The following is a 68,926-nucleotide window of genomic DNA, read 5'->3' on the forward strand; positions in this document are numbered from 1 at the left end:
CTCTCTGTTAACACACGTTTTCTCTCCTGTTAAACCCCCCCCCCCCCCCCCGAAAAGTGACAGCAGTTTTATGCTAGAATATGTGTTAAACTCTTTTCCGATTTATTAACGTATATGTTATAAAAACCAATGAATTTGTGCAAAATTGCAATTTTTAGGTGTTAATGTAGAATGGTTGCCATGGTAACCATCTTTAATGTATTGAAATAAAAGTTTGGTTTTATTGCAAAAAAAAATATATTGATCTATATTATTCGGGTCATTTTTTTGAAGTTCCGAGATGGGGCCAAAAACAGCCATTATAGTCCCCAAGCCTTTATAAAAATATCTCCTTTAAATACCGAAAGTTCTTTCATCTAAATAAATATGAAAGATGCCCTATCTTTGCGTACTAATATAACAAAACAAACCTTGATAGTTTGTAATTGGAATAACTGCATCAGTTGGTATCATTGTGTCTGAACTGTTGTTTATCTGTTATCATATTGTTATTTGCATTCTCACTGAGTGTTATTCCTGTCCTCGTCCTCTTGTAAAAAGACAATCAAGATAATAAAAATATCAAACTGTTTCATACGAGAATGCAAATATTTGCTAAAACTGTAGTTTAATGATTCGCCTCTTTTAAAAGTATTTCTTATGTTACGCCATGCATTTCAGCCTATAGATATATTTTCAGAACAACTGTTCAAATTTCAGTATACCTTTAAGGCATAGCCTTACAGCTGAACAAAGAAAAACAACGAAAACGTGTTTCCATTTTGATCCACAATCATAAATATTTCTTATTTTGGGAAACAAGAAAACGTCTCTGACAACGTGTCTGGTCAGTAAATAAGAAATCGAGGATATTACTTGAGTGTTTTTTTTTCATATTGAATCTATTAAACGGGTTGAATTCTATTCGAGTTTAATAAATTCAATGTGGAAAGTCGCAAATGTAATATTTTTTTATCACATGTCAGCTTTTCCTGTCGAAACATCAAACATTTTACTTTCTTTTACCATATAAACAAGTCAATTTGACCTACGTCTCCGATAAAATAAACGACGCCGATGCCAAAGCTCTATGACACTAGTATATTATCATTTTTAAGTAATGGCTTTATAACACTCCCGCGACGTTAAACATGTGATAAATACATTTTTATCTAAGAGAAAGTTCCCTCCAAATCAAATGCCAGTGCTCCAAGTCGCATGAATGTAAGTTGCTTTATCTGTAACTGGTTTAGGAGTAGCAAGTCTCCAGGTCGCATAGATATAAGTTGCTTTATCTGTAACTGGTTTAGGAGTAGCAAGTCTCCAGGTCGCATGGATGTAAGTTGCTTTATCTGTAACTGGTTTAGGAGTAGCAAGTTTCCAAGTCGCATGAATGTAAGTTGCTTTATCTGTAACTGGTTTAGGAGTAGCAAGTCTCCAGGTCGCATAGATGTAAGTTGCTTTATCTGTAACTGGTTTAGGAGTAGCAAGTCTCCAAGTCGCATGAATGTAAGTTGCTTTATCTGTAACTGGTTAAGAAGTAGCAAGTCTCCAAGTCGCAAAGATGTAAGTAGCTTTATCTGTAACTGTAAGTTGCTTTATCTTTAACTGGTTTAGGAGTAGCAAGTCTCCAAGTCGCATCAATGTAAGTTGCTTTATCTGTAACTGGTTTAGGAGTAGCAAGTCTCCAGGTCGCATAGATGTAAGTAGCTTTATCTGTAACTGGTTAAGGAGTAGCAAGTCTCCATATCGCATAGATGTAAGTTGCTTTATCTGTAACTGGTTAAGGAGTAGCAAGTCTCCAAGTCGCCTTACAGTATAAATGTAAGTTGCTTTATCTGTAACTGGTTTAGGAGTAGCAAGTCTCCAGGTCGCATAGATGTAAGTTGCTTTATCTGTAACTGGTTTAGGAGTAGCAAGTCTCCAAGTCGCATGGATGTAAGTTGCTTTATCTGTAACTGGTTAAGGAGTAGCAAGTCTCCAAGTCGCATGGATGTAAGTTGCTTTATCTGTAACTGGTTTAGGAGTAGCAAGTTTCCAAGTCGCATGAATGTAAGTTGCTTTATCTGTAACTGGTTTTGGAGTAGTAAGTCTCCAAGTCGCATGAATGTAAGTTGCTTTATCTGTAACTGGTTAAGGAGTAGCAAGTCTCCATGTCGCATGAATGTAAGTTGCTTTATCTGTAACTGGTTTAGGAGTAGCAAGTCTCCAAGTCGCATGAATGTAAGTTGCTTTATCTGTAACTGGTTTAGGAGTAGTAAGTTTCCAAGTCGCATAGATGTAAGTTGCTTTATCTGTACCTGGTTAAGGAGTAGCAAGTCTCCAAGTCGCATAAATGTAAGTTGCTTTATCTGTAACTGGTTTAGGAGTAGTAAGTCTCCAAGTCGCGTAAGTGTAAGTTGCTTTATCTGTAACTGGTTAAGGAGTAGCAAGTCTCCAAGTCGCATAAATGTAAGTTGCTTTATCTGTAACTGGTTTAGGAGTAGCAAGTCTCCATGTCGTATGAATGTAAGTTGCTTTATCTGTAACTAGTTTAGGAGTAGCAAGTCTCCAGGTCGCAAAGATGTAAGTTGCTTTATCTGTAACTGGTTTAGAAGTAGCAAGTTTCCAAGTCGCATGAATGTAAGTTGCTTTATCTGTAACTGGTTTAGGAGTAGCAAGTCTCCAAGTCGCATGAATGTAAGTTGCTTTATCTGTAACTGGTTAAGGAGTAGCAAGTCTCCATGTCGCATGAATGTAAGTTGCTTTATCTGTAACTAGTTTAGGAGTAGAAAGTCTCCAGGTCGCATAGATGTAAGTTGCTTTATCTGTACCTGGTTTAGGAGTAGCAAGTCTCCAAGTCGCATTAATGTAATTTGCTTTATCTGTAACTGGTTTAGGAGTAGCAAGTCTCCAGGTCGCATGAATGTAGGTTGCTTTATCTGTAACTGGTTTAGGAGTAGCAAGTCTCCAAGTCGCATGAATGTAAGTTGCTTTATCTGTAACTGGTTTAGGAGTAGCAAGTCTCCAAGTCGCATAGATGTAAGTTGCTTTATGTGTAACTGGTTTTAAAATTGCAAGTATTCACAATTCAAGTCACATGAGATCTTCATGTTGCAAAATGGTAAATTAACTATAAACATTGTGGACTAGCAAGTTTTCAAGTCACAAAATTTTCTTCAAATGTAACTGCTTTAAGAATAGCAGATCTTCTATATGTCATGTATGTACTTTTAGTATACTGGATCAGAAAAGTGTACATTTGCTTTTACTGTAACTGATTTAAAGATTATCAGGTAAGTTTCTTTAACTGTAACTGGTTTAAAAATAGGAAATCTTAAAAGTCCTGTATGTTGCTTTTTATGTGAATAATGAGTAAAAAGTTGTTTGAATTGTAACTTGTTGAAGATTGGCGAATCTACAAGTCACATAAGTTGTTTAAGGGTAGTAGTCTCACTGTTTAACAGATTATCTTTTAAAAAAATATTCTTGAATATATACCAGGCTTAAAGAGAAATATGCAACATTTGGCAACATTTCTTAATTGAAAGAACTAGGTAAAACATTAACACCAACGAAAAAAGTATCAAAATCAACTACAAACAAAAAAGATACAGCCATTTGAATACCATCTATGTACTCAAATGGCAGCCATTTTGGGCACAGTGATATTATTCTTTCCTTATAAAATATGGGCATTACCATGTATGGACAATCAGTGAATAACAACTAAAAGAAACATGTTTTGTGAACAATAATATAATATGAACCTAAGTATGTGTGTTAAAGTGTATACCTTAAATTTAAGCTCCATGTTAAGTTGTGTATTACATAATTTTGCCATTAATATAATATTTGGTATATCCATATAAGGGAATGACTCTGACGTCACTGTGCTCAAAATGGCTGCCATTTAATTAATTGATAATATTTAAATTGCCATATCTTTTCTGTTTGTAGTCCGATTTTCATTTTTTTCGCCAGTTTATAGTATTCATTGAATTCTTTCTAAATACATACATTCAATGTCAAATGTTGAATATTCCCTTTAAGATTTCAAATAGTGCATCAGGAGAGAAAAGGAAAATGAAGAAACAGAAGAACAGACAGTAGAAAATGTAGAAGAGGAGGACGAAGATGGAGGGGGAAAGAAAAAGAGGGACACAGGGCAACAGGGGCCTTGGGTGGAATCTGACAATGTTCCACAGCAACCTGTTACCCCTAAACCAGAAGGTAGACTTTTTTTTATTATGCCCCCTTTCTAAAATTACATTAAAATTACTTTGGGAGGCATTTTATGCACACTTGAATGGAAGAAACAATGTCCCTCAGTTTGATAATTTGTTTACATCACGAATCCTGATGTTTTCGAGGTCAGTACGGTTCCGCCTGGTTGAACATATGGGCTGCCAGAACTAAAATAGAAAAAAACTTCAAATGGCATCTCCTCCTAAACCGATGGTCCGACTTTGAAATAATTTCACACAAATGGTCCTAATATCACCCTTTACCAAGATTGTTTAAGTTATACTGATTTGTCAAAAAACATGGCCGCTAGAGGGCGTGGTCACTTTTCCCTATATGTATATAGTGGAAACTTTTAAAATCTTATTGTATGAAACTAATAGCCTGATTTTAAAAATAATTTTACACAAATATTCCTTATATCACCCTGTACCAAGATTTTTCAAATTATTTTGATTCATCATGTACATGTATATAGTGGAAACTTAAAAAATCTTCTTGTGCGAAACTGCTGGCCGGATTTTAGAATAATTTTACACAAATGGTGGTTGTATGACCCTCCACCAAGATTGTTGAAATTATTTTGATTCAGCAAAAAACATGGCCGCCAGATGGCGTGGTCACTTTTCACTATATGTATATAGTGGAAACTTTAAAATCTTCTTGTGTGAAACTAATGGCCTGATTTTAGAATAATTTTACACAAACGGTCCTTGTGTGATCCTCTACCAAGATTGTTGAAATTATTTTTATTCAGCAAAAAACATGGCCACCGGAGGGCATGGTCACTTTTCCCTATATGTATATAGTGGAAACTTTAAAAGTCTTTTTGTTTAAAACTAATGGCCTGATTTTAGAATAAATTTACACAAATTGTCATTGTGTGACCCTCTACCATAATTGTTCAAATAGATTTAATTTATCAATAAACATGGCCACCAGAGGGCGTGGTCACTTTTCTCTATATGTATATGTAGTGGAGACTTTAAAAATCTACTTGTGTGAAACTGCTGGCCCGATTTTAAAATAATGCTAAACAAAAGGTCCTTGTGTGACCCTCTACCAAGATTGTTCAAATTATTTTGATTCGTCAAAAAACAAGGCCGTAAGAGGGCCTGGTCAATTTTCGCTATATGAATATAGCGAAAACTTTGAAAATCTTCTTGTTTGAAACTGCAAGTCAGATTTTAAAACAATATTACACAAATGGTTCTTGTGTGTAGGGGTGTCACGATACGCCTGAAGCGTACCACGTTATATTGCAATACATTATCGTCGTATTGCAATACGTACCACAATATATTGCTTCTTGAACTAAAGCTATGACCTGAGATTCTTTTACTACTATAAAACCTTTATACACCGCCATACTCTTTAAATAAATTGTAGAAAGTAAACATAAGCTATAACAAATATCACTCTCAAGGTTTTGAGTAGAAATATAACTTATAAGTGTTTCATGACTAGAACTAGGATAAATAGAAAATAATTAACATAAGGAAATTTCTTATGGAATGTATATGTGTGCAAGTCAATTACAATTCTGAAAGTTATTGCATGTACTATACTGCACTGTTTCAACATGTTTAGTTCATGAACCTGCATGACCCTCAACACTTATCTATTTGATTAAAATTTTGGAATTTATATTTCAATTGATCAGACCATGAAAAATATGGCAATTTGCAAAACACAATTAACAAAGAAAAACTGCGAGGAAATACCGTAGAAAACCGGTACGTTGGGTGCGCATCGCGGTGCAATACAATTTTGGAAACATATTGCAACATACCGGTATACCGGTTTATCATGACACCCCTACTTGTGTGACCCTCTACCAAGATTGTTCAAATAATTGTCATTAATAAAAAAAAACAGGACGGCCCGGGGGCGTGGTCACTTCTCTTCTCTGAATCAATAATAGCTAGAGCCTTGATATTTGGCATGTGATATCAGATTTGTAATGTCTACCATAATTGTTCAAATTATTGCCCTAGGTTCAGAAGTGTGTGTAACATGTATATAATATAGGCTAACATAGAAGAAAACTAACTCTGTACTTTTAAAAACACACTTGAAGCCTCATACACAGGTGAGCGTTTTAGGGTCAATGACCCTCTTGTACTAAATTCTGTGATAGGAATCTCAGCCAGTCTTAACACATTTCTGTTATGGAATCTCATCCAGCCGTTACACATTTGTTTTTGAGAACCTTTAGCAGCCTTTACACATTCCTGTTTTTATAGAACCTCAGCCAACCTTTACACATTTTTGTATTGAACCTCAGTCATCCTGTTCACAGAACCAAAGAATCTCAGCTAGTGTTTACACATTCCAGTTATTATAGAACATAGCCAGCCTTTATACATTCCTGTTATGGAACCTCAGCATGCCTTTACATATTCCTGTTATACAGAACCTCAGCTAGTGTTTACACAATCCTGTTATTAAAGAACCTCTTCCTGCATTCACACATTCTGTTGTTTGTCACTTTAGAACCTCAGACGGAAGAAGCTCAAAAAGAAGAGCCAAAACCAACACCAGGCAAATATACTCCGCCAAGTCAACGTGCTGCTGCGGCAGCTGCTGCAGGCGGTGCTACTCCAGGGCCAACTATTCCAGCTCATTTACGGAAGAAAAAAGCAGCACCAAATTTAAAAAGCGAAGAAGACTTTCCAACTCTTGGTGGTGGTCCGATGCCAGTACAACAAGACAGGTTTGAATATTAGATATATAATATAAAATCAACTTAAGGTAGTTTGGTCACATTTGAGAAACTTTTTAAAACATTTTGCTTTATTCATATATTTTGTTAAAGATATTAGGAAACTGAATCTTCAGATATCATTTATGCTCTTTAACTTGAGAACCACACTACCTAAAACCAACATGATTGTGCTTATAAGGTAGATGGCCCCTACTGTGTTTGTGGTCAGTAAGTCAAAGATGAAGGTCACAGAGGTCTTTACCTTCAAAATGGTTTATGCTCAATACCTTGAGAACCATTTTATCTAGAACATTCAAATTTGAAAGCATGATTTGGCTTATCAAGTAGATGACCAGAGATCAAGGTCACTGGGACCTGAATATTGAAAACAATTTCATCTTTTTAACCCAAGAACACTCAACATTCAAACTTCATAGCATAATTGAGCTTACGGAGTAGGTGAACCCTATAGTTTAAGGGGCTGAACCTTGACACTGTTTCTTTCTGCCTAATAACCTGAGAACCACTTGACCCAGCTCTTTGAACTTGGACCCAGATCTTCAAAATTGGTAGCATGATTAGGCTTATAATTAAATGACCACAATTGCTTTTGAAGTCTGTAGGTCAAAGGTCAATGTCACAGAGGCATGCACCTTTAAAATGGTTTCCATTCAATAACTTATAACTACACAACCTAGATCCTTCAAACTTAAGAGCATGATGAGGCTTATGAAGTAGATGACCCGTGTTGTTTTTGGAGTCAATTTGTCAGAGGTTAAGGTTACAGGGACCTAAACATTGAAAATGGTTTCCCCGCAATGACTTGAGAACCACTCAACCCAGAATCTTGAAACTTGCTAGCATGATTAGGCTTATGCAGTACATTTTAGATGACCCCTAGGTTAAGGTCTCAGGGACCAGAACATTGAAAGCTATTTCAGCATGACAACTTGAGAATCTCTTAACCAAGAACCTTCAAACATGATGGCATGTTTGAGCTTAATGAGCTAGAAGACCTCTGCTGTTTTTGGGGTCAGAAAGTTAAAGGTCAATGTCATGGGCCTGAACCGACTTAATTACTTGAAAATCACTTCACACTGGAAGCAGGGTAAGGGCTAATGAAGTTGAAGGCCCCTAATGCTTTGGGGGTAAGTAAGCCAAATGTCAAGGTCATAGTGAACACAGGACGGAAAATGAAACAATCCATCATTGGGGGAGGCATACATGTTCTGCAAACAGTTCTCTGTAAAGTTTGATTTTTGTTGCTTTCATATTTAACTTAACTCTATTTGATGACTTATTTTGATAAAATGAATTGAAAATCTTTTAACTTAATTATATCAGTTTCGGCCAGCCATAATTGACGTAGTCCTTCCTCTTATCTCAATAGGGAGATCACAGTTCTATGGCCCATGGGGTCATGAGTTTGATCCCCGAGCTCCATGACAGTTGGTAAAAAACATTGTGTTTGAAGTCATTCTGCCACCTGATTCATGAGTTTGATCACCGAGCTCCATGACAGTTGGTAAAAATACATTGTGTTTGAAGTCATTCTGCCACCTGATTCATGAGTTTGATCCCCGAGCTCCATGACAGTTGGTAAAAGACATTCTGTTTGAAGTCATTCTGCCACCTGATTCATGAGTTTGATCCCCGAGCTCTATGACAGTTGGTAAAAGACATTGTGTTTGAAGTCATTCTGCCACCTGATTCATGAGTTTGATCCCCGAGCTACATGACAGTTAGTAAAAAGACATTGTGTTTGAAGTCATTCTGCCACCTGATTCATGCGGGGAAGTTGGCAGTTATTTGGGAAGAACGGGTTAATACTCGTTCAGAATCCAGGCACACTTGTTTGGTTAACTGCCTGCTGGGTTAACAGCCCACCATTACATAACTAAAATACTGTTGAAAAATGACACATACTCAAAACGAATAAACAAAAGCACTTACCGGTATTTGACATAAAAGTACATGTATGTTTATTTTATTTTGACAGTGACCCAAGAAGTTTTCAACGACTGCATCATGGAGGTCGACAGATGGATGATCCAACTAAATCCTCATAACAATTATCATTAGGAAATAAATTCTCTTCTCTTCAAGATTGATGAACATTCAAACATTATAAGCATTCAAATTGTTCATGCCATAATTAGAACATCTGCTAAAATGTAGAAATATTCGTGAAAAAATTATTTTACCCCCAGTGTCATTTGTTTAACAAATGCCCTGATCTGTGCAGAAAATTGTTGTGCTTAAAATATTACACAACTTAAAAGCAATTTTCTCTTCGGCTATAAATATTTAGTCACTATCAAATTAAGAAATATTGCAAACATGGCTTGGTCAAAAGGAATTCATGTATTTTACATTATATATTACTGGAAAAAAGAACATACACAAAACAATCACGCATCAGATTTGAAGAAAGTTTTTGTATGTCTGCATATTCAACATTATTAGTTTCTTTTTGGAGACTATTAGTTTCTTTTTTGGAGGCAGATTTTGTAGGTTAATTTGTTTTTCATTAAGGTCTAATCATTGTGGCATAAAACTTCAGTGTTCCATAGGAATTATATTGTTAAGTATATCTGATAGTTTTTCCCGATATCGGAAAAAAATACATGTATTTTGAAAAAAGTCTTATATTTTGTTTGAGGCAAATGTTGGGGTACAATTCGGAGAGTCTGAAACTTTAATTAAAGAAGTGATTGACGTTTTGATAGTCTTAAGTGAGATATTTTGTGCTTTATTTTACTCATTAGAAATTACTAGAATTCTTCTTTCTGTTGTAAGTTACAAAGATACTGTATGTCTTACTAACAGATGTTTGAAAAAGTTTTTTGAGAACATTTATGACGATGTTACGAAAGTTTCTCAGTTAATTGAACGAATTTGTAAATGGTATGAATTGTGGATATTCTATATACTGTTATTGTTATATTGTTGTTTATTGGTGAGGATTGTGTCAAAAGTACCCAGAAATCGTGATCTGGTAGAAAAAGAACGTAACATTCCGTCTACGATAGTTTAAAATGAAGTTTTAAAGTATCTATTGTTCCATTACAATGAAGCAGTGTTATATTTTTTGAGAAATTTCTCAAACCTTCTTTAAAGTAAAGAAAGTAGTTTTTTATACTTCATAAATCTGTTTTTGAGAACTTGTCAAATTATTGACATGGGAAACTTTGGTATATAAATATTGTTGTTTTTTAGAACAGCATTCATGTTTGCTTGTACATTTTACTATTACAGTACCATAGTAAGATAATTTACGCCTTCTGTGTGTCAAATGTCAAACAAAGTGCTTTATTTGGATTTAATCATAATGCTGGATATTGAGGAGATTTTAGTCGAAGAATAACCTTTGATCTCAATGTTCAGTTTCCTCTTTGGTTATTACCAGTCAGGTTTACTTTGATCATTTCATGCTTGAATTTTTTTGGAAAATTACTGAAAGTCAGAATGGCTAGACCTATACTTTTCTCTCTGACCCATACATTGGAGACCATATTGAAAAAGTATTAATTGCCCATTTACTGTATAATTTTGCAAAATATTTTTGTAAAGCTTCAATTTAAGATGTATGATAAATTTATGCATTATAGATAAATCCTTGTTTTAGGCATGGGTTAATTGATAAAGCAAAGGTAGAATCTATCTGCAATAGAAAACATGAGTTTTCATGTGTTTTGACAAAGTGTGGATATACTTAAGTTATCATTCAATGTGAGATATGTATTTAATTACAGAATTCTGTCCGTAAGAACATATTCAGATACTCACCCTTCGGTGGCTAAGTAGCTCTAAGTGTTGATGAAAGGCTGTGTAAGCTTGGATTGCTGAAAATATTGAGGCCTTTAGTAGCCCAAACTCTTGTTTTTGTTATTAACATTAATTGAGTTGCCATTTTTAAAAGTGCTAAATGTTTTCTATTGTCACCTTTATATTATATATTAAAATGGGCCGTTTACTAAAGTAAATCATGGCTCAATATATTATTAAAAGGCAATTTTATTTTAATCTTTAAGAATTATTGATTCTGTACCGAGTGAATAAAATTGCTGTATACATGTATCGAATGGTTTGTTGGATAATAGTCGGCATTATTTGTCTAATGTTGGAAGTACACAGCGTTAATAGATACGACTATTGACCAGCAATCCATTCAATAAGTGTTTTATTACATGACATCAAAAATAAATTAAGGTAGTGGACCCTTAATTGGCAATTTCTGTATGAAAATGCAGAGAAAACATAATTGAACGGAAATCACCAATTGTCATCACAGGTACACTACCTTGAAAATCAGTTTTGTTTGACTTTCACCAAGGAAACTTAAGTGTGATAGCGGTAGGAATGATAATGAAAAAATAAAGAAATCTCTTTTGAAGTGAGTAAATGCATGCTGTATATTGCAGTGATAGAATCTTCATTAAAAATGTGTTTACTGTCAATTATGCACTGTTTTCTGTAGTTCTTTATTTTACGTCCAGGCTTTATTTGGCAACATAAAATCTTAAGCATTTAAGAATGTTATAAGTATTTTGACTGAAAATGTGTGTGTTAAAACGCAATTTTTAATGTACATTGAAAGTTTATTGTGTAATTGGAAACACTTTGTAAGAGTTTACATTATTGATGTAATCAGTATGTGCAGATGTAAGATATATAAATGTAATAAATAGATGTATAAAGTTATTTAGTAGGTAAATCCAATGTTACTAAAAGGATGCACTTTGTATAGCAGTGTGTGTGTTGATTTCACACCGTTAACATACCTATAATAAATCTTTATATATCATAAGTGTCTACTAAACAAATGGTTGATAAATTGAATCAGGTAACACTTCATGTATTTATGTTGTAGACGTGCATGTTGTACTAGTAGGACTAAATTATGTGAAAGGTATAATGATCTGAAATTGACACCCAAAATGAATAACAACCTCTCTTTAAAGAAATGTCCAAATAAGGGTATAGGTGAAATCATTTTAATTTCCCTGAACAGTTCAAAATAAGACAAAATAATTTTTTTGAAAAAATATGAATTTTCTAGGTTTTTATGACTTTTTACTGCAATTACTATGTTTTGAGAAATGTAAGTTCTTAAAGAATAATCAATTATGAAACAATTTCTTAAAAGTTTGATGAATATATATGTAAGTTTAACTTATTCCACTTTATTTTGTAGTATTCCTTGTATTTTACAGAAAGAACATCAAAGATATCGACCCATAAGGAAATGTTCATGACTATCATATATCATACTTTGCAGAACTTTAGATATGGAATGATAGTATCAGGAAAGAAGAAATGGAAATATTAAATAAATTGATAACAAGAGTTTTAGTTGTTATGTATTTTGAGCCTAGGTCTTGGATTTTTCAGTGTAAGTACGTTGCTCAACATGGACTCGTACTATGTATGGATCATTAGGACGTCTCCCTCAACCTGGTAAAGAAGAATCCAGGAACACTGGTTAGGTTAACTGCCCGCCGTTACATGACTGAAATACTGTTGAAAAATGGCGTTAAACCCAAAACAAACAAACTGACCTATCCAACTTTATCATATACTCGGTAAAAACAGTTCTGCACACACGGATGTTTTGGGTGACTATATTTTTATTATATGACTCAACACAAACATGAATATGCCAGATTAAACTTTAATCAAAGCTTAACATAGAACTGGAAACCAAAATAAAATGCAAGTATCCTTTCTTGAGTAATCCATAAAAGAAGACCCCAAGGGTCCTCTGTCAAAAATAGTTAAATCACTGTTTTACTACCAAACACTTATAATGCGTATATCCTCCACGCTGAATGTGACACTCTGCTTGATACCGCTAATTAAGACGAACAACAGTACTCTGGTGAATTCCAAATATCGCTGCAATATCCTGGGGTCGCATACCAGCTTGTAAATGTCCCAGGGAACGATCTTCATTAGTTAGTCGTCTTAATGGACGCCTTGGCAGTAGATTAGCCATTACTGTGACAGTGACCAAACTTTGAATATGGATCGCAAGTTTATTTTCTTTTATAAAATTCATTTTACAAACAAAGTAATTAAATAATTAAGTTACTAGGTGTTTGATTGATCAACAATAGAAGAAATTACTCATATTCAGGACTTTGTCTGTGTGTATAGGCAGTGTGTGAGGAAAGAATGCAAGCAAGACTATTCTGAGCACTTTTCAAATGTACTGCTAATTTTGCCATTTTTGAAGGCTTACCCCCAGTGCATATAAACTGTTATAACTTGATCATTTATGTATCGGTTTTCATTCTGTTTCGACCAGTGTCCTTGTAACAGATATCTGTTGACTATGGTAAATCAAAAAATGCAGTATTTTATTTATTTTTTTTGATTTGCGCTATAATGAAGAAAACATCCAACTGTGCAGGACTTTTTTTACCGAGTATAGTATATTTTGATTTTATTTCAGGTTTGTATTTCGAAAGAAGAGCAATGTTAATTAGGAAAAGTTTGGTAATGTTAATCTAAAAATACTAGTGACACAATTATGCATATATGATCCAATCCAAAACAGCCTATTTTCCGTGGTTGGTTTATTTGTTACAGTGGTAACATAGGTACTGACTAAATGAGTAAGCTCGTAAGAAGGCCAAAGATCTATGGATCAAGGGGTTGTAAGTTCTATCCCTGTACAAAACATCTTCTCGGTGACAATTTCGTAAATGAAGTGTCTCCGGTCATTTCGTCTACGTTCGTGAGGTTGTGAGTTCGATACTCGGGCGGGGCGTATGTTCTCCGTGACGATTTGATAAACGACTTTCTGACTGAAATCATTCGTCCTCCACCTCTGATTCATGTGGGGAAGTTGGCAGTTACTTGCGGAGAACAGGTTTGTACTGGTACAGAATTCAGGAACACTGGTTAGATTAACTACTCGCCGTTACAGGACCGAAATACTGTTGAAAAAAGGCGTTAAACTTAACACAAACAAACACAAATCATTTCATCTATTGTCCAATTTATTTGACCTGTCAAAAAATGGACCCGGCTTTCATTATATTCTGTTCGAGCCTATATAAGATTAACATGAAAGCCGGGAACATGTTTCGACAGGTCAATTAAATTGTACAATACCACCTCGGATTCATGTGGACAATTTAGTTACTTGCAGAGAACAAGTACGGCTACTTAATTCGAGAACACTGGTTAGGTCGCTTTAACTACCCACAATGAAAATAACAAAAATACTGATAAAACGGCACTATATCCAGAACTAGGAAAAATCTCAATTAGTTGGATATGAAAACTGAAAGCACTAACTGAAATTACATAACAAGCAATGCAATGAATGTTTATGAAATTATCCACCTCCCGAATAGGTCGTTTTGTGAATAGGAAGATTATATTTTGAAAGATATGACGAAGGGTAATAACTCGCAAGTTACTGAAAAGATCCCGGCGAAAAATGCACAGGCATCACTGCCCTATAGTGATCTATATTATTTTCAAATTTAACGACGATCCGTCAATTAATTACTTTGATAAGAGGGGATTTATGGATCGTAAAACAAAGGCTAATAAATTACCGGAAGTTGCGCTTGCAATCTTTTGTGTAGAGTTCCATGAAGATCCATCAATAGATTACTTAGATATCGTAAACATTCCCAATTTTTACAGAGTCTGGGAGAAAACTGGGGATAATAATAATCTTATGTATAATAATTATAAAATATGGTTATTCTGCGGGTTTAGTTGTTTAGTTCCCAATAGTACTTGTGTGAGAGGTAGTCGCAACGTGTCGGTTGTCTATCGGAAGTCAGTAACATCCCCCACCCCACATACACACGCACCACTCCCCGCGTTGAAGCGGGAATATATTTTGCTCTTATTTCAGTCTGTCCGTCTTTTCCCACATCAGTTTGTAGACAATTTGGGTACCAATTGATGACTAGAGCTTTTAGCTTTATTCAGTTAAGTCTGTCTATTTAAATTTAAAACTGTTCTTTTGTTTGTTACTTGCTGCGGTACATACTATAAAACATGTGCAAACGCTTTAACTAACTTCAGATCGCATTTGCGTGCAGTAAATAAACCTCTCGTAAGGATTGCCTGTTGTTAGTTGTCGGCGCCTTTGGGACCAAGAGATGCTCAGTCAAGGCAGTAGAAACCTGAGCCTATAGTAAAACTTAATAAGATGGTTACTTGTCTCATCTTGATGATCCCAATTATTGCTGAGTTGGGTAGGCCACAGCAGCCTTAAGAGTCAAAACTGTTCTTGAAACCTTTAGCCAAAGACTGCCAAACTTCGTAGGTAGATTGCTTGTAGTCCAATTGTTTTGTGGGTCAGTAGATCGAGGTTACAGTGATATTGAGACAAAATGTGGTTTCTTATCAATATCTAAAGAACTTATAGCATCAAAGTTGACAGGGTTTGGCGTAACCTGTGCGGGATCGTGATGGAAGTTTGTAGATCTCTAGGGTCATCTAAATAACTATTTTGAATTTTGGTCAGTAGCTTCAGGGGAGACGATTTTTTGTTTTACTTGTAGCCATATAGTGAAAACTAGCCACACCCTTCAGGGTGTTATGTTTCGGTAACTGGGTCAATTTTTATGCCGTAGAAACTGACATTGTTTACAATGTGCAGGATAACAGTAAAATACGAATATGAATAATTTTTACTGAGGTATTCGTTTAAGATATTTACATTGAAAACTGGTTAAGTGACCCACTTGTCTGAATTTCCCATAACGAGACTGTTTGAATTATTCCATTTAATTAAGCAATTAGGCGGAGAGATCAGAAATATCACATCAAAATATTTCACTGATATCATGGATATGTTTCTTTTAGGCCTGAAAAATTCTTTGTTTCCGGTGACATGCTAAAAAAAATATGATAGGTACGTCGGAATTTTTTTTTTTTTTTTTTAATATTTTTTATTAAGGGAGACTTTTTGGAAATTATTTTTGTGTCAAAAAATGAATACAAATAAGGGGGTTATGCTTTTAGAGCATCGGTAAGTTGATTTCCAAAATCACTGGCCATGTTTAAAGCATAAAAGTGCAGTTTTAGATATTTTTGTTAAACAGTTGAAAAAAATATTCTCCAAAGCCATAAAAACATTTAGGGTCGGGACAAAAATTTAGGGTAGGTCGGGATACCGGAAACAAACATTTTTTTTTACGCCTTATTTACTGTTTTCCAATATTGCTCTTTTTCTGATTTGTCTAGTACATGCAGAGCTAAACATAGACAATAATTCACTAAAGGAATGAATGTCGTATTTTCTTTTGTTTTACACACTTGTAAAACCCGAAACCGAAATACACATACCCGAAACCGAAGTACACATATCCGATAACGGCCGTTATCGTAGATATGTGTACGAGGTTTCGGGTTTTACAAGTGTGTATAACAAAAATATAAAAAAGAGTTATAAGCAAAGTGATAAACTTTATCTCTCACAGAGATGTAATGGTAGTCGATGTTCTCATTGTACCAATATCGAAACAGGTTCAGAATTTACCAGTCAAATGACTGGTCAAGCATACAGTTTACACCATAACGTTAACTGTAAAAGTAATGTGTAATTTATTTGATTACTTGCAAAAAATGTGACAAACAGTAAACTAAGCAACCTGTATCAAAACGCATGAACAGTCACCGATTTGATATTAATAGTTTCACTGACCCTACTTTTTCCTAAATGGTTGCATCACATTTCAATTTACGAGATCATTGCTTAAAGGACTTTTCTTTTATGCCTATTGATGTTGTAAGAAATGACATTGATTGTCTCTGCAAAGAAACAGTGTGGATACATAAACTGAAAACGCTCTATCCAGATGGTTTAAATTCTAAAGTTTTATTTGATATTAATTGGCCAATTAACTATTTGTATTGATCTCTATATATATAGATATGTAATGCCGAGTATATTGTTGTTTTTTCCTATTTCTGTTTTTTATATAAATAAGTATAGGAAATTATGTATAAACACTATCCGACAATTTACTCGGTACGTTTGTTAAATTCGTTTAAAGAAACGTTATTTTGAATTCATTTAACATTGTAAATAATGTAGATCTAAACTTTGTATACATTTTACCGCCTTTTTACGCGACGCTGCTTAACGACGTCACGTCCGTTGTTTTTATTGTTATTCTTCCCTGATGAAGGCTTAACGTCGAAACGTTGGAAGTTAATAATTATCTATGTACAAACGCTACACGTGTTATTGCTGATTTTTCCTGTTTATTAACAAAAATTATGACATTTATTACTTTTGTTCCTTTCTACAGTCATTGTTTTCAAGTCAATCATTTTATGTATGAATAAAAAGTGAAAAAGTAGTCCAACATCGGGAGCAGCACAAAAGTTATCCGAATAAATTTGTTTTACACACTTGTAAAAATATTGTGTTAGCCAATCAAATTGAAGGAAACGGTCCAAAAAAGAAACAATGCCTCCTAAACAACTGGTCCGAATCTGAAAGAAAATCACTTGGCAGGCCCTCTGATAAAATGGCTAAAGTCGTACTGATTCTCTAAATAAAATAAGAGCTGTCATAGGAGACAGTGCGCTCGAGTATTTTGATGCTGGATAGTGAATTTGGGCATATCAGACGAAGCTAGAACTGTTACTAGTGAGTTTATTGACGCAAATGTGGATGCATTAGTAATAATAGAGATATAGATAAAGTATATCAAAACATTAAATAAGTAAAAAAGAAAATTATTCATGGAAACTTTCTGCAAAAGTAATGCACCATGTGCCATATCAAACGGCTAATAATGTACAACAACTATTTTCAGTAACAAAAGAAATAGAGCAAAAGTGCATCACAACTTGAACCTGAAATTCTAAGTAAAATGGGGGTATAACTCATAATATATTTGTGCCAGAGTTACGGACCTTGTGCATAACTATGGAGCAACATTTTAAGTTTGAATCAAATCCATTTAGTTACAAGGGAGATATAGTGAAAAAGCATCAAAGGCAAATTCTAAGTAAAAAGGGATATAACACATGAAATATTTGCACGAGAGTTTTGGACTTTGTGTCATATGATAAGGACGGTGGTGTAGAAAACTTTTTGAATTATATCCATTTAGTAATAACATAGATATAGTGAAAGTGCTTCAAAATTTACCTGGAATTCTAAGTAAAAAGGGGGCATAATTCATTAAATACTGGTGAAGAAGTTACTGTCCTTGTATCATATGACGTGTACTTTAACAATAGATGTCTAAATGACATCGCGCTCGACAATTTGAAGCCCTTCCACTTTTACTAGCTTATACAAAATCTTTAGCAAAATTTTCTAAGTTAAAAAAGGGAATAATGTTGCTTAAATGTAAGTCAGAGTTATGGAACTTGCCACATGAGGTCATCCTATTATGCCAAAGATGTGTAGGTAATCTTAAAACATTTGGTCAAGTAGTTCCTGAGAAACATGCTTACATGCAAAACCGTCACAAAATTTCTATGTTAAAAAGGGGCATAATTTTAACAAATATCTAGAGTTAAGTAACTTTCCATGAGGTAATCTCATGATGTCAAGATATGTGAATTTTGAAAGCATTTGGCCTAGAGTTATAGAACTTGTTCTGGGAGGTCATATCATGATGCCAAAGACATAATTATGTGAACTTTGAAATAGTTTATGAGAAACCTATTTACATGCAATACTTCAACCTTTCGTGATGCGAAAGGGTAATTACAAAAGCTCTACTATATAAAAAAATTCAAATAGTCAAGCTATACATAGAAACCTACACTTTATTATAACTCAAGAAACCGTTGTACACATATTTTTACTGATTAATTTCATATAAAGACATGTATATATAATATATCAAATAAATAAATATATATAATAACCAAATACAGCTCTATGTTGCCAGCATCATGAACATCAGAAACTTTAGAAATGGCATAGTTCCAGATCTTACAGTTCCATACCATATGAATATATATTGACAATGATCAATTTTTGAAGACGGCTTAAGCTAGGGGTAACCCTCTGTACACTGTGACTTATACATGTATCGATGCTTTAGAGAAACTTTGATATCTGTCTTCAAATAATTCTTATGATCTTTATGACATTGTGTATGATTAAGGCCGCCATAAAATTTAGTTAAAGACAAATAACAAAACAAGAGGGCCAAGATGGCCCTAGGTCACATATTTGAACGTGGCCAAGATTTCATCAAGGCAATCATTCTGACTAAATTTTATGAATATCCAATGTAAAATGCAGCCCCTATTGGTACCCAAGTTTTTTTTAAATTTAACACGGTGACCTAGTTTTTGACCCTAGAAGACCTATATTCAAATTCGACCTTGATTTCATCCAAACAAACATTCTGATCATATTTCATAAAGATCCGGTGTAAAATGCAGTCCCTATTGCATACACAAGGTTTTTCTTGATTTGACCTAGTAACCTAGTTTTTGACCAAAGATGACTCATATTCAAACTTGACCTAGATTTCATCAAGGCAATCATCTGACCAAAATTCATGAAGATCAGTTGAAAAATACAGCCTTTATCACATACACAAAGGTTTTCTTTGATTTGACCTAGTGACCTAGTTTTTCATTCTAGATAACCCATTTTTGAACTTGGCCTAGATTTCATCAAGGTAATTATTCTTACAAAATGTCATGATGATCAGTTGAAAAATACAGCCTCTATCGCATACACAATGTTTTTTCTATGATTTGACCTAGTGACCTAGTTTTTGATCCCAGATGACATATATTCGATCTCCTTCTGCATTTCATCAAGACAATCATTCTGGCTATATTTTATGAATATCCAATGTAAAATGCAGCCCCTATTGCGTACACAAGGTTTTCCTTTAATTTGACAAGGTGACCTAGTTTTTTGACCCAAGATGACCCACATTCAAACTTGAACTAGATTTTATCCAGACAAACATTCTGATCAAATTTCATGAAGATCCGGTGTCAAATGCAGTCCCTATAGCATACACGAGCTTTTTCTTTGATATGACCCAGTGACATAGTATATGACTCCAGATAATCTATATTCAAACTTTACCTAGATTTCATCAAGGCAATAATTCTGACCAAAATTCATGAAGATCAATTGAAAAACACATTTTCTATTGCACACACAATATTTTTCTTTGATTTGACCTAGTGACCTAGTTTTTGATCGCAGAAAATCCAATTTTGAACTTGGTCTAGATTTTATCAAGGTTATTATTCTGAAAAAAAAATCATGAAGTTCAGTTGAAAAATACAGCCTCTATCGCATACAGAAGGGTTTTCTTTGATTTGACCTAGTGACCTAGTTTTTGACCCCAGATGACCCATTTATGTCATGTATATTTCTTTCGTCATAAATTCTATATTCAGTTTGAGATACTTAATATCTCGAACTCGTTTATCTCGAAATCCTGCTATTTCGAAGACATTTTCAAGTCCCTTCCCGAAAGCATTTGCACAAAATATCATATTAAATCGAAGTATGGCTATCTCGAAGTAAAAATCTAAATATACCGACTTTCAACTGCATTGAGATCTTTCCAAAATATGTAGGTCTGTATAGGCCTACTTTCTAAATATAATAAAATGATACAAACTCTAGAAGATTTTAGCAAATAGAATTACACAGCGTGCCACACCACATTAAGAAAACGTTATGGAAAATGTATGAAATTAGAAATTTGAAATAAGACAGTTTTTTACACTCAGACATTTATAAATGCTGCAATATGTATATATTTGTGAAATCAGAGTAAAGCAATTTTACACGCATAATATAAAGGTAATTGCTTATATGGAAATATTTCAAGAAATGTAGTTACAGACTGAAACTCATTTTTTCAAGTTATCACATCGATACATTGTTGCAACTCGTCTGTTTGAAAACGCATTTAACATAATTATGAATTATAGAAAAGTCACAAGTATTCGTTCTCTGTTCTCTACGAAAAACTAACGAACAGCTCTCGGAAACGTACTTATTTGACCTATATTATTTTTCAAAGAAGTAAATTAAGTTACGAAACACTTAAGGTGACTTTTAGTACAATAAGAGTTTCCACTCGATGATGATCTTGACAATGCTTTAACATACGATCCTCAAACTTAGCAGACATTGAACGACCCTGTCAATTTCGATTGTCTCATTTACTATTTAGTATTTTGAGTCTACTTTAACGTACGATTCTAAAACTTGAAAGGCACATTTCTCATGGGCTGTGTATGATCCCTGTAGGTTTTAAAAGGTCAAGGTTACAAAGACGATGAGTTTGAAAACCTTTCCCGCTCAGTATTTTGAAAACCCATTGACATGAATTTATCTAGCTTTGCATGGATATTGCTTATAGACCAAAGGCAAATAATATTACCACTGACTGTTAGCAAAACCGTTCTCTAAGTATTTTGAAAACGATTTCACGCATGACACCCACACTTCACAGATATATTGCCAACGGGGCAATAGATGAGTGTGAGGTAAATGGGTTAAGATACAACAAATTAGAATACCTCAAGCTATCTATTTCACGATGCATTTTGTCTCTTTAACAAATTCAGTATTTGTGTTGTTTGATCTATGACGACCTTTTTGTGCTCTTCACTTTCCCTTTTTTGTTGATCTTTGATTTCCTGTGTTTGTTTTTTGTACTCTTCGCTTTGCTCTTTTTGTTGATTTTTGAGTTCCAGGATTTGCCTTTTCTGCTCTTCACTTTGCTCTTGCAGTCTCTCTGTAATTTCTTGTTTGTGCTTTGCTAAATCTTTTGCAAGACCTTGGTCATTTTTTTCTAATTTTTTACTTAAAATAGTAACATTTTCGCTAAGCGAAGAAACCTTTTGATAAAGATCCACACCTAATCGAGGATCCTCAAAACGAAAGTGGAAAGGTGCAAATTTTTTCAGCGCACACTGCTTGCCGCTTAGTCTTAGTTTATTTAACACAACATACATAGGTGCCATGGTATAAATATTTTCGCCTTCGAAAATTCCTTCAAACAATCCAACTGCAGAAAGTTCACTGTCATTTTGTTCATATGCGAAAACAAGTGCCCCCGAGTCGCCATGAGTAGCAAATGGTTTACCATATAAAGATTGTATTTCAATTTGGTCGTGCATAATCATCTCTTCTCCCAAAATGTTGCCCTTAGTGGTTCGAGTTCTGACGGATGCGCCATTAACTCGAAATTCCCCTGATGTAAGCCTGCTTTCCCCTCCATACTTATACACTGTAGGCGAATGAAAACGGCTGTCTGGCTTCGAAACTTTCCCAGAACAAAACGTAAATGGCTTGTCAAGTCCAAATTCTGCAATGACAAAAAGTCAAACTATTTAAAAGATATTTAATGACCATCTATCGCAAAATTGTTTAATATTCAAGTATTTACTTCAAATGTAGCAAATCCTTTTCAAATATATTTAACTTTACTAAATACACAATGTATATAAAATAACTGTCTACGTAGAGTTACATTCATGATTAAATATCACGCAGTAAAAATTGATTTTTTAAAAAAGACTCAGTTTTTTGCGGTAGTACACTAAACACACAGGTCCAGCTATATATTTTTCAGCGTGTTCTATTTTTAACTTTGTGTATAGTACTGTTAGTACATATAAATTTTCATCGTTTGTCAGAGCATGCGAAACAAAGTTGTAAATAATGTAGAGATAGTACCTAAGTTTTTCAAATCATAGTTATAAAGTTAAAAATCTTTGAATGAAGGCAAATGTCCACATATTTCTCAAAAATAGATCTATAGATAATATTTTAACCAGAAGCGTAGAGTTATGGGCATTTAATATTTTCATGTAAAAGAAAATTTTGTGATCAAGGAAATGTAACTCTTCTTGAACATGGAGAGTAGAAACATCAAAGGGACATAATATAGTGAATATTTTCTAACTGGGTGCATTTGATTTAACATTCAATTGTGATCTTGATTTTATGTAACGATCCATGATACTGTGTGCTAAAAATTTAGAAAATCTGGAACAGTCTGTTAACAGAAAAAACATGTTGTAGCAGAATGCAAATATGTAAGCTCTAACCGGGACTCGAACCCAGGACCTCTCACACCTAAGGCGGACACTCTACAACTTCCCTATAACAGCAGTAGCTATAGCTAGGCAGTTTAAGTGCACCGATTATATAACGTGAACTGGAACAATTTTGTGAAAATAACCTCATTATCGGTGTACCCCGGATTATCGGCTTATTCGCTTTGTTACCTAACGGCAGTTTTCGTGTAAAGGAAAAAAATAATATAATGCTGCCAACGTTTTGATCGGTCAAAACTGCTCAAATTTCTCTGACGTGTTTTTTAGAGTATGAACTTACTAAATGGCAGTACCAGTGAAGTGAAACTTACACTGAATCTTATATATTTGCCTTTTTAGCAGCCGGCGAACGGCAAAATCAGTGATCTTTGTCAAAATATAATCAATTACTTTACCAGTTTTGAGAGGATTTCAATTGAAAGGAAATTACAGTTACAAACTAAATACCTTTCTGCAACACATTGAGTCATTAGCATTCACTGTGAATCAGTATTATGACAAAGATCGTCTGTCATTCGTTCTTTCCAATGATTTTAGACAGAGTCCGGAGTTAACATATTTAATCGTAACCGGTGCACTTGTAAAAACCACTTTATTTTGAAAAATTGAAGTACGCCAAGAGCTACGGTACGGTCTCTAAATAATGTTACTATTTTTAAAAAATGGATGTGTGACAGACTATTTGTTACGGGAACACTTGACAATTATGTCACATTGTGAGAAAAATGTGCAGTCAGTCCGGGGCACGAAGCCCGGACCTCTCGCTTGCAGTGCAAGTGCTATACCGACCAAGCACACATCCTCTTCCCCTCTAACGTGCAAGTCCGTATCGTAACAAACACCCCACAAAGTGGAAATTGAATAATTTGGTTTTACAAAATTGGGGGTGAGGGGCACAAAAAGTTAGAAAAAGATTCCTAATAGAACGGGGACCAAACTGGCGATTTCTAAGACATGAATTGTCAAATATAAATGTACATGGAATCGCTTGCATATTAGATTCAACAGATACAGCATCAGACTATACACCTATACTATAAACGGGTCTGTAAAATTAGCAAGCAACTTTAATTAATGTACTTTTAGGATCTATAATCCTAAATGTGAAGTTTGAAAGTAGAAGATTTTCAAAAGATTACTATAGTTTTGGAATAAAATTATGAAAATTCTGTTCTTAACAAAATGTATGAACAGACAAACATGTTACAAAAAACTGAACGTGTTATTACTATCACAATAGTTGAAAACCAAATATTGAAATTTAGGCTTATATTGTTTGATAATTCTTGACCCTTAATTATTTTTTGTGTGAACAGTAAAATATATTATGATAAACCTGAATGTAGAACATACCATAACTGGTCATATATACTACTATGCACATACTATAACTCATCCATAACTTATTACCATACCTGGTCATATATACTGCTATGTACATACTATAATTCATCCATAACTTATTATTTCTCCGTGACTATTTGATAAACGACATTGTGTCTGATATCATTAGTCCTTCATCTCTGATTCATGTGGGGAAGTTGCAGTTACTTGCGGAGAACAGGTTTGTACTGGTACAGAATCCAGGAACACTGGTTAGGTTAACTGCCCGCCGTTACATGACTGAAATACTGTTGAAAAACGGCTTTAAACTAAAAAAAAAACAACTTATTATTTGAAATTGCCATAAGGTGTTAAGAACAAATATATCATGCATGACCTTACCATTTTGTCTATAATTTGAATCATCAGGAAATGTTCCTTCGGTAGGCCATCTGTCTTGATTAATCTTTATCAACGCAATCTCCATTCCTGGAGCTCCATTTCCCCCTTCGTCATAAAGACCAATCACAGCACTACCAATAGATTTGACAATTGTATCACTGGCGGGCTGGTACACAGTTACGCCAGTTTCGCTATTCCGATAATCTATTTGCCCATGTTCAATAATCCTCTTTAACATTTTATTATCGAACACTACGTGAGCGCAAGTAATACCATATATGTCTCCGTCGTTCTCAATTTCTATAAACGCTCCAAGCGTACCTTGATTTTCTCCACGTATTACACATCCCATTTTAAGTTTTTCATGATAGTCATTTGGACCTCTGCACAGTGTAAATATCCCCTCTCGAACATCAACGGGGTATTTTCCTATTTGTGTTGGAAACGGTTTCTCTTCCAAAGGAACATATCCTTTGACGTGTACATAGAGCACAATGCAAAGTTGCTTTTGTAATGAATATTGTCCCGTATCATTTACACATGCTCTGTACCAACCTGCTGTCACTCTTGTTAATTCGCTGTGCTCTTTCATCAATGTTTTTGCATTTTCTCTTAAGCATGCTTCCAGGTCTTCAATCTCTGTCGCAGACGGGCGATTACTAGTATCTAGTTCTTTTTCATTTATTTTCATGTTCTCTGTCTTGGTCTTGACATCTAAGACGCACCTTTGATATATTGAAAAGTCCTTTTCATTTATGATATCATTGTGTGTTGTCAACACAACGAAAACTATTTCATTTCCAAAGACCATGCTATCTTTTCTGTAAGTATACGCGGCCCACACATGTACAATGTTTTCTGATTTTTCTTTTATATATCTGCAAATACACTTGCAGAGGTCCTTCAAAATTGGTGATGAAAGAGTATATTTTGCACACGCCGCATTAAGTACACCTTGATTTGGCAGCTTCCTGTGTTCTAATAAATTTGCAGCTTGATTTTCAAAACTGTCATCAGCCTCTAAACAAATCTGCCATGCAGCCGCATCTGAATGGAGTAATGAAATAAAAAAACGATGCATTTACCTTGCTGATTCTCATCAGTAGAAACAAAACCTGTAAATTATTTACAGAAAAGCCAAAAGAGGCAATTGTTGTAATATCTTAGCCATATTTTTGTAATATACCAAAGTTACAATGGTATTTCTGACAATAATACAGCATCTTTATTTTATTCCAAATCACACCCAAAGGATGTTCATGTGCTTCACAAAATAATCCCATTCATGAACAATGCGGACGAATTATCAATGATTATCCCGCTACCAAAGTTACAAGTGTATTACTGACAATCATATAGCATCTTTATTTTATTCCAAATCACATCCAAAAGATGTTCATGTGCTTCACAAAATAATCCCATTCATGGACAATGCGGATGAATTATCAATGATAAAGCAGGTCTGATTCTACATGTATCCATTCACAATGACCATTTAGATTATATAAGATCTATCAATGATAAGGTTTTCCAGCCCACGGTTACATCACAAGCTAGGTCAGGCAGAGTTCATCTTAGATATGAGGCACATTTGTATTTGTTTCTCATTCATGTATATTTATAGATTGGCATTTAAACAGACAATAAATCTACCAAAACCCGCAACCACCAGACGTCTCAAGGCTTTGATTGTAATATCTAAGCCATATTTTTGTAATATCTTAGCCACGAGGAGTTTAAAAGATTTTTCTACATCATAGTTCCTTTGGTTATGTAACACACAGGGAATGCCTATGTAAAGTAACTCATTCTCTTTTTCAGTTAACCCATGGTATATCGCCATAATAACCTTATTATATTATTATATTATATTATCATGATTATATGGCAAGGAGCATGGCAATAACGCATGCATGAACTTTAAACTTTGTTTTAATGTGAAGGTCTGCACTGTCAGATATGTACTGTGAGTTGATTAAACGAAAAATGATTTGACCGATAATTTAAAAGTGAGTGAAGAAATAAAGTCTATTTTTATGTCAAAAACACGCTCATACCTTGTATTGTAGATAACAGCTGAAGTCAATTAAAACAGAAGTAAAATATTATTTGAATCTTCATTTCGTTTCCTCTGTGCGATCCACGTGAAAATTTACACTGTTATAGGAAGTTGGCACTGATTTGCCAAGTGTTTTATTTCACTTAACTTGAAAATGAGCGTGGGTATCATTTTTAAAATCAGTGCATGGCAAAATGTTTTCTGTACGCAAAAATGACTACATATTATTACACAACAAGTATGTTTAATATGGAAAGTGAAATAAAGTCAAATGACACTTCAACGAAAACTATCTAATTAAAATATGAAATACTGGATATCTATATACACTCAACAAAATTCCTAATCGGTCAGTTTATATATTATTATTATTTTGTTAAATTAAAATACTGCATGTATTCACACGAAATTTCACAAACCGACATTTGAATAGGTACTGCAGCTAGTTATTGATTTCACGACCAAAGTAACCGCATTAGGCGTTTTGACCAATATAGCATATTTTGCACGTACATGACATATGTAACAATATGCACGTGTTAATGAACGCTTTTGGCATTACTGACGAAAGTACTACTTGAAAAACACACATCATCATAAATTTGACACAAGAGCAACGCGCCCGGGCTGTCGGAATTTTACAACAGAATTCAAAATCGCTCACTTCAATGAATTCTACTTTGGTTAAATTTCGTCAATAGAGCGCAGACGGGGGAAAACCAACGACTGAAGGTCCTTGTAAACGGAAATAGGATTAAAAATGGAAATAACCATCAAAGTAACAGCTACAAACAAATTATATCAAAATTCTTTTGAAACTGCAAAAATAATTATACACGTGTCGTAAATATATCCCGGCTAACAACATTCTGACAGCTCGATCGCGTTAGTCTTGTGTCAATTTTACCATGATATGTTTTTTGTTCTAGTAGGACTTTCGTCAGTAATGCCAAAAGTATGAATGAACACGTGCATGTTGGTGCACATGCCCTGCACGTGCAAAATATGCAATATTGGTTAAACGCCTAATGCCGTGAGTCGCAAAAGATAAATTAATAATTAGCTTCAGTACCTTTTCAAATGTCCGTATGTGAAATTTCGTGTGAATACATGCATTATCAACAAAATTGTAGTACAATATAAACTGACCAATTAGGAATTTTGTTGATTGTAATCAATTATGTATCCTTTGTAGTGATGCGAGAAGATATATTCAGAACTAAAATAGCTATTCTGGAAAATAGTTGTTATTCAACAGCGAATGCTTTAACAACTCGCCGGACACGAAGGGTAGTTAATATATAAATGAAAAGAATTGTTTGTATCATGATATCCATTAATTAATAAATATTTCTAAATCCGGAAAGTAATCATTTTGACTACATTTACTCTTTTGAATCATTTTGAGACTTCCCGCTTAACGTTAGTTAAATGACTTAAACATTTACTGAAACGTTTTGTTGCATTGTAATGTATTACTACTTTTTTCGGAAACTCATGAACATGGAATTTAAGCAGTTGACTCCTTAAATGAGATCTCACAGCCTATAAAGCTTTTTCTTTTGTCAGAATTCCACCAAGCTAGTCGGGTATCATAAAATCATACCTATAACCCATGCTTTTTTCTTGTTTCCTTTATTTTGTGCACTCCTGTAGTCCTTGTTTTTGCGTCCATCATCACTATTGTCATCGCTGGAGGAATCGTCGCTCGGTGGACCTCCTGGATCACCCCCACAAGCTCCAAGTACCTCGTGTAATTCATCGTTTGATTCCTGTTCTTTTACACATGACATATCACGACCATATTCATTCCTTTGATCAGAGTTCGGCGTTTTATGATCATAGTCATATAAATCATGGGTGCCGTTTTTGAAATCAGATGGTGTTTTCAGATCAGAATCTAAAATTAGAGAGAAAGTGAAATTGCCTGATTTATGATTACTCAGTATGGGTGAAGAATATTCTGTAGTGGAGATAACTGATAACAGAGATGTCTCACACTGAAATAACTCGCTGAAAACTTTGAAACAAAGTACATAACTCTTACAGTATTTTGGGATTCCAAGTAGCTTGTATCACTCCTCGGTTAAACTACTAGTTACAGGTATAGTTTTGAGGAAGTGTGAACTAATTTCAAATGTGAGTGAACTAATTTCAAATGTCTAAAATTCAACAAAATTCTAAAACTTATAGCATTGTTCTGAAACGCTCTGTAACAAATCCACATGATAAATGTAGACTGATTTTACATATCGATTTACATGTGATCACAAAATCAATTTTAAATGATATGCATGTTCAAAGATTATCTTGTTACTTTAAAAATGTATTCACGAACTTGAATTGTGAGAATCAACTAATCAGTATTTAACGGTTTATTTTGAATAGAACGCATATCATATAGGACTTTAGTTTATCTAAGATAATAATAGTCTAGTCATAGATTTTGTGAAAACTGCATATTTGCTATGTCGTTCAAAAAGAATTTACGAAACATATACGTTAAATTCTTTAAGGTAGTTCTGCACGTTACGATTGACATTTTTTCTAATACGTAGAATATGATTAAACACTAATTTTTCAAAAATTCGGAATACACTAAGAAAATTCAGCAAATAAAATAGGGTCGTGTGCTTGATTTTTTGCTAGACTGTATGAAAAAATTTCGACCTCATGCAAGTTTTCATAATGGGAGTCTATGGGAAAATCGCAACTTTTATAACATTTTCGCGAGTTTAATTTTTTCTTAATGAAACTTCTCACAGTCATAAATAAAGATATATATGGCCTATAATATGATGAAATAAAATGTATTTGTCCGTGTGCTTATTTTTGAAATATTTGGCTATGACTAAAGTGAACCGCCTATCTTAAGCTAATTTTAAGACATTATTTTGAACTATTTAATGTATCAGATGTTTTAATATCATATTTTAACTTTATAAAGATAGTAACAGTGCCATTTTTAAAAAGATACTCACTGGTTGCCATTAATTCATAAAAAGATTTTCGTTTCCGTACGCCGAATCCAGGCATTATTCTATGTTTTAAATTTTGTTTTCCTTTATTTTATTTATTTATGTTTATTGACAGCACATATTTACAAGATCTATTATTTCTTCTCTCGGCTCCTCTTTCCATCTTCCATTTCTCGTTCAGATTAAGCAAATGACAGCTGCAGGGACATTTCATCTGGTTACATCTGTGCGACCTGGGATTACTTTCCATGTGTTCATCTGTAGTCTCTGCTCGAGTCATTGATACTTCTCGAGTTTGTATCATACTCTGAAACTGTGTATTTTGTAACAACTGCTCAACAACTCTTTGGCTTAAGCGTTCTGGAAAGTAAATCATTGTAGCTCGAAATGACGTAGAAGAAGTTTTAAATAGTTAGTACACTGAACGAATATTTTCTAATACCCCTAGATACAGGCATTTATTTTATTTTCTTAATTTGTAGATTTATAAAATTTCTCACAAATTTAGAAATAAAAAGATGTAATAAGTAACATATTGAAGGTATACTTGAACTGAGTAATATTGTCATGTTATTATTTTACGACCTAAACGCAGATTGTCCTTCTATTCACAGTTGTTCCGTTCTGGTATTTAAATCAATTTACAGTATTACCTTATATTTTAAAGATAATAAAAAGTATACATAATGTCTAAACAAATTGAATTATTTTTCTGTCATGTGTTTACGAATCGGATAGAAATACGCATCAGGCGGTAATAACGAGGCTTGCCATATACATATAAGCTTTTTATTTTCATTCTGACAGATTACTTTTTCTTGCATATCGTATTTTACAAAATTTTACAATAACTTTACTAGACTAAATGAAGATAATAAAAATGCTTTCTTTCTTATTAATAGAGTATGTGGTCAGAGGCCACCAGTTCAAAAAGGTTCATTGAACATACTGGGAATGAGGTATGTGTATAGCGTCAGTGCGTTCTGATTGGTCAGTCATGTAAACACACCCAAGAAGTAATCTTTTTCCGAATTGAGACTTTTTACTGCATTTACGGTACTTTATAATACATTTTGACCAAATTCGCTACATTTCATGTGAACAGAAATTAAAATTTTATCAACCGAAATTCTCCCGCCATGCAAATGATGTACAGGGGAGTTGGGGAGTGGGGGTGGGGGGGTCATCTCATTCACACGAAAAATACTTAAATAAAGTATAACTATTCATGTTTTTTGTCTGATCTTGTGGTAGAACATAGATCATGTAAAGCACGTAATTAAATATTAATACATGCTTCGATTTATGGAACGCCTTACACGCTATCATGTTATAATGTAAGTCTATAGAAAAAAAAAGGTGTCATCTAACCCATATTGGAGCTAAATTATTACTTTTGTCGATGTACTGTTAATGGTCGCAAATCTGTTGTCAATGATGTAGAAAGTCGTTTTCATGCAAAAATAAGCATGCAAATTTTGTTTTCATTTTTTTGACAGGTGTGCCCATTTTTAGCTGTGGTTTTCGATTAAAAAGGATAATATTCATCTCTCTAATCTCAAAGAATGATCAAACTTGTTATACGCGGTAGGGTGCTGGCCAAGACTAAGTTGACCCGACCCGGGGAGCCGTGAGGATTGCTCCAATGGTGTCATTGGATTCAGTGAAGGTAGTGCTTGGGTTTTCAGGACCGTTTTGACTGCTCTGACAAGTTCATATTTTGAGAATATTACCGGAATTTGATCTATGCCCTTGACCCCTAGCCGACCGGTTTCGAACCTTACATGGCCTCTTTTCTCTAGGTACTGACTTGTCCTTTGCAACAAGGTATCATTTATTAAAATCGGACATCAGGATATGAAGATATGGCTTCTCAGACGAGGACCACCCCTCTATTTAATATATGTACATACTATGTATATTTTCACAAAAACTGATACGTTTTGAGACAGTCTTCCGACGAAACCGTCGGCGGTAAAATTATACAAGTTATATATCCGTTTAGACAATGTTTGAATTTAATTTATAAAAGTTATTTCATTAAAATATCTTGTGTTTGGAACATTCTACAATTATTTGAAGTTAATGAAAAACACGGACATTTTCTGTACGGAAAAGTACGGAAATACAGCTTTCATCTTTAACTACGTACAGACGGACGTAAACATTCAGATTTTGTCATTTTCTATCAAAACAAGTTTTTATTTTCAGTTATTTACCCAAAATAAATATTTTATAAGCACCTTTTCTTTATTTTACTGCTAATATTTTAAGCAAAAAATGACTAAGTTCAGCGAATGTTCCCGACGGCGTTTCTACATTTCACTCAGCGTAGCACAATCAACAGAGTGAAAGAAATTGACACTCTCGTCCAATCAGGCAGAGTGTTGCATAAATCTTCCATTTTGATAAATTATCTATAATGCGTTATCAAGTAGTTTGATTTGCAAACTGAAGTCACGTGGCATAGGTAACGAATTCGTTCTTAGACGGCGTTCGCCAAAAAATAGAAATTTTTACCGTGCCGTTTGTGGCTATAAGAACATTTTAAGCATCACTACAGTAACATTTTTCGACGCTGATGTAAATATATGGCCCTTAAAATTAGGCAAAAAAAGTTTGTTTATAGTAACATGCTAAAAAATAGGGTAGGTAGCTAAGATGTCGCAAGTTTTATTTACAGAGTTACAATTAACTATAATAGATTTTTATTTATTGATGATTTAATCGGAATTGCTCTACATTTTCGCTTAAGAAAATGAGAGCCAAAAAACGAGTTTTCTTTTTACTTAAATTTTCCACACAAAAAATAGCTTCGCTCAGCATTAAGAAAATATCCATTCGTAATTTTTTGATTAAAATTGAATATGTTTTACATTATTATGTTTCCTGAATAACAGTCAAAATTTAGAAAGTTCTGCGGTGTCATATTTAGGTAATTAGCTGTTATGCGTTGATACTAGGTCAACAAATTTACGGGCTTTTTTGGACGTCACCGTTTCAATTTTTTTTTTTTGAAGAATAATTGACAAGTTACGCAACGTTCAGATAAACGTAAAGTTACATTAGTTATCCCATTATTTAGTAATTGTGGTAGCTTTATGGAATGTGTAATCACACAGACGGTAACACTATTATTAGTTAACATACTGCCAGATCCGATTATCTACCGTTCAGGCCCGAAATACGGAAATATTATGTTTCTGTGAGGATAAGTACTATTTAAATAGGATATACTGAGACTATGGCAGTCGTTTAGAGTGATAAGAATAATTATCACATCAGTAGAAACACTAGTATAAATTTCCTTTCAGTGACCTCCTTATCTGCGTGGTCATGTTCGAAGTAATGCAAGATAATAAACATGTATTATTTGAAACTTTTCTAACATATACAAAGTTATTGCTAATACATTTTCCGCAAAAGAGAGTTATAGACCTGAGCCTATTTAACAACGCAAATAGTTAGCATATTTTATATACTTACAATATAAAGCGTACCATATTTATGTAGTACTTTTACAAAAATGACCGAATTTGTCTACAAAAGCATAAAATATTACACATTTGTTCAGAGCAAATTTGCCGATCGCGAGCACGTGCTTGGTTTGGTCAAAAAGACATGTAGACTCTGATAATAGCGCGCGTAGTTCTGCACGGATTTCTCGACGCATATTTTACGATTTTTATCGCTTCTTTATTACTAGGTATACGATGTATTACTCTATAGTACTAGTAGTTACAGAGTTATTTCACGGTTATTATATAGTTTTGCGGACTTGCGAGAAAATGATATTGACCTAAGACTAAATTTCAAGTCAGTATCAATTTTCACAGGTCAGCGAAACTAAATTATTGACCTCAAAATTAGTCTATAAATGTACGATGTACAAAATACTAGACATACCATATACTCGGATATTTCTTGAGGATGAGTTCAGTTATTTGTAGATCTCTTTTTGCACGCTTCCGTTAAAGTATCTATAATAGACCTTTTGTGACCAGTACTATTCCGTCTATTTTTTTCTAACAATAGTGTCTTCACACTCTTTTCCTGGTCTCTGTTGTATGCTAACATCAGAATATCAACTGATATACCTCCCTGTAACACTTTGCCAGCCATTTGATCTGTGAGGATTTTCTTGTTTTGTCCAGCGCTTAGTTGTGTTTGCGGAGAATTGACGTTTGCTCTGAATTTCATCTTTTCTTTTGCCTTCGTAACAGACGATGTTATCTGGACTGACAAGTTTAGCACAGATTTGTGGGGGCGGGCGGAGTATATTTAGGGTTTGGAATATTTTAGCCAATGCGATTGCATCAGCCGTTGCATCATGTCTTTCAATTGTTCACCAAATAGTTCATTGTAAATATTTCCAAGTGCGCGTGATGTCTTTGGTGAAACGTTTTTGAATACATCCATACTGTCAACGACTCTAGCGATGACTTCTATGAAACATGTAAGTAGACGATGGCGTTCTAGGTTATTGGAAAGTCAAATTTAGATCCATTATGTGCACATAAGCTCTGTGCATATTTCTTAACATTGACGTCCTCCAGCCACTGAATGAAGTTGGTAAGAAGGTAACAATTCAGCTCCGAGCGGGCGGGAGAAATAAACAGGATATAAAATACGAAATCTCGCATGCATGTGACAAGGCCTTATACGTAATAAATAAAACTCTATTACAGTTAATTGTAACTGTGTAAATAAAAACTGGCGTCACCTTAGCTACCTACCCTATTTTTTTGCATGTAACCAAAAAAAAAACTTTTTTTTTTGCTTAACCTTAAGGGCCATATCTTCACTTTCACGTCATTTTTTTCAGCGTCAAAAATATTACTGTAGTTATGTTTTAAACGTTCTTATAGCCACAAAACGGCACGGTAAAACCTTCTATTTTTACTTTGTGTTAACGGGACGTTTTAGTGTAAAACATATTCAATCTTGGTGAAAAAAATTACGGATGGATATTTTTAATGTTGAGCGAAGTTACTGATGCATTAAACGTAAAGATATACACATATCTAAATCAGAAATATCTTCCAGTTTTGTTGGTACCAGTCAATAACGTGGGCTCTGAAAAAAGTTATAGTATGGTTCCTTCTTAAGGTGCGGTGACGTCAATGTGGCGACCAAGAAAGAGCGCTACTACATTTTATATACGTTTTTTAGGTTAAGGGCATATTAGAATCGAATTAATTCATAGCAAAACAGTATTTAACACTTTTTATACGCTTGGTACAGATAATTATTACGTCCGACGTATAACCGTCCGTCGTGCAAAAGTAGTGTTTTGCTATAAATTATTTCTTAAATAACCAATTTTGAATCGAGAATTATACTATACTACAGTAAGGAACGGTGAAAATCTAGTAAGGTACCTGATTTTTTTTCGTGTTTTACATAAATAATATATAACCAATGCATGAGTCTCTTGTACTCATTAACCGTACGATAGTAATCTAGCATTGGAGAGGGGCGTTTTATTAGATGCTGGTGTAACATTAAATTTTGTCACCATGGGTCATTTCTAAACGTTGAAAATTGACCCTGCCAACATTTTAACATTAAATTTTGATCAAAAAGTCGTTTCGATCTGATCAGTTGTTAAATTTTGATCAGTAATGGGGTCATTTTTTAACGGTTAGCTAAATTTAAGTAAAACGTCGGAGATCGTCTGTTTGTAGTAGAGAAACACACTGGAAAGTACCAGAAACTATCGTAGGCTTGCTGGATAGCTTCTTTGAAAATAATTTCACAAGGCCGAGGCCGGGCTTAAACTGAAAACTTTGCCGAGGAAGGCGAGATCATCTATATGTTGGACAGGGAACTGTTAACGAAAGTTTAACACAATGATTTTCGGCAGGTGATTGGTTATAGGCACATCGAGACTTCCGCACAGGGAGCACCTTTTCCTATAATAGCGAGATATTTTAAGTGATATCTCTGTAATATATAGAGATTTATTTTTTACGTTGAAAAGATTTGTCTTTATGCGTCCTATATTGCCAGGTTCGAAATATTTTTTATCCTACCCTCATACAAGATATAGAACAAGTCGAAAGATTTCCTGCGGCCAGAAGTTATACAGACCAGAAATTGTTATGGATGTATGTGTGACCACTCAGCCTAAAAAGTAACTTATGGGTGAATAACGTATTTGTTTTTTTATTATTATATCATTACGCTTTAATGTATGAAATATTACTCCATTCTACATGGTTTACAAATAGATCTATGAAATATGTATTTCTTAATTCTGAAAGCAATTGTTTTAAGCAAAAAAAACCCCACCATATTTCCCTTTCATGTATAACGTAACTTTTAGCTCAACTGGTCACATTCCTTGACTATATTGAAATATGAAATTAACACATAAACCCTTATGCACAACTAAGTATCAATATTGATCATTGCTGAAAGTTTGAATAAATTATATGAAATAATGAATGAGAAATTCAGGTCACAAACATTTCTCTATATATCATATAGAGTGCCAACTATATTGCGAAAATGGCGTTCCATAAATGCGATAAGCCAATCGCTTATCGGTAAAAAGTCACGTGAAATCACCCAGTCCCCATGTGCTACACTACTTGTTGTATTCCAATATACCTGCGGCCTCCAGGCCGCAGGTAACAAAATCGGCCTGCCTTATAAACTTTGCTGACGTCGATCGGGGTATTATCGGACACGAGGGTTTTATCGGACAAACCAATGAATATCGGTCATTCTAAAAGATATAATTATAAAAATGCATTATTACCCCGGTCACGTGTTTTTAAAGTTTTTGCCGCCTGATTTCAGACGACTATAGAAGCAACATCGATAAAAGGTATCATAAATTGAAACGAAAATATTTATCTAGTATGCAGAATAAATCCACTTCCTGTTACAAATTGTAACATTCCGATATAACATTTGTTGGAATATTTCTTTGAAAACATGTACAATGATGTGCTCAAGTTGTGATTTGGCACCAGTATGTACAGTCGGTTTGATAAAAAAGAAATGCAAAGTATCATTGTACTCTATATGACAAAAAGGCTTTGGTCTCCATGGAGGCCCTTCAAGGGGTATTTTCGGACACTTGTTTAGAATAAATGGGAGACTATATTAGCCGCATTAATAATAAATTTTGCAACAGTCCAAATTTTCTGCTTGTTGCTCGCGAAACTTTAATTACAATTGCTAAAGGTTGGTGGAGACACAGACCAAAAAGAAACCCTTCCTACACCTACTCTTATTCGTCTCGTATTTGCATCCCTGTCGAGAAAATCCTTGCTACGCCTATGAATACTATTACTGTGATTAGCTAAAATTGAAAAGACTGTAGAGTAGATCTATATTTCATGCGTATAGAATTGAATATTGACTAAAATGCATTACTCCACAAAATACTTCCTACTGAATATGCCAAAATCAAACTGATGGTGTATGAAATGTGTCATAAATACGTGTCCGGTAATACCCCGGCATGACCGATAATACCCCTTTTGAGCACCTCAAATTGATTGTTTACGTAACAAGTCATATGACGTAAAACCAACCAATCTATTTTTGAGAAATGGAAAGCAACATGTAGCTGTAAAGTGAGAGAGGATTTCTGAGTCTTGTATATGGTAAGTCGTGTGAAACATTATTTTTACGAATTTTGTCCGATAATACCCCGATCGACGTTAGTCAGTGCCAAGATATCACTTTTTCGGGAACTTTTGAAATCACATATTTTATCAAAATTTTGCATTGAAACCGTCACCATTGTATTGGAAATGCATAAACTTCAAAAATGAGTGGTCAAATTATAGGTTTTTATCAAGAAACAAAAATGTTATTGCTATTTTTCACTTTTACAGCACTTTAGCCGGAAATTTTGAAAACACATTTTTTCCGAATTTTTCATAGAAACCGTTATCATTGTATCGGAAATAAGTGGTAATTTCAAATTTTTTTATCCAGAAACAAAAAAGTTATTGCAATTTTTCAATTTTATCCACAAATAGAATTGCACTTGTAAACGTCATACATGACGTCAAGTCTGCACGCTGTTGCTCTTTCCAACGACTTTTCCCCCAATTTTCTGAACAGGTAGGATAAATATAATATTAGATTACTGTCTGAAAATTTTTAATTTATTAGGCTCGTCTACGAAAAAATATAAGGCTCGGCCCAGCCTCGCCTTATATATTTTCTTCAACTAGCCTAATAAATTTGAATTTATCAGACAGTAACCTAATATTCTCTATATATCATGATTAGGATGTTTACGAATATGTATAATCTACGGTTTTAATTCATTTATAGAATCTACAGATATGGCTTTTAGATATAGTCTCTTATAATTATGTTTAGAATGACCACATGCATTTATAGTTATTTATTTCACATTTTATTTGTCACGAAAAAATGTTTTATCAGACGAATTTCTCCCGCCTTGCCAACGATGTAAACAGAGGGTCATCTCATTCACACGAAAAATACTTAAATAAAGTATTCACAGTCCTCATAAAACCCATACGTATGTGACATTAAGTTTCAAGGATCAGTCAGAGAAGCTTAGTTAATGTCTTAACAAATAACATATAACCGAAAGCAAATATATGTGTAATAAGCGTATTATGTTTTTCTCGTTTAACGGACTGTTGTAAAATTTTCACAGATATTTCCAAGAGTGTTTTTGTACCCACCGACAAGTTGTAAGGGGGGTATACTTGTTTTAGGTTGTCTGTCTGTCTGTCTGTCTGTCTGTCCGTCCGTCCGTCTGTCCGTAGACACAATCTTATGCGCACCATGTCTCCTCATCTCCTTGACACAATTTAATGAAACTTCACACAAGTGATCTGTAACAACAGTAGTTGTGCATGGGGCATGTTAGGTTCTTTCAGAAAAAAAAGTTGCAGAGTTACGTGACTTTGTTTTTTTTGGTTACTATACTATATACATAGACACAATCTTGTTCGCACCATCTCTCCTCATCCTCTTGACACAATTTAATGAAACTTGACACAAGTGATCAGTAACAACAGTAGTTGTGCATGGGGCATGTTAGGTTCTTTCAACAACAAAAATTGCAGAGTTATGGGACTTTGTTTCTTGTTAACATACTATGTACATACAGTCTGCATATGCAATCTTGTGCGCGCCTAATCTTCAGAACCCTTGCAAACAATTTAATGAAACTTCACACAAATGATCAGTACCAACCCTAGTTGTGCATGGTGCATGTTACGTTCTTTTAGATAAATATTCTGCATAGTTATGGGACTTTGTTTTTTTTTTTGTTACTGTACTGTTTACATACAGTCTATATACATACAGTCCACATAATTATGCAGTTTTGTGTGCGTCAAATTGCTATGTACTGTGTCAGTGCATGCGGGGGGTACACTCATCACCTTTAGTGATAGCTCTAGTTTTCTCAATTGCTCTGCTGTTTATCTTCAGGAAAAATGTATCTATTTATGTCGCTGATATTTTCCTAACAAGACCACTAACATCATCTTTTCAAAACTGCGCAAAATAGCATGCCTTACATCGAATCACTTGCCACACACCGATGTAGGTTCAAGCCTCACTCAGAGCGTTGAATTATTAATGTTACCAAGCTTTTACATTTTTATCCTAGATCTAGACTGGATGTAGGGCCTTAAATCCGGGTGTTAGATTTAGAACATATCTGCGTATTGGTGGTGGTAGAATTGATTTGTTTTTGTAATGTTTTAAGTGTGACTTTCCGATCAAATTTGTCTAAAGCTCCAAATTTTAAACACGTTATTAAAATGTTAGATATATGTTACAAAAATGTTTTAATACTGTTTACTACATGTTATTTTCTTATGTGTTCATCCACAAGGATATCCGCGGATTCCATTCCTGACTTACACTCAAAACATCCAAGGGAACAACTGCTATGTCCACGGACTGTCCATACTTTTTATTACAAAAAAAAAACATAATAAAGTTAAGACAAAGATTTACTTGAATTTATAAAAAAATATAATGCTTCGTTCGATAAGTGCAATGTAGTTATATGTAATTTAACAGAAATTAATTTTGTTCGACAACATTGTTTACTATATGTTTTTTTTTAAATGCTGCCGTTTTTAGTTATTAAAGAGTTTTTTCTGTTCTGTGTTTGATATCTTCTGAAAGTCTGAATTTTATTCCCGTAGTATTTCACATTTATTAACGATAAAAACAAAATAGCTATTTACGATCGCGCTGTATGAAATATTACAGGAAATATTATAACAAAAATCGGTTGTTTCTATATATTTTTACTAACATTCTGCTATTATCATATCATAATTGCTACATAGTTCGAGCTGTGTTTATTTTCTAGCGGTGTTCAGGTTGTAATATCAAATGATGAATGCATATCAGCACTACTAGACTTTCTTATCGTGACCTCTTTCACATACCTGGTGTCCCGGACAGTGCGCTGTATGTTACCATATGTCTAACACATAAATAGAGACGAACATGTCATATTGTATGTGAAATTTATACACATGCTTGTTAATCTTATATTAGAAAGTATAATTTGCTTTAAATTATGTATCGTGACATATTTTGTTTAGGCACATTTAGGCTTTATCTTACTTTGCCTCATCATGTACACTGTTAATGAAATTTTATAGTTACAAATGTATTATCAACTTATGTAATTTTAATATGCTTTATATGATTGTACCACCATTGAACATAATATACTATGCACTGTTTATATACAATGTGGACTCACGGGTTATGACCTTTTGTTCAATAAAATATCTATCTACATAAAAGAATGCTGGCCTAACTTTAAATGTTTATTTTGTAATATTCTTGATTGGGTCCTTAATAGAGTTATTTTTGAGGTCATTTCTATTAGTTTAAACTATTAAAATTTGTTAAAATTGAATAAAGTTTGATAAAATTTGTAACATTTGTAAAAATCACAGCGGCCTTTGCCGAAAAAACGAAAACACAAAGACTGAGATTTCTGACGAATGTAAAATGGGTGCAAGGATTTGTCTACATATTTTTAAAATAATGATCTGAAATTGGCCTATAATTATATGGCTTTAACTTTGTATATGTTTATAAGGTTTCTTCAGTTACCATAAATTGTAAAATTTTGATCGATAATATCAACAATAAGTGCTTGAAATATGAAATATTTAATAATTTTCTGCAAACCATTTTTTTTGTGCAGGGGGGTGGTGGGCCTCCCTTTCAGGGCTCTGCCCTGGACGCTTACGTTACCATACCCCTCACCTATTTGGTGAAGTCTTCCTACGCGCCTAGTTAGGGTCCATTGTCTTCAAGGTATCTGGAGATGTGTCATTTTAAATGTGACTGAAGAGTTTTAACATATACATGTATCTGTAAAATCAAGAGTATGTCGGGAGTGCGGATCCCATGACCCATCCCCTCTGAGCTTGGGGTTCCGTGTCAGCTAGACATTTATGGAGTATGTTCTCATAAAGGCCGAATTCTCGTCTTCTTCTCACAATAAGAGCGGGCACCTGGGTAGAACAACCGACCAACCGTAAGCAAGCTAGAAGAATTGAACGTCCCGAATGAGCTCGAACCAACATCGATGAGGGGCAAGTGATTTGATGTCAACGGTCTTAACCACCTGGCCACGGCAGTCCCTCTGATTAATATAACAGGATTGTAACAGAACCCAATTGGATATGATATTCTTTTATTCAATACATGAAGATTTTCATAGGTTTGTGACGTAATGGCGGTGTAACGTTGAAATGACCCAGGAGGTCAATTTTCAACGTTGTAAAATGACCCCTATGTAAATTATCGACGAGATCTAAATATAAATTACAACACCTTTAAATGATCGAAAGAAAAACACCAACAGATCCGAATGCCTAATATATTATGGGTGGATCATGTCAAACCACTCTGTGAAATGGGATTGTATTGCGCACATTCCAAAACTTTATGCGGAAATCATACAGCCAGACTCTAACATCATAATCAACAATTAGGTTATCGGTAATATTATCCCCCTTATCCGGTTACAATTAACTATTGCCTATGTCACAAAACGCTTAAATCCATAAAGTGCTCTACTGAAAGCATGGAATTAAAGGTGCCCAATCCGACAATTTCTTCAAAATCTGAAAAATTCTGAGAAGGCTTTGAATGTTTCGTTTGACCTAACTATAGAAATGTTTTCCAAATAGTTTGCCAAATTGCTCACCAAAAACTGATATAGTGTCTTACCTTACACTAGGCAATTTCTCTTGTTAAATACGACAACAAATACTTTCTTTTTTGTCCGACTCACTGTTTTGAATTTAACATTGAAATATGACCCGACTGTAGTTGATCAGTTCGTTGAAGCCCTGCTCCGCGGCTATTCATATTTTGTGTGTGTATGTAACCCATGATTACAATAGGTAACAATTAACGGCCACGTGCCAAATTTTAGCATGTAAATCCACAGGTATTTCACATAGAATTTTATATAAAATAGACTCTATTTTGACAGGCGTCGCTGTTCAAAGTCAGGATGTTCATGCTTGTTTCAGTAACAATTCAAGGTAAAAGGGTAGGACGTGAGCAGGGCTTTAATAAGCATCCAAAGATGTGTAACTGGGTTTAAACTTCTATTTCTAACCAGTATCTGCAGAGTCAGGGTTATTGCCGATGAAGTATGTATTATTAGCTCGTGACACGCTCGAATGTATAACTAAACGTTTATTACTTAAAGTTCCGAAAAAATACAGAAAATTTAATTTTTCGTCTGTATGGTAATAGGCATATTACGTAAGATTATTAGTATCAGTTTTCAGCGTTGAAATATGACCTGCCTATAGTTGATCACTTTTTAACGAGGGTCAAATTTTTACGCGTGGGTGGGTCATTAAATAACGGGAAGGGTCAATTTTCAACATTGAAAATTGATCAGTAATCCGTTGAAAAATGACCCATTGGGTCAAATTTCAACGGGGTCAAAATTTAATGTTACCTCGACATGGGTAAAATCATCAATGTGCAAGAATTCATTTTCCATTATTATATCTCTACACGCGAACGTAAGAATCTTCTCATCGTAAATTAATTAATTCTACAGCTTGTAAATAATTTCTGGGTACAGAATTGTAATTAAGTACATGTTAAAGAGTATGTTAACTTTACGAAAGATCAAAAAATCTTCAGTTATAATATGACTGTGACATGTTTTGTCATGAATACAAAATGATACTTTTTTAAAAAAAAATATACATGTTTGTTTTTTTTTTTTTTTTTTTTTTTTTTGGTCCTGTTTTCAGGAATTGTTATCTCATATATAGGTCTATATGTCAACGAAATGAAAAATTATTAAATGGTAGAAAGTGTTATTGAATCCATTTTTTGTTACCTCATTTAATTGAAAGAGGTGTTTTAACCATGTACATTTTGTATTTATTCTCTACTTAGACCGCTGCTTTTCCAATTTTAACATAAAAGCACCATGAAACCATAATTATACAGCTTACACCCTTTCGCAAGAGCAAGATGAAGAATAAAACAACAACAAACAACAAACAGATCAAAACAAAAAAACATGCAAGATAATAAGGTTTACCTTCGCTTAACTGGAACTGAGACTGAAAAAAAAGAATAAAATTCAAAAGGTCTGAAGCAAATAGTTTTTAACTTTTATGTCTTAATATTAAATATTATTGTAAAACGTATTTCATTTAGAAAATAAGAAACACTATTTTGAAAACAACAGTACATCTGTAGACATATTAAAACGTTACTGTGATATTCTATTAAACGTTATATACATATGTCCGAAACAAAGGCTTTTTTAAACTTAAAATATGTGCTAACCTGTCTTTCTTGTAAACTTTGTTCAAGTCTCTCCATTTGTTGGCTCATTGTTTGCTGAAGCTGGTGTGTTTGATCCGCCACATGTCTTGTCTCTGTAACCGATTGCTCCACCGCTGTAAGTCTGTCCGACAGTCCAGGAACTAAAAGCTACAGTAACATGCAAAATAAAGTGTATATTTAACAATGACAAATTATCAAAGACTCCCATATTGAAATAATGTAGCCTTGGCCAGACGGTTACGGTGTAACATTAAATTTTAACCCGGTGAAAATTGACCCCATGGGTCATTTCTCAACGTTGAGAATTGACCCTGCCAACATTTCAACATTAAAATTTGATCAAAAAGTCGTTGAGACCTGATCACTTGTTGATTGTTGATCAGTAATGGGGTCATTTTTCAACGGTTAGTTAAATTTAAGTTAAACGTCGGAGATCGTCTGTTTGTAGTAGAGAAACACACCGGAAAGAATCAGAAATTATCGCAGACATGCTGGTTAGCTTCTTTAAGAATAATATTACAAGGTCGAGCCCGGGCTCAAACTGACAACTTTGCCGAGGTAGGCGAGATCATCTATTTGTTGACAGGGAACTGTTAACGAAAGTGTAACACAATGATTTCGACAGGTGGGTGGGTGTGGACACATCGAGACTTTCACGCAGGGAGCACCTTTTCCGATTGTAACAAGATATCTATAAGGGATATGTCTGTGAATTATAGTGATATCTCTGTAACACAAAGAGATGTATTTTTTACGTTGTAAAGGTAGGTCTTTATGCGTCCTAATGCCAGGTTCGAAAATAAGGTTTTCATTTAACGATTTTGTATAATCTACTTGTTTAATTTATCTATAAAATGTACAGATATAGCTTTTAGATATAATCTTTTGTAATTTTGTTAAGTAATAGAATGACAGCATGATTTAATAGTTTAATATGGTGTGTATAAATTACTACAAATCGACATGTACCCGTTAAGAAGATCATTCCGCGTTTCATGAACAACTTCAAACAAAAACACCGATACTTTGATATTGCCGCAATGTATACGTCACAGTTACTCTTTTAGGCCAACAAAAAATAGTTGTGTGTTTTAATTTATGAAGGTCCGGATCCAGGACCGGGCCGAGGGGGGGGGGGGGCCATGCCCCCTACTTGGCTGAGAAGTGACCTTTACTCGTCAAAGAGGCACCCTACTATTTCGGCAAAGGAATTTTATTTTTCTCTAAGCTTAGACCAGAGGCCACCATTTCACACCTGTATTTCAAAATTTTCCAGGCAAAGAGCCCCCTGACCACCCCCAATCAGAGGGGAGAACCCTCCATTACCACAAAATTTTGACCTAAATATGCACCAGACAAGGAGAGAGTTTCAAATAAGCTTTCAGCTTCCTACTCAATCCTGTATGCCTTTTTGATATAAGTATATGATGTAAATGAATCGTGATTAATAAAATATTGCTTATTATATATAATAAACTAAATGCACCAGAGGCCACCATTTCTGCCTGTATTTCAAAAATTTCCATGGGGAGAGCCCCATGACCCCCCTTACATGAGAGGAGTACATCCACCTATAAATGCACATGAGGTCACCATTTAATACCAGTTTTTCAAAAAATAATTTCCAGGGATCTCATCTCCTCAAATGTAGGCAAAGGCATCACCCCAAGTATTTCGATGGCGATTCACCCCTCCCCCCCCCCCGGTCAAACATTTCTGGATCCGGGCCTGTTATGTCTTGGTTTCAAATCATTTGCAAATGCGAGAACAATATTGCGGAATGAGAAGGTACAACTTCAATGCCAAAGACACATTGTAGCGAAATACCCATAAGATAAATTTATGACCAAATAAGATATAATTTGAATGAAGAAGTTACACTACTTTTGTAGAAATGTTGGTTTACCCCCGTCAATATTGTAAACATGCGCCGTAAACAAGGTTGTAAAACTTCAGTTCTGGTTCTCAGTGTAAGAGCGTTATACGTGATCGAACTCGACTTAATTTCACCCGGGGAATAAACGCCAAAGGATGTCTTAGTTGATCAGTTCGTTAATAAGCATCCAAAGATGTGTAGCTGGGTTTTAACTTCTATTTCTGACCAGTATCTAATGTATTATTAGCTTGTGGAGCGCTAGAATGTATAAGTGAACGTTTTGTACTTAAAAAGTTCTGAAAAATATACGGAAATATTAATCTTTCATCTGTATGGTAAAAGGCATATTGCGTAAGATTATTGGGATCAGTTTTCAACGTTGAAATATGACCTGCCTATAGTTGATCATTTTTCAACGAGGGTCAAATTTTTACGCGTAGTTGGGTCATTAAATAACGGGAAGGGTCAATTTTCAACGTTGAAAATTGATAATTAATCCGTTGAAAAATGACCCATGGTGTCAATTTTCAACGGGGTCAAAATTTAATGTTACAACGGCCGCTTACTTCATCAGTTTACTCAGGCAGGCACCAGCTCGTAGCTGGTTTATTGCCCAGAGTGGCACCTGGAGTATTACATAGAGGTTCGAATACAGGGCTGGTGTGCCTTAAGGCTATATTGGCATACTAAGAGAGGTATTTGACCGAGGGCCTATTCCGGTCTAGTATGCCAATATTGCCTTAAAAGGCACACCAGCCCTGTTTCATAACCCTTTTATTGCATATGTTTCACTCCTAAAGTCGAATGTTTCCGATGCAGAACGCATGCATGTTTCTCGATACAAATCTAATACCTATAAATATCGACCTCTCGCTGCTAATATAATGTGTTACCATATTTAGTAACATATGCAATAAATCGTTGAAAGTCATTAAATGGCCTTACTGGTTCATTCATGTCAATAAGATGTAATTCGTCGCCACATAGCTGAAAGCCAAAACTGACGTTTTGACGACTCCACGTTTAATAATTCTTTTAGTGATTTGTTAATAAGAGATTATCTCAAAATCTTTCGTTTTCATCCCATTTTAACAACAAACATTAATTTATCAATATGAAGATTGTAATAGATTGTCAAAGGGTTTTCTCTCTTAATGTTCTGCTTAAAATAATTGTCACATGGTATATATATAACAGATCTATATGTATCATAAGTGAGAAAATAAAGAAAAATGTCAACGAAATGCCTTTCAAACACACTAGACAAGAAAAATAAAAACAGAATTATAAAGTACGAGAAAATATATGATTAAACAGTGTCAAAACCTTAACTATAAACCAGAGCGCTTTCGGCTTTTTAAAAAGGTAGCATAAATAAAAACAACAATGGCATATATTCCGCCTGTATAGTTTGATATATAAATGCTAACTGAACATATAGATCAACATAATTTCATAAGATCTGGTAGTTATAATATCTAAAATAGCACGCTTCTGATTTCGTCTATTCTACCGGAAGAACAACGTGTGTATTTTGAAAGTATTATGTTTGATAGATAGATCCGAGTTTTCATTGAAACAAAAGGAAATGAAAGTATATGATGGATAATGTGTGAAATAAAACATCTATATTTTAGAGTAAAACGTTATTACTTACTTAAAAAGATATTCAAACAACTGTCATAATTCTTAGATAGCTATCACCTTTTTTGACATTCACTGTATTTTGAAATTTCGTTTATATGTTTTATATGAGCAGAACGTGTTAAAATGAGAATGATGTCAAATTTTATGACACATGCCCCCAACCCTCCACCCTTAAGGCTTAGCCCGATTTCGTTATCTGTCTTCTCGAATGGACAAAACTTTGCATTATAGTGCGTATTTATGTATTCTTATACACAAAACAATAATAAAATCTTATATTTTATTGAAATTTAAACTAATCGTCTTATTCTGATGATACAATCTTACATTTTCAGTGAATTACATTACTGTCCCACGGTCCATCACCCCCTCTCCAGCCTCCCGGAAGAAAACCTCTTAATTTTAGCCTAGGAACAATAAGTCTGTTCTCCGCAACTTGTTGAAAACTTCTATACATAAACGAATATTTTCAGACGTTATGACAACAATCGTCTCATCTGGATACTGAACTTGATTCCGTAGATTGTTTTATTCTACCCAGTACCCACTGAGCTAACTGATCGGAACAAAATGTAGATAATGACAATATGCACATTTAGGCTTGTTCGTGATTATTCATGTAAGGTTTGGTGGAAATTAATCGGGAGGGAGAGAGATGGTCAAAATATCCTAAATTCTAACAAATCCAGGGTCACAACTGCACTGTAAATCAATAAACGGGAACGTGTCAATGATATGCACAGCTAGGCTTGACAATAATTACTGTTGCAAAGCCTGGTGTAAATCCGCTTTGTTGTGTCAGACGAGTTGCGCGGCGCGGACAATCTTTGTAGCAGACAGACAGACTGACGGACAGCTCTGGAACTATATATATGCTTTTGTAAAAGATACATTCCAGTAGTTGACTGAACAGCATCACAAAACTGATATTGATTGGATTAGATTCTTATACGGTCATTGCACTTTACGGAAATATACAAAATACTCATGCGTAGCAGGCAAAAGACTAAAATACAATATAAATATATCATTAGGATAACTCAATTTCGGATAACCTGCCTCGGTAGCCTAGTAGTAGAGCATCCGTTTTGAGTGCGAGAGGTCGTTGGTTCGATGCCTGGCCGCGTCCTACTAAAGATGTAAAATTGGTACTAGTAGCTTCCTCGCTTGGCGCTCAACATTAAATGGATAGTGCTAGGACTTGTCAGCCCAATGTCAGTATATGACTGTGTGGGATATTATATCACGTGTCTACGGCATGATATTCCCGTGCGGCAGCACTGTAAAGTTGGGCATTTTGCTCACTACGTCAGCGTCCTTTATATGACTGAAAAATTATTTAATGAGACGTTAAACCTGAACAAACAGATTTACGGATAACACAAATTAAGCTTTTTTAACTTACCTTTCCTAGTTCCTTCAGTTGTGCAGCTTTCTCTTTGTAAACTTCTTCATATTTCGGAGGCTTTCCTGAAGTAATAAACAAAGGTCAATGAAAACTGCTTGTATACTTTGCAATCGTTGAAAGTTATACATAATTCTTATGATTTCGTATTGTCGTGAATTTCTATTCTGTGAGAAACAGGTTTAAGTTATAAATCATTTTTGCAAGAGTGGTAGTAAGATTTTACCTCTAATGACATCAATTCATTTCTTCGCTAGTCAATGACCAAACAAGAATTATTCCTGAGTAAATTATGTCCCATGAAAAAACTTTGGTGTTCAGGAAATAACAAAGATATCTTGAATATTCAGAAAATTCTGTCAACAGATAAAGCATATATAGATAATTCAAAATAGTTTGGAGAAATACCATGACAAAATACCCGACGAAAGTCATTTTTGACGATTAATTCAAAAAGGTTCAGTATAACTTAAAAATTTAGATGTTGATGTTAACACGTTTGGCATTCATAAGGTTGAAGTAAAGGAAGAAATGCGTTATCTTTTATTTAAAGAGAAATTAACGAAAAGCCTTATAAGTACACAGATGAATCTTGAATAGGAGAGATCGCCCTGACGTCACGCATCAACACCTGTTTATCTGGTGGTGGGCAAGACAAATATTTTACATCGTTTGTGTATGGGATCGGAATTTTTAATTTCTAATAACTTTTTCGTTCATCTATGGATTTTAAAAATTCAAAAAGTTTTGAAATGCTTACGATTTTCTTATTTATATATTCAAATAACTTTTGAAAATAAAAAACCGTTTTAAATGACATATGATTTTTACAGCGGCGTAGCGATGCTCAGAACTTTTAGAAAAGTTAAGTTCATAATTAATCGATTTTATTTCGAAATAAAAATTAAAAGTTATCAATAAATTGCTTATTTTATATCCTTTCCATTGATCAAAAAATTATTGATATCATTTGTGTTTTTAGAAAGTTTAAGCCGTTAGAAAAACATCAATGTTAACAAAAAAAAGCATGACGCTCGGCGTCTGCCCACTTGGTCTTTGTCTTATCAGTTCTAAAAATAGAATATACAACGGATTTGTATACAAGCACGATCTCTCCTATAGTAAGTCTATTTTTCTTGAATATATATTTTTAGTGGTTTCTAATACAGTGTACACTTGGATATCATTATGACCATTTGAAGCCCGCCCACTTAACTCAGTATGTAGAGCATTTGGCTACGGATCGCGGGGTCGTGACTTCAATCCTCGGGCGGGGCGTATGTTCTCCGTGGCTATTTGATTGTGCCTGAAATCATTAGTCCTCTACCTCTTATTCACGTGGGGAAGTTGGCAGTTACTTGCGGACAAAATCCAGGAAAACTGTTTAGGTTAACTGCCCGCCGTATCATGACTGAAATACTGTTGAAAAACGGCGTTAAACCAAAAACAAACATGACGGGAGGGAGGATAGTGCTGGGATATTCATGAAAGAAATTATTTGGTTGAATACATAATATTGACCTGAAGTGAGTTATTCAGCGTGCCTAAAAATCAAATAATGCAAGTGCGTGCAGATGTGTGAGTGTATATTCGCGCGCGCGTGTGTGTGTATGTGTGTGTGTAAAGTTTATGTCGATCAATTATATCATTTCGATTCTGGAGCGTCTGTTATATCAATTGAATATGAAAGTATTCTTTCTGAGCAGTGAAAATAATACATGTATGTTGACGTGACGTCGATACTGTCTGTTTTTAGCAGAAATGAGTATTGGCGTGGAAAGTGTCATTGTAAGTGTACAAAGACGTAGTGTATTTAAGTTAGTTTGCGATGATTAATGTCCCACAAGAGTTATAAGATCGTAGCAATGAGAAAAACAAACCTTCATTATATGCGTATTAAGTTAAATGAACAAATGAACTTTAGCGGCTTAATTTTTTTCTACAATGTAAAATTTGATTCAACTTTGATTTGTTTTCAAAATGTATTCAGAAAAAGTTACAACTTAAAATAGATTTGTGCTTCATTCTTTGCGAGACTGATTTGAAATCTGGACCTCACCTAATTTTTCATAAATGACGTATGTGGAAAAATAACATTTTTAATAAATTTGCAATCGTTAATAAATATATGGGCTATAGTATTGTGAACATAAAAAATGTAATGGCTCGTGCGCTTGTTTTTGAGATATTTATCTATGATTAAAGGTATTTGCACATTGCACATTGATTTTAAGACATTATTTGGAATTATTTAACGATTCAAACATGTTTATAACATAATTCAATAGTAAGAAAGATTGTTACATTGCCGTATTAATACATTTACTCAAAGGCGGTCATTTATTCATAAAACGAGTTGCATTTCCGTAAACCAAGTCCCGGCTTCATTCGTTGTGGTATTGTAACGAGGTGTCAAACATTTAAGAGATCAACAATATAGGCTGAGTATCGGGGAGCTGAGACAGAGAGATATGGTTTTATTATCTGTTGAGAAAGTGGCAAAGTTCCAGGTTACAGACGAGGTTTAACGTTTTTGGCGAAGTACAGCCAATGCATTGAGCACATACCTATATCATGATTTCAGTTGATAGACGGAGAGAAAGTTGACAAACACATTTGAAACGCTGAAATATTTTATTATTAGAGAACAGTTCATCCAAACTTGTTCCACAGACCTTGGTGTATTCTTGAAGGAAATGTCGAGAGCGCTGAGATCATACAGTTGACAGAACAAAACATTGAAGCACAAGGTGTTACTATAACAGGAAACAGGGTTTTGAAAAATATTTTTTCATCCAATACGCCACCAAAACGTGAAGTATGACACCTTCATCTCAGTCACAGCAAAGAGAAGAGCCAGTTTTAAAAAAAAACCTGTATGTTTCTTATGTAAAATGGAATAGCACAAGAATGCTGATACCAAAACAACTAGAGCTGTCGCAGAAGTGACGAATGATACCCCCACACTACGGCCTTGTCACAGAAGTAAGCCAATGTCAAAGTCAAACCTCAAAATCAATAGCTGTCGTCTGCTAGTGATGTCAACCTCCCTATTAAGTTGTGTGATCCTTGGCTAAAGCATTCTTAAGTTTTCTTCCGAAAACGGTTTAACTGTTCCAGGTCACTGTGACCATCACTTTTGACCTACTGACTGAAACGGCCCTGGCTGAGCCCATAAACTTTTAAGTCCAAAAAATGACCGTGAAATTTTTCCCCTTTTTCTTTCTCCCTGCAGATATGCTGGAAAAAAACACATGTTATCGATAATGTTCATTCGTGTCTATATGTCAGCCAAATAACTACTGGTATTCATGGCTGCCGGTAGTTTGCTTAATATTTACAAATAAGTGCCGGATTTCCTAGAAGTTTTGCTCCTTGTCCGCCATTTTGTCTCCGGTCATGGAGGCTGCCATATTGGCGTAACCCAGCAACCCTCAACCAATCAAACGAGCAATAGTGAATCAAAATGTTCTAAGCATAATTTGACCAATCAAATTAACTCGTAGGCACCGAACTTTGGCTCATTTGGTCCTACAAATTTAACTTAGCTCAGTAATCACTTCTCGAAATCCCCTTGACCATATCAGCCGCTCTTTTCGTCAGGTAGAATTTCCTTGTATTATTTACGGTCTGTCACTGTATATATTAATATTACTGACTCGTTCTAATAAAAGCCCTCCTTAAGCGTGTTTAGTAAGCTTAAATTTCCCGTTTAACCTAAAGGGTTACTCATAAAAGAAGCCAGAGTGCATATAAAGGAGTAATGAGTTTGTACATTAAAGGTATATTAATACGATAAAGTCCTGCGAGGCGGTAATGTTATTTTATACATAAAAGGTACTAACTTACCGGTCATTAATCCATCTCGACACTGTCCCCTTTCAAGGTTCCTTCTGAATATTGTGAGGCTCGTAGCTTGTCTGTTTTATACAAGTATTTAATTATCGATTAATGTTAGGTAAGTAACGCGTTCCTAGATGCATACAGTGACAGACCGGCTCCCGCGGCCCGGCAAGAAAGAATACTCCCTATATTTATCATATATAAGAATGGTATTTTGTGAATTTTTATATGTTCTCAAATGAATGTTGAATGAAAGTAAATGAAATGAAATAATACATATTGCGATTGTTAACTGTACAATGTACTTGTGTTGTGTTATCAAACAACAGTAAAATAGTAAGTCTAGTTTGTGTCCTCATGTCCTAGAAGTCCGTCGTTCTGTTTTTCCTCAAACAGAACCGCGTTAGATTTAGGTGGTTAGCTATTCTTTAATATTTAACTCCCGCGTAACCTTTTTGCCATAGAGGGTCGTCACAAATTTGGTGGCAGCGGTACTGGATGTTTTTTTTGTTTCAATCCAGTCATTTTATAAACGTTAAAGTTACGCAAGAATATTGATATAGAATACAGCCATCTTTTCCAACATTTAAAATTAACTTTAGAGAATGGCGTCAAACGATGACCCTGATATGTCCCTCATAAATTTATATGTTGATGAAAATCTTGGTAGCGCGAAAAATTCTTCTAGCCAAGAAGATCGCCATTATAATGATGCATACACGCCGTCCGCTCTGACTGAGAACGCTCCAGAACTACTGGCCTCCCAGCCAAATAATGTAACCAAAAGTAAAATATTCTGTACCAAAAGATTTTCAGAATAACAGTTTCTTAGACTTTTAAAACATATTGACAGTCTACAAGCATCAAATGATAAATTGTTGTCTTATTTAGAAACTAGAAATAGTCAGATTGAAACCAGAGACGTTGATTACAACAATAACCGTAATGTACGTCTTCCCAGCAGTAAACATGTCCCTTATCATGGACTAAATCACCAAACTGTAGGACCCGCTCCCATACAAAGTGCATGTTGTTACCAATATGCCAGCATTGCCCCTGAAACTAATCTAAACCACCTCCGTTAAAGGAACTACCTCCTGTATTCTCAGTCACGCCCTTCCTGTTATGAGAGTTATGGTCGAGCCAAAGATAGAGTTAAAGTACGCTCGTACAACGGTGCAACTAGCTTCAGAGACTATCTTGTTCAGTTTGAAATAGCAGCTACCACTAATGGCTGGGATAATCAAATGAAAACAGCTATGCTGGCCTGTAATCTAAACGGAAGCGCACAGGCATTACTCAGCGATCTGCTCGCTGAAATCTGACTGGACATCCACTGTTTAGTAACCGCCCTATCAAGCAGGTTTGATTCCCAAACCCAGTCAGATCTTTTCAGAGCACAAATGAAACAAAGATTAAGGAAAAATGATGAGCCCTTTCCAGCCTTTGCACAAGATATTAAAAGACTCGCTCATTTAGCCTACCCAGATGCGCTCCTGAATTATTTGACCAGTTATCAAAAGAATGTTTTATAGAGTCATTGAACGATAGCGGAAATGGAATTTTTCATCAACCAGGGTGCCACTAAAACGTTAGACGAAGCGGTAAACTTAGCATTTAAATGCGAGATGAATATACAGAATTACAAAAAGCGGTCACATTCAACGAAATTCTCGGGTCTTAGGCAGGTAAACGAAACATGCAGGGAAAACGCAGATATCTCCCAAGGTCCCGAGACTGATCGCCGACTCAATGATATTGAAGGTTTACTGCGTGAAATGGCAGTAAATAAACAGCCGCCGGTCCAAAAGCGAACCCCTGATGCGTGGCCTTTTAATGAGAGCTTGTCCCTCACTTACCCGAAACAAATATAACGCGAAGCGCGGTGTCGCTAACCAGACTAATTATAACACCGTGAATCAAACGCATCCAATTACCATAGTTCGGCATTTAACCGAAATGTAAATAGTAATCAAAGTACGCACAATGCACCACGTTCTCGGAACCAGGAAAACTTCTATTAGCTGATGCCGCGTGTCGGGCTGTGCACCCTGGAAGGAGCAAACTGCTTCTGATTCAATAAAGTTAAGAGAGAACTTTTTGATGACCCAACAAGCCAAGTTTGATGAAATTCCATGAAGCGGTTCGTGAGAAGAAGGTATATCTATTTGTAGACAAAGTGGCCCCTAAAAGGGACAAAGTGCCCTCAATCAAAATTAGAGAAAGAACCTTATTCTGATCTCTAGACCAAGTGTTATGAAAATCCATCTAGTGGTTCATGAGAAGAAGTCGTTTAAAGGTATATCTATTCTTAGCTCTAGTAGCACCTGAAAGGGGCCTAGTCCCACCAATGTTAGTGTAGGGCATTATAACAATGCTACAAATCAAGTTTGATGAAGATCAATCAAGTAGTTCATGAGAAGGAATCATTTAAAGGCATGTATTATTTTGTTGGTTCTGGTAACCCTTAAAAGGGACCAATCGTCCCCATTTGAACAAAATTGAGAGAGGAAGCTCTAGTGGTCCCTGAAAAAAGGCCCAAATGCTTCGATTTGAACACATTTAAGAGAGGACCTTATAATGATGCTACGAATATCCATTTAGCGTTTAATGAGAAGAAGTTGTTTTCAGGTGTTTCTAATTTTTGTCATTAAAAGGGCCAAGTGCCTCCATGTGACGAAAAGTAGGTGAGAATGTTATAATGATGCTACAGACTATATTTGATGAAGATCCATCAATGGGTTCATCCACTTATACTAATAGATCATAAAGTTCAGATGAGCTAAATAGACATGAATATAACATTGGTTGTGTTTTTTTAAAGGGTATGGGTATAACTGAGAAAGTTTGATTCAGTAACCAGTTACATGCAGGAAATTGAGAATAATATAAAAACGGTTGTTTCGTAAAAGAGAATATTTATTACTGATAATATTAAGTTGCAAAGACCTCAATGTTATTATGTAGTGTTATAATGTTTAGTACTTTGTTAAATTTAATGCCTACAGATAAAAATCATAGAGAAACTTACTTAGCGTAATGATAAATAGAATAGATATGACTAAAACGATTTTAAGATTTGTTGTTCATCGTTGACAATCATTACTGCTGTTATTGAGTAATTTAAGTTCAAAATCATTTTGTTGTTGGGCAGCATGGTAAAGAATTTGGAAAATAAATCCAATGTTCGAAATCTCTCTTTGTATGTAGAATTATTTCATGTAAATATGCCATCCAGCTGACATGTAGAAAGTTATGTGTCCAAACGTGACAAAAAAATAATGCACCTAGAGCCTTTCTCCACCATGAAAAGCTTGAACGTTGCAATACGGCCTATACTTGTGTCAGTTTGACGATAACGCAAGTAAAAGGAGAACCAATCATCATGGAAATTCAAAATGTGTACAGTGACTGCCATTACTGTTTAAAAGGTCATTCGAAATTCATTGCCATGATTTCAATATGATAAATATTATTTTCCGCTATGTCCAATTTCTTTATCCCACTGTGCTCCATCTTCTGGTACAGCGATACACCTTTGACATGTTTTGTTACTTTTGTCAAATTTGCTCCAAGGTGAAAAATGTATAATTGCAGAAAAGTTAAAATAAATAGTATCGAAACACATTTACAGTCAGAATAAACTAAACGCAAGAAACAAGTATATATATTCTATTATCGTTTTCACCCAGAAATAAAGAAACTAGACACGAGTTAAACTTTGGAAACGATTTTCTCAACGTTCTAAAAATGGTAGATAGAGCACCTTTCCACTCAGGCAACGAATTGTTAAGCAAGAAATTGATTCTATGCTTGAAAATAACATAATAGAGCCTTCTACTAGTCCATGGTCGAGCAGCATTGTTTTAGTTGAACGTCCCAATAATGCACCCAGGTTTTGCCTGGATTGCAGGCAAGTTAATGATTGCACGCGTCGGGATTCATACCCATTACCTCGTGCCGACGATATTTTTGATATGCGCCAGGAGGAAGTTCTTATTTTGCAGTTGCAGATATACAACAAGGATTTTGGCAAGTAGGAATGCATCCCAAAGATACAGAGAAACAGCCTTTGCCTCCCCATTTGGTCTTTTCCAATTTAAAGTGCTCCCATTTGGTGTTTGTAATGGCGTACAAACGTATCAAATATCGCCCTGGCAAGTTATCAGGTAATGCCGACGCCCTGTCCCGACGGCATTGTGATTTTTGTCCCAACTGTGAGAGAAAAGAACAAGCTACATGTTTAGAAAAATCGGATGCTTCCCAAAAACTTTGACATATAATACTTCGTGGTAGTAATCATGACAACGATCCTGAGGAAAATTCTGAAAGTTCGAATTGGCTGTCAGTTAAGTCCTTCGCGGATATTGAAAGGGCCCAAATCAGTGACCCTTACATTAGTATAATGCGCGAATGAAAATCTAAGTCACCCGTAAAACCTAATTCCCATCATCCAGCCTCAATAAATTATTACTGGCATCAATGGGATCTAAAAACAAGAGGGCCATGATGGCCCTATATCGCTCACCTGGTTAGATGGTTGTTATCAAGATTTGCATTTAAGCTTGACCCCGGGGTCATGATTTGAACAAACTTGGTAGAGATCTACTAGGCAATGCTACACACCAAATATCTAAGCTCTAGGCCTTCTAGTTTATTTCTAGACATGTTTTGGAAGATTTTCATATGTACAATAAAATAACCCCTGGGGCGGATCCAATTTGACGCCGAGGGTCATGATTTGAACAAATTTTGTAGAGGTCCTCTAGGCTATGCTACATGTCAAATATCTAAGCTCTAGGCCTTCTGGTTTATTCTTAGAATATTTTGAAGATTTTACGATGTACAATTAAGTTACCGCTGGGACAGGGTCAATTTGCATGATTTGCATAAAGTTTGTAGAAGTCTACTAGGCAATGTTACATATCAAATATCTAAGATCTAGGCCTTCTGGTTTATTTTTGGAAATATTTTGAAGATTTTCCGATGTACAGTTAAGTTACCGTTGGGGCGGGGTCAATTTGACCCCGGGGGTCATGATTTTAACAAAATTTGTAGAAGTCTACTGGGCAAAGTTACATGTGAAATATCTAAGATCTAGGCCTTCTGGTTTATTTTTAGCAAATTTATGAAGATTTCCCTATGTACAATCAAGTAACCTTAGGGGCTGGATTAATTTGACCCTGGGGGGTCAATATTTGGACAAATTTTGTAGAGGTCTACTGGGGTTTTTTTTTAGAAAATTTTTGAAGATTTTCCTAGGTAAAATCAAGTGACCCCTGGGGCGGGGTCAATTTTGACCCCGGGGGTCATGATTTGAACATTTTTAGAGGTCCACTAGGCAATGCTACATGTCAAATATCTAAGCTCTAGGGCTTCTGGTTTATTTTTTTTTTTAAATGAAGATTTTACTATAGAAATCTATGTAAATTCAAGTGACCCCTGGGGCGTGGTCAATTTTAGTAGAGGTTCACTAGTCAATGCTACATGTCAAATATCTAAGCTCTTGGGTTTCTGGTTTTTGAGAAAAATATTTTTTTAAGATTTTCCTGATATAAAATCAAGTGACCCCTGGGGCGGGGTCAATTTTAATCCCGGGGTCATGATTTGAACAAACTTGATAGAGGTCTACTTGGTAATGCTTCACACCAAATATCTAAGCTCTAGGGCTTCTGGTTTTTGAGAAGAAGATTTTTTAAGTTTTTCCTTTCGGTTCCATGGCAACCAAAGTTCTGCATGGAATCCAATTCTTTGAATAATTTTTGTAGAGCTTCACCTAAGGAACATTCCTGTGAAGTTTGGATGAAATTGGCATAGCGGTTTATGAGGAGATGTCGTTTAAAGTAAAAGTTTATGGACGACGGACGCCGGACGACGGACGCCAAACGGTGAGTAATCACAATAGCTCACCCTCAGGGTGAGCTAATAAAACGTCCTATATCGTGAATGGTACGTAGAGGAAAATTTAGCCCCACGTCAGCAATTAGTATTGCCTGAAATATGGTGCGAAGAGATATTAGATTTGTTACATGATAACATTTGTTGTGGCTACTTAGGAGTAACCCGAGCCCGAGTGCGCAGTCGATTTTATTTGTTGGGTTATAAAAATGATGTAATAAAGAAGTGTGAAGAATGTCAGTTATGTCAAGCTTGTAAAATTCCCCCGAAAACAGTCAAAAAGGCAGAAATATATTGTAGGAATTCACATGGAACGGATTGCCCTCGATATTTTAGGCCCCTTTCAACAAACTAGCCTTGGCAACAAATATATTTTAGTCGTGACAGATTACTTTACTCGTTGGTGTTAATCTTACCCTATTAAGGACGTAAGTGCTAAATCTGTAGCCACACCTCTCCTGGAAAATTTCATTGTTCGTTTCGGGTTCCCACGTGAAATAATTTCGGACCAAGGTTCCCAGTTCAAATCCCATTTATTTCAAGACGTATGCAAAGCCCTGCAAATCGAACAGACCCGCACTCCACCGTTTCACCTGCAATCTGACGGCCTTGTAGAAAGAATAAACAAATCATTGGCAGATATGCTAAGCAAGTATGTTGCTCCTAAACAGAGGAATTGGGACCAACTACTCCCATTTATTATGATGGTCTATCGTAGCTCCCAACATGAAAGCTTAAAATTCTCCCCAACCGTGATGATGTTGGACCGTGCAACAGACATTAATTGACCTTATTTTTCCTTCACACTGCGAGCCCAAAAGTGAAAACGAATATGTTCAGGATTTAGGGCAGAAAAAAACTTCTGCATGAAAAAGCACTTGCAAATCTCGTGCAATCATATGAGAAACAGAAACGTCTGTACGACAAGCACATTTATAAATATTTATTTCACAAAAATGAACCTTCCTGGCTCAGAACATTTACTAAAGGTAAAGGGTTAACAAAAAAAAACTAATGCTACGCTGGGATGGTCCATATAAAGTTATCAAAAAATTAAGTGATGTCATTTTTCAGATTAAAAAGTCTCCTAAGACTTCCCCAAAAATAGTACATCACATCACATCGCCTGAGACCTTACAAAGGGAAGTTGATTAAATGGTTTGTCCAGTAAATTCTCTAAATCAGTAAAAATGTAAGTATTCAGTGGTCATAGTTATTTTTGTCATTCATAGTTGTTTTTTTTTTATCTTTCCAGAAACTTTTTGTATGATGTCACGACCTCTACATTCCTAAATGGAGCTGATGCCCCGTCCATCAAAAACGCTAAATAGCCGTCTCAGTTGTAAGGGATGTCCCAAAACCTATGAAACAAGAAGAGGCCTTCTAAGGCATAAGAAAGAAAAACACCAACCCGTGGAATTGCTGCGTTGCCCACATTGCAGATATTCAACTACAAGCACACGAAAATGGTATATGTTCAAACATGTTGAAAACGTATATCATGACAAATCTCTGCCAATCATTGAGGATTTTGAAATTCCTGAGCGAGCCTGATTGCGTTGAAATTTTTGACCCTGAGGAATTTATCCAATTTGTAGAAAAAATTTGCAAAAAAGTAAAAAAATTCCTAGCTCTGCATCCAGCACTTCGTCATCCACCTCTTCTTTGGCATCGACGTTATCTTCGTTTTCCACCTGATCTTCCTCTTCGTCGTCGACATCGTCAGCTTCAAAGAACACAACTGTCAGTCCAATTAGACCAAAGCCGAGCTCCAACCCTATCTACTATTTTACAGATGCCCCTTCCCTCTCCTGCAACCCATCCAGAAACTCTGACCGTAGAATCGTGAATATTACGTTACAGAAGATCACCTTTGTTAAGAAGAAACTGTAATTCTGCCGGATGATACTAAGTATTCTCTGGTCAGCGTGACATATCCTCAAGATGCCTGAAAGACAGATAAAGTGTATTTTAGTGAAAAAAGTGCGAATATCAATATTCAGACATTGTATGAAATATTTTGTACTGTTCACATATCTGACTTAAAGTTTTGTAAGTGTTAAGAATTTAAAATAGATCTAGATCTGAATATTATTCCAGTTAAATTTTTCACCTTAAAACTTAATTGTTTCTGAAAACTTATTTTTTTCTATTAATTTTAGAACACTAGATCTAAATATTAAAATCACTTTTTGCACAGAATAACTTACAGTAAATTCGATGTTGTTTTACATTTAACACATTTAATCCAGTCAGTCTATACACGCTATTTTAACAATTCCAAATGTGATTTGACTGATGTAATTACCTTCACTTCATAAAAAATCGCCGTAAATATCAACTTCTTTCACGAATTGTCGATCGCTGTATTACGTCATGCCGCGTGGCCCTATTCTGAGTTAATTTGCAATTAATACAGTTAGGTTAAGTAAAACTACAATCAGATTCATGAATGATATTCTGTTCTTTATCATTGCTTTTATGTACGATTAAGTTCATGATGTATATTCCGACTATGATTCTGCACCTAAGTACAATCTACTTTTGCCTAACGTCATGAAGGTTTAAATATGTGTATTGTTAAATATTATACAGTCAAGTTCATAATTCCTAGCTATGAATAATGTATTGGTATAATTGAAATATTGTTTAATTTGTTGGTGATCGCCTATATATGATACATGTTACATGTTAATGCAGTCCTTAAAATTATAAAGCTCAGGACGAACTTTTAAAGCGTAGGGGGAAGTTAAACGGCCCTGTCTGCATGAGCCCATAAACGTTTAAGTCCAAAAATGTACCGTGAAAGTTTTCACCTATTTCTTTCTCCCTGCAGATACTGTGAAATCATTTCGCGCAAACGTGAGGAAGGTGTTTTTCGCGCGGGCTTTAATTCGCGCATTTTCAATTTTAGCAATGAAAAATATAATAAAATATTAACAATAGCGCGGTCTTAAATTCGCGCATCGGTCCTAGCGCGAAATACGCGAAAATTCGTCCTTCGCGAATAAAAATGATTTCACAGTATGCTGGAAAAACCACATGTTATCGATAATGCTCATTCATGTCTATACGTCAGCAAAATATCTATTCATGGCTGCCGGTAGTTTGCTTAATATTTACAAATAAGTGTCGAATTTCCTAGAAGTTTTGCTCCTTGCCCGCCATTTTGTCTCCGGTCATGGAGGCTACCATATTGGCATACCCCAGCAACCCTCAGCCAATCAAACGAGCAATAATGAACCAAAATGTTCTAAGCATGATTTGACCAATCAAATTAGCTCGTATGCACCGAACTTTGGCTCTTTTGGGCCTACATATTTAAATTAGCTCAGTAATCACTTCTGGACATCCCCTTGACCATATCAGCCGCTCTTTTCGTCAGGTAGAATTTCCTTGTATTATTTACGGTCTGTCACTGTATATATTAATATTACCGTTCCCGTTCTAATAAAAGCCCTCCTTAAGCGCGTTTAGTAAGCTTAAATTTCCATTTTAACCTAAAGGGTTACTTATAAAAGAAGCCAGAGTGCTTATAAAGGAGTAATTAGTTTGAACATTAAAGGTATATTAATACGATAAAGGCCTGCGAGGTGACAAAGGTATTTTACACATAAAAGGTACAAACTTAGGCAGCGGTCTTTAATCCATCTCGACACTGTCCCCTTTCAAGGTTCCTTCTGAATATTGTGAGGCTCGTAGCTTATCTGTTTTATACAAGTATTTGATTATCGATTAAAGTTAGGGAAGTAACGCGTCCCTAGATGCATACAGTGACAGACCGGCCCCCGCGGCCCGGCCATTAAGAATACTCCCTACATTTCTCATATATAAGAATTGTATTTGTGAATGTTTATATGATTGTTCTGAAATGAATGTTGAATTGAATGTTGAATGAAAATAAATTAAATGAAATAATACATATTGTAATTGTAAACTAACTTGTGTTGTGTTATCAAACAACGGTAAAATAGTAAATCGAGTTTGTGTCATCAAGTCCTAGAAATCTTAGGCCCAATGGTTCTCATATTATTATTCAGAAAGTGTTCAAATGTTCCGGGTCATTGTGACATTGGCCTTTGACCTTCTGACTTCAAAGTCGGACGTGACCTGTACTTTATGATGGAAAATCAATGATTGAAGTATGACCCGACTGTAGTTGATCAGTTTGTGAATAAACATCCAAAGATGTGTAGATGGGTTTTAACTTTGTTTTCTGACCAGTATCTGCAGAGTTATTGCCGATGAATTGGCAAATGATTAAAAGTATTATTAACTCGTGGCGCGCTTGAATGTATACCTTAACGTTAATAACTGAAAAATACAGAAATATTAATCTTTCATCTGTATGGTAATAGACATATTGCATAAGATTATTGGGATCAGTTTTCAACGTTGAAATATGACCTGACTATAGTTGATCAGTTTTCAACGAGGGTCAATGTTTTACGCGTGGGTCATTAAATAACGGGACGGGTCAGTTTTCAACGTTGGAAAAATTGGTCATTAATCCGTTGAAAAACGACCCATGGGGTCAATTTTTAACGGGGTCAAAATTTAATGTTACACCGACGCAGATATTGCTACAATTGAGATGTCGCAAACCCAGAATGAAAGATATATAGAAACTACGAGACCATGTGAGGGAAAACGTATAATATAGAACCCTCGAGGAGAAGAAGGACATATTCATTAAACAGATAATAGTAGCAATACAATTCAGGAGAAGTGATATAACATTAGCTCATGAATCTATAGTCGGGGCACACTTATCAACTGAACAGTCACTTGATGAAATATGAACAAGTTTTCACAGGCCTGGTATATCAAATGAAGTAACACAGTTTTGCCGACCATGTGATGTATGTCAAAAAATTAAGACTATATTGGCATCAAAAAGCAATAATGGTAGAGATGGTTCGCAAGAGTATATACTTCAAGATAGAACATAAGGAAACTGGAGAAAGTCTGATGTCAGACCAGAGACACCCAATTTCAACGATAGAGGATAGAACCGAAACAATGAGAGGTCATCTATCAAGTACATGAATAGAGGACCACATCGTCAAAACAGAAAAGATCAAGACATGGGTTATAAAGAGCGTAGCTAAAACAGATTTGTGTGCAAATAATTATTAAAGTTAAAAACAAAGAGTATTTTCTTGAGAAAAGGGCTATTTGTCAGGCTGATTCGTATATTTGATATATTTATGACGCAACACAAAAACACATATAATGATTGATTTTCCACTTTCATGCTACCATTGCTGTATTTATTGTTAAATTACTGTTTATTATAGGATATGGGTTACTACGGCTTATTTTGGCTAATAAGGATGATAAATGGATCCCAGCATCACGCATTATGTTATACACAACTGTAAAAGGCTATCAGCTTTTTTGTTAGAGAATATGTGTGTGAATGTGTGCGTGTGCGTGCGTGCGTGCGTGCGTGCGTGCGCGCGCACGTGTGTGTGTGTGTGTGTGTGTGTGTGTGTGTGTGTGTGTGTGTCGGGTTTAACGTCTTTTTCAACAATTTTTCAGTCATATAAACGACGGTGTCTACTTGTAGCAGTGAGTACTATGCCCAACTTTATAGTGCTGTCTCACTGGAATATCACGCCGTAGACACGTGACATGATACCCCACCCAGTCACATTTTATTGACACCGGGCTGACCATGCCTAGCACTACCCTCTTAATGCTGAGCGCCAAGCGAGGAAGCTGCTAGTACCATTTTTTGCGTCTTTGGTATGACGCGGCCGGGGATCGAACCAACGACCTCCCGCACTCGAAGCGGACGCTTTACCACTAGGCTACCAAGGCGGTTTTATGTTAGAGAAAGCACGCAATGTAAAATGCTATGTATGAATTTTGACCAATCCGAAACAATTTTTATCAAAACGCACTTCTGCTAGGGTATGTTTTGTTGCGTTTAACGTCGCACCGACACATGATAGGTCATATGGCGACTTTCCAGCTTGAATGGTAGAGGAAGACCCAAGGTGTCCCTCCGTGCATTATTTCATCACGAGTGGGCACCTTGGTAGAACCACCGACCTTCCGTAAGCCAGCTGGATGGCTTCCTCACATGAAGAATTCAACGCCCAAGTGAGGCTCGAACCCACATCGATTAGGGGCCCTCTGCTGGGGTATAGACAGGTAGACAGATAACGGCAAGGTCATTCTGTCTCCATCGATTGGTAAAAACACATCGTGCATTCAACTTGTAACTCATCCTGGTGTACCTTGATCAATAATATGAGACTTCAGAAGAGGTGCAGTATTGTAACGAATTTTTGAGCTCTAGGGTCAGCGCACAGAAGTTAAATCATTAAGGCATAGACAATAGCAAATACAGGCTGAGCATCGGAACACATTGTTTTTTCATCTGTTAAAAAGTAGCAGAGTCCTAGCTTACAGACGGGGAATAACATTATTGGCAAAGTACAGACAAGGCATTGGGTTCATACCTATATTGTATTTTAATGCTATATGTTACAGCATATAGACACTGAGCTTTCAGGAGCCAGTGTAACCATGTTGAATAACAGCTTCAATTAAGAGGACATAGGCTTAACATTTTAAGTATAGTTAAGTTAAGTTAAGCTGATAATCATTAGTCAAAGGTTACTAGTTTGAAACATTGAGTGAACTGCCTGATTCCTGAAATTATTTACGAATCATTGGTACACGAATCATTTAAACGAAGTAGCAATATAAAAAATCAATATATGGGATCTATTGTCTCACAATGTCTACGTTTTAACAAAAGACATTCTACATAGTTTGTCAGCGACTTCGGCCAGGTGATGTTTTGCGGGGCGACATTATTTAACAACTAATTTAGTGCCTACTTATGCTTTGAATCAGTCAGTATCTTTATAAAATATTAAAAATATTTTTAATATATAAATTATTTACTAGTTATGTAATATAAATTGCAACTTGTACCATTTCCAAAAGGTAAAAAAGTTTATACGATGGCAATTTCTTAAATTGTTGTAACTGGCTCGGCATTACAGTGCAAGGAAAAGAAAAAAAGTACTTACCAGTACCATGTTTTAAACTGAGTGGTTGTTTTATCTGAAAATAAGAGTTTGTGATTTTTTTTGCTACATTTTACGAAGTTGTGTTTTATTGAAAGTTTAAACACCTACCCTCTCAAAATCCATTGGTAACATTTTTTTATCATCATTATTTTGGCGGCCATCTTGATTTCAAAATGGCCGCCTCAAACTATGCTAATTTTTCAGTTTCTTACCACTTAAATTTCTCTAAAATGTACTCTATATAGTTATTACTCTGTATGTTACATAAATGCTAGAATGTATTAAACAAGAGTTTAAATGGAATATTAAATTCTATCTTGTGTTTTTAAAGTGGAGTACATGTAATTGTTGCTTAAAGGGAGATAATTTGCTTGTAATGTTATAAATTTAGTATAATTTGCAATATCTTCAAAATACAGATATGACATGAACAAAATACATTTCTTTATTCAAAATATGTCTAAATCAACCATACTTTAGGTCTTTTAAGTTAATTTTTACGATTTAAAGCATAGCGATAACATGATAAAGACAAAGTAAAGGGAGGTAAAAAACAAAAATGTGTATTTTCTTCTTTGCATCCTATATTATTGAAATTATTCAATTACAAGCAAAGCGACTGCATTTATTACATTAAATAAGTCAAGGTAAACTTTGTGTGTTGTTGTCAGTATTGATCTTTTTGGTTTAATTAAAAGGGAGATAATTACAAAATGTAAGAAATATATCCAGATATTTTAGAATGAACATTCACACTGTACCAAATATTTCTCCATTTTGGGACTTCAGTTATGATATACAATGCTTTATTATAAACTTTTTTACTTGAACAAAATAAATAGGAAATACCGGGAAGTAACTTTAAGATTGTTGTTATTATCAAATATTCATTGTGTGGTGTTATACTTGAATTAAATGGTGGCTGTCTCAGAGCAATGCATGACTGTGTGCTTAAAAGGCCTTCCTTCAAAATTCAAATTGACTTTCAAATCACTTTGCCACAACTTATGTTGTGTTGAAATCCTTCAATTGACGTAAAATTCTTTCACTAACAGTTAAGCTAGCAATGCGGCTATCTACCGAAGATTACTGGTTCTACCCAGGCATCTGCCCATGCCTATAATGGCAGGCGCCTGGGCCTTTCTTTACCATTCAGAGCTGAACAATTGCCATACTCCTAAATTGTTTTGGTGGGAAATAAACCCTAAAATTAAACAAAACTTTACTTCTTGAAGACAACTCTTATGTTGTACATAACTATATATATTTTAAGTTTTACATCACATTAAGGTTTAGGAGTATATCACCAAAACACAGAAATATTTTATAAACGAACAACATCGTTACCAATATTTTACCTGACCATTACATGTTCTGCCGTACTGTCCCGTACTGGAAATATTCTGAAAAAGTTGTCCCCCTTTGAAAATGAATGCCATTTGTAAAGAAATAAAAATAAACAATCGCTGAAAACTGTGTTCCACCTAGTAATGTGAAATTTCAACACTCGCACGCTATTACAAATGCATCAAAACAAACATTTGTAACAGTTCCTTGAAAATGGTGAGTTTTTAAAAGCGCTTGACTATCTGAAAGTGGTGCCTGTTTAAACAGTTCTTTTTTCGGAAGTCAATGCTTTTATCAGTATACTGACACTTGTTTTGTAGAGTAATATAAGTAATATACACGCTATCATTACAAAAACAACAAAACAAGTGTCAGTATACTGAAATAAACATTGAATTCCGAAAAAAAAAGACTTCCTAAAAGGGACCCACTTCCGGGCAGTCAAACGCCTTCAAAAACTCACCATTTTCAAAGAACTGTTACACATGTTAGTTTTGATTCATTTGCAATCGCATGCGAGTGTTGAAATTTTACATAATTAAGTGGAACACAGTTTTCAGCAATTGTTTATTTTTATTTCTTTACAAATGGCATTCATTTTCAAAGGGGGACAACTTTTTCAGAATATTTTCAGTACGGGACAGTACGGCAGAACATGTAATTGTTAAGTAAAATATTGGTAACGATGTTATTCCGTTTATAAAATTTTTCTGTGTTTTGGTGATATACTCCTAAACCTTAAGTGGAGGTATAGCAAGTTGCAGCAATTATATTATCTTTTCTTTCTATAGAGCAACCCTACTTCTTCCGAATTCTGCTTGATCAGTTTTACATTAAATGAGGATACTTCAGTAGACTAATTTTCCTACAATTTTAAATACAACTTGGCTTTTAAATATAAGTACACCTGTAGACATTTAGGTAAGTTGTACATGACAAATCTCGTTTAATTGTGATATAACATTATGTCTCCCCCCCCCCCCCCCCCACGAGGAAACATTTATTTATTTGTCTTCCGTACGTCCGTCCGTCCGCCACACTTCATTTCCGAGCAATAACTGAAGAACCATTTGACCGATATCCTTCAGACTTCATAGGATGGCAAGGCTTATAGTGTAGGCGACCCCTGTTGCTTTTTGGGTCACTCCATCAAAGGTCAAGGTCACAGGGGCCTGAATATGAAATACCATTTCCGATCAATAACATGATAATCACTTGACCTGGAATATTGAAACTTCTTAGAATTATTAGACATGCAGAGAAGGTGACCTCTATTGTTTTTGGGTCGCTCTGTTAAAGGTCAAGGTCACAGGGGCTTGAACATCGTTAAACATTTCTGATCAATAACTTGACAACCACTTAACTCAGAATGTTGAAACTTCATAGGATGATTGGACATGCAGAGTAGATTACCCCTATTGCTTTTGGGGTCACTCAGTTGAAGGTTTAGGGACAGTTGACAGAACATGGAAATTCATTTCCGGTCACTAACTTCAGAACCATTTGACCTATAACCTTCAAACTTCAAAGGATGACAGGGATTAAAGAGTAGATGGTCCTTATTGTTTTTGGGGTCACTCCATTAAAGGTCAAGGTTACAGGGGGCTGCATATAGAAAACACTTTCCAATCAATAACTTGGGAACCACTTGACCCAGAATGTTAGAACTTAATAGGATAATTGGTCATGCAGACTAGATGACCCCTTTCGATTTTGGGGTTACTTTGTTAAAAGTCAAGGTCACAGGGGTCTAAACATGGAAAACCATTTCAGATCAATAACATGAGAACCTACTGATTTTGGTGTCACTCTGTTAAAGGGCAAGGTCACAGCGGACAGAACAATGAAATCCATTTCCGGTCAATAACTTAAAAACCATTTGACCTAGAACCTTTAAACTTCATAGGGTGAAAGAACTTACAATGTAAATGACCCTAATGTTTTTTTGGGGTAACTCTATGTAAGGTCAAGGTCACAGGAACTGATCATAGAAAACTCTTTCCAATCAGTAACTGAAGAACCAGCTGACGCAGAAATGTTGAAACTTATAGGATGACAGACATGCATAGTAGATGACCATACTGATTTTAGGGTCAGTTGACGAAAGGTCAAGGCCAAAGGGGCCTTAACATTGAAACCCTTTTCCAATTCATAACTTGAGAAACGCTAGGCCCCAAATGTTGAAACTTAGTTGGATAATTGGACATGCCAAATAGATAATCTTTGAAGCTAACCATCAGTGTCTCTTTGACTTTCGCTCCTGTCCCCTATTGATTTCTTGCTTTTACGAC

General features: G+C 35.0%; 2 protein-coding genes across 2 annotated transcripts; one reads left to right on the top strand and one right to left on the bottom strand.

Annotated features, from left to right (window-relative positions):
* Window positions 1–2,474: 2,474 nt before the first annotated feature.
* On the top strand, window positions 2,475–8,979 carry LOC123560962 (protein CDV3 homolog). Its single transcript, XM_053533596.1, has 5 exons — window positions 2,475–2,487; window positions 3,247–3,254; window positions 4,023–4,191; window positions 6,700–6,919; window positions 8,910–8,979. Exons 1-5 carry the CDS (start codon window positions 2,475–2,477, stop codon window positions 8,977–8,979), a joined length of 480 nt encoding a protein of 159 aa, XP_053389571.1.
* An 8,556-nt stretch (window positions 8,980–17,535) lies between these two features.
* On the bottom strand, window positions 17,536–48,618 carry LOC123560536 (uncharacterized). Its single transcript, XM_045352708.2, has 7 exons — window positions 48,496–48,618; window positions 43,568–43,714; window positions 43,317–43,338; window positions 29,864–30,097; window positions 28,366–28,659; window positions 24,701–25,747; window positions 17,536–22,221 (listed from the first exon to the last, which is right to left on the bottom strand). Exons 2-7 carry the CDS (start codon window positions 43,613–43,615, stop codon window positions 21,446–21,448), a joined length of 2,421 nt encoding a protein of 806 aa, XP_045208643.2. The 5' UTR covers window positions 43,616–43,714; window positions 48,496–48,618; the 3' UTR covers window positions 17,536–21,445.
* Window positions 48,619–68,926: the final 20,308 nt, after the last annotated feature.

This window comes from Mercenaria mercenaria, unplaced genomic scaffold (genome assembly GCF_021730395.1).
Source record: "Mercenaria mercenaria strain notata unplaced genomic scaffold, MADL_Memer_1 contig_2902, whole genome shotgun sequence".
Lineage (NCBI taxonomy): Eukaryota > Metazoa > Mollusca > Bivalvia > Venerida > Veneridae > Mercenaria > Mercenaria mercenaria.

What these genes read in the sequence shown, in the direction of transcription:
- LOC123560962 (XM_053533596.1), top strand. An exon ending in TGTTACCCCTAAACCAGAAG is followed by an intron (nt 4,192 to 6,699) that starts GTAGACTTTTTT and finishes TTGTCACTTTAG; the next exon opens with AACCTCAGACGGAAGAAGCT. An exon ending in ATGCCAGTACAACAAGACAG is followed by an intron (nt 6,920 to 8,909) that starts GTTTGAATATTA and finishes TTATTTTGACAG; the next exon opens with TGACCCAAGAAGTTTTCAAC.
- LOC123560536 (XM_045352708.2), bottom strand. Translation starts at nt 43,615, where the DNA reads ATGAGCCAACAAATGGAGAGACTTGAACAAAGTTTACAAGAAAGACAG. An exon ending in AAAGTTTACAAGAAAGACAG is followed by an intron (nt 43,339 to 43,567) that starts GTTAGCACATAT and finishes CTTTTTTTTCAG; the next exon opens with TCTCAGTTCCAGTTAAGCGA. An exon ending in TCAGTTCCAGTTAAGCGAAG is followed by an intron (nt 30,098 to 43,316) that starts GTAAACCTTATT and finishes TTTACTTTCCAG; the next exon opens with AACGCTTAAGCCAAAGAGTT.